Source organism: Amia ocellicauda, chromosome 15 (genome assembly GCF_036373705.1).
Source record: "Amia ocellicauda isolate fAmiCal2 chromosome 15, fAmiCal2.hap1, whole genome shotgun sequence".
NCBI lineage: Eukaryota > Metazoa > Chordata > Actinopteri > Amiiformes > Amiidae > Amia > Amia ocellicauda.
In genome coordinates, this window is record NC_089864.1 from 24,642,520 (window position 1) to 24,712,526 (window position 70,007).

The window sequence follows — 70,007 nt, forward strand, 5'->3', positions numbered from 1 at the left end:
GTGCAGAGCTGTAACAGTATGCACAGTGCGTGTTTGTGCAGAGCTGTAACATTGTACACTGTGCATGTGTGTTCAGAGCTGTAACATTGTACACAGTGCGTGTGTGTGCGGAGCTGTAACAGTGTGCACAGTGCGTGTGTGTGCAGAGCTGTAACAGTGTGCACTGTGCATGATTGTGCAGAGATGTAACAGTGTGCACTGTGCGTGTGTGTTCAGAGCTGTAACATTGTAACAGTGCGTGTGTGTGCAGAGCTGTAACATTGTACACAGTGCGTGTGTGTGCGGAGCTATAACAGTGTGCACAGAGCGTGTGTGTGCAGAGCTGTAACAGTGTGCACAGTGCGTGTGTGTGCAGAGCTGTAACAGTGTGCACAGTGCGTGTGTGTTCAGAGCTGTAACATTGTGCACGATGCGTGTGTGTTCAGAGCTGAAACATTGTACACATTGCGTGTGTGTGCAGAGCTGTACCATTGTACACAGTGCGTGTGTGTGCAGAGATGTAACAGTGTGCACTGTGCGTGTGTGTTCAGAGATGTAACAGTGTGCACTGTGCGTGTGTGTTCAGAGCTGTAACATTGTAACAGTGCGTGTGTGTGCAGAGCTGTAACATTGTACACAGTGCGTGTGTGTGCGGAGCTGTAACAGTGTGCACAGAGCGTGTGTGTGCAGAGCTGTAACAGTGTGCACAGTGCGTGTGTGTGCAGAGCTGTAACAGTGTGCACAGTGCGTGTGTGTTCAGAGCTGTAACATTGTGCACGATGCGTGTGTGTTCAGAGCTGAAACATTGTACACATTGCGTGTGTGTGCAGAGCTGTACCATTGTACACAGTGCGTGTGTGTGCAGAGCTGTAACATTGTACACAGTGTGTGTGTGTGCGGAGCTGTAACATTGTACACAGTGTGTGTGTGTGCGGAGCTGTAACAGTGTGCACTGTGCGTGTGTGTTCAGAGCTGTAAAATTGTACACAGTGCGTGTGTGTGCAGAGCTGTAACATTGAACACAGTGCGTGTGTGTGCGGAGCTGTAACAGTGTGCACAGTGCGTGTGTGTGCAGAGCTGTTACAGTGTGCACAGTGCATGTGTGTGAGGAGCTGTAACAGTATGCACAGTGCGTGTGTGTGTAGATCTGTAACAGTATGCACAGTGCGTGTGTGTGCAGAGCTGTAACATTGTACACAGTGCGTGTGTGTGCAGAGCTCTAACAGTATGCACAGTGCGTGTGTGTGCAGAGCTGTAACATTGTACACAGTGCGTGTGTGTGCAGAGCTCTAACAGTGAGCACAGTGCGTGTGTGTGCAGAGCTGTAACAGTGTGCACAGTGCGTGTGTGTGCAGATCTGTAACAGTGTGCACAGTGCATGTGTGTGCAGAGCTGTAACAGTATGCACAGTGCGTGTTTGTGCAGAGCTGTAACATTGTACACTGTGCATGTGTGTTCAGAGCTTTAACATTGTACACAGTGCGTGTGTGTGCGGAGCTGTAACAGTGTGAACAGTGCGTGTGTGTGCAGAGATGTAACAGTGTGCACTGTGCGTGTGTGTTCAGAGATGTAACAGTGTGCACTGTGCGTGTGTGTTCAGAGCTGTAACATTGTAACAGTGCGTGTGTGTGCAGAGCTGTAACATTGTACACAGTGCGTGTGTGTGCGGAGCTGTAACAGTGTGCACAGAGCGTGTGTGTGCAGAGCTGTAACAGTGTGCACAGTGCGTGTGTGTGCAGAGCTGTAACAGTGTGCACAGTGCGTGTGTGTTCAGAGCTGTAACATTGTGCACTATGCGTGTGTGTTCAGAGCTGAAACATTGTACACATTGCGTGTGTGTGCAGAGCTGTACCATTGTACACAGTGCGTGTGTGTGCAGAGCTGTACCATTGTACACAGTGCGTGTGTGTGCAGAGCTGTAACATTGTACACAGTGTGTGTGTGTGCGGAGCTGTAACAGTGTGCACTGTGCGTGTGTGTTCAGAGCTGTAAAATTGTACACAGTGCGTGTGTGTGCAGAGCTGTAACATTGAACACAGTGCGTGTGTGTGCGGAGCTGTAACAGTGTGCACAGTGCGTGTGTGTGCAGAGCTGTTGCAGTGTGCACAGTGCATGTGTGTGAGGAGCTGTAACAGTATGCACAGTGCGTGTGTGTGTAGATCTGTAACAGTGTGCACAGTTCGTGTGTGTGCAGATCTGTAACAGTGTGCACAGTGCATGTGTGTGCAGAGCTGTAACAGTATGCACAGTGCGTGTTTGTGCAGAGCTGTAACATTGTACACTGTGCATGTGTGTTCAGAGCTGTAACATTGTACACAGTGCGTGTGTGTGCGGAGCTGTAACAGTGTGCACAGTGCGTGTGTGTGCAGAGCTGTAACAGTGTGCACTGTGCATGATTGTGCAGAGATGTAACAGTGTGCACTGTGCGTGTGTGTTCAGAGCTGTAACATTGTAACAGTGCGTGTGTGTGCAGAGCTGTAACATTGTACACAGTGCGTGTGTGTGCGGAGCTGTAACAGTGTGCACAGAGCGTGTGTGTGCAGAGCTGTAACAGTGTGCACAGTGCGTGTGTGTGCAGAGCTGTAACAGTGTGCACAGTGCGTGTGTGTTCAGAGCTGTAACATTGTGCACGATGCGTGTGTGTTCAGAGCTGAAACATTGTACACATTGCGTGTGTGTGCAGAGCTGTACCATTGTACACAGTGCGTGTGTGTGCAGAGCTGTAACATTGTACACAGTGTGTGTGTGTGCGGAGCTGTAACATTGTACACAGTGTGTGTGTGTGCGGAGCTGTAACAGTGTGCACTGTGCGTGTGTGTTCAGAGCTGTAAAATTGTACACAGTGCGTGTGTGTGCAGAGCTGTAACATTGAACACAGTGCGTGTGTGTGCGGAGCTGTAACAGTGTGCACAGTGCGTGTGTGTGCAGAGCTGTTACAGTGTGCACAGTGCATGTGTGTGAGGAGCTGTAACAGTATGCACAGTGCGTGTGTGTGTAGATCTGTAACAGTATGCACAGTGCGTGTGTGTGCAGAGCTGTAACATTGTACACAGTGCGTGTGTGTGCAGAGCTCTAACAGTATGCACAGTGCGTGTGTGTGCAGAGCTGTAACATTGTACACAGTGCGTGTGTGTGCAGAGCTCTAACAGTGAGCACAGTGCGTGTGTGTGCAGAGCTGTAACAGTGTGCACAGTGCGTGTGTGTGCAGATCTGTAACAGTGTGCACAGTGCATGTGTGTGCAGAGCTGTAACAGTATGCACAGTGCGTGTTTGTGCAGAGCTGTAACATTGTACACTGTGCATGTGTGTTCAGAGCTGTAACATTGTACACAGTGCGTGTGTGTGCGGAGCTGTAACAGTGTGAACAGTGCGTGTGTGTGCAGAGATGTAACAGTGTGCACTGTGCGTGTGTGTTCAGAGATGTAACAGTGTGCACTGTGCGTGTGTGTTCAGAGCTGTAACATTGTAACAGTGCGTGTGTGTGCAGAGCTGTAACATTGTACACAGTGCGTGTGTGTGCGGAGCTGTAACAGTGTGCACAGAGCGTGTGTGTGCAGAGCTGTAACAGTGTGCACAGTGCGTGTGTGTGCAGAGCTGTAACTGTGCACAGTGCGTGTGTGTTCAGAGCTGTAACATTGTGCACTATGCGTGTGTGTTCAGAGCTGAAACATTGTACACATTGCGTGTGTGTGCAGAGCTGTACCATTGTACACAGTGCGTGTGTGTGCAGAGCTGTACCATTGTACACAGTGCGTGTGTGTGCAGAGCTGTAACATTGTACACAGTGTGTGTGTGTGCGGAGCTGTAACAGTGTGCACTGTGCGTGTGTGTTCAGAGCTGTAAAATTGTACACAGTGCGTGTGTGTGCAGAGCTGTAACATTGAACACAGTGCGTGTGTGTGCGGAGCTGTAACAGTGTGCACAGTGCGTGTGTGTGCAGAGCTGTTACAGTGTGCACAGTGCATGTGTGTGAGGAGCTGTAACAGTATGCACAGTGCGTGTGTGTGTAGATCTGTAACAGTGTGCACAGTGCGTGTGTGTGCGGAGCTGTAATATTGTACACAGTGCGTGTGTGTGCAGATCTGTAACAGTGTGCTGAGTGAGTGTGTGCAGAGCTGTAACAGTGTGCACAGTGAGTGTGTGTGCAGAGCTGTAACAGTGTGCACTGTGCGTGTGTGTTCAGAGCTGTAACATTGTACACAGTGCGTGTGTGTGCAGAGCTGTAACATTGAACACAGTGCGTGTGTGTGCGGAGCTGTAACAGTGTGCACAGTTCGTGTGTGTGCAGATCTGTAACAGTGTGCACAGTGCATGTGTGTGCAGAGCTGTAACAGTATGCACAGTGCGTGTTTGTGCAGAGCTGTAACATTGTACACTGTGCATGTGTGTTCAGAGCTGTAACATTGTACACAGTGCGTGTGTGCGGAGCTGTAACAGTGTGCACAGTGCGTGTGTGTGCAGAGCTGTAACAGTGTGCACTGTGCATGATTGTGCAGAGATGTAACAGTGTGCACTGTGCGTGTGTGTTCAGAGCTGTAACATTGTAACAGTGCGTGTGTGTGCAGAGCTGTAACATTGTACACAGTGCGTGTGTGTGCGGAGCTATAACAGTGTGCACAGAGCGTGTGTGTGCAGAGCTGTAACAGTGTGCACAGTGCGTGTGTGTGCAGAGCTGTAACAGTGTGCACAGTGCGTGTGTGTTCAGAGCTGTAACATTGTGCACGATGCGTGTGTGTTCAGAGCTGAAACATTGTACACATTGCGTGTGTGTGCAGAGCTGTACCATTGTACACAGTGCGTGTGTGTGCAGAGCTGTAACATTGTACACAGTGTGTGTGTGTGCGGAGCTGTAACAGTGTGCACTGTGCGTGTGTGTTCAGAGCTGTAAAATTGTACACAGTGCATGTGTGTGCAGAGCTGTAACATTGAACACAGTGCGTGTGTGTGCGGAGCTGTAACAGTGTGCACAGTGCGTGTGTGTGCAGAGCTGTTACAGTGTGCACAGTGCATGTGTGTGAGGAGCTGTAACAGTATGCACAGTGCGTGTGTGTGTAGATCTGTAACAGTATGCACAGTGCTTGTGTGTGCAGAGCTGTAACATTGTACACAGTGCGTGTGTGTGCAGAGCTCTAACAGTGAGCACAGTGCGTGTGTGTGCAGAGCTGTAACAGTGTGCACAGTGCGTGTGTGTGCAGATCTGTAACAGTGTGCACAGTGCATGTGTGTGCAGAGCTGTTGCAGTGTGCACAGTGCATGTGTGTGAGGAGCTGTAACAGTATGCACAGTGCGTGTGTGTGTAGATCTGTAACAGTGTGCACAGTTCGTGTGTGTGCAGATCTGTAACAGTGTGCACAGTGCATGTGTGTGCAGAGCTGTAACAGTATGCACAGTGCGTGTTTGTGCAGAGCTGTAACATTGTACACTGTGCATGTGTGTTCAGAGCTGTAACATTGTACACAGTGCGTGTGTGTGCGGAGCTGTAACAGTGTGCACAGTGCGTGTGTGTGCAGAGCTGTAACAGTGTGCACTGTGCATGATTGTGCAGAGATGTAACAGTGTGCACTGTGCGTGTGTGTTCAGAGCTGTAACATTGTAACAGTGCGTGTGTGTGCAGAGCTGTAACATTGTACACAGTGCGTGTGTGTGCGGGGCTGTAACAGTGTGCACAGAGCGTGTGTGTGCAGAGCTGTAACAGTGTGCACAGTGCGTGTGTGTGCAGAGCTGTAACAGTGTGCACAGTGCGTGTGTGTTCAGAGCTGTAACATTGTGCACGATGCGTGTGTGTTCAGAGCTGAAACATTGTACACATTGCGTGTGTGTGCAGAGCTGTACCATTGTACACAGTGCGTGTGTGTGCAGAGCTGTAACATTGTACACAGTGTGTGTGTGTGCGGAGCTGTAACATTGTACACAGTGTGTGTGTGTGCGGAGCTGTAACAGTGTGCACTGTGCGTGTGTGTTCAGAGCTGTAAAATTGTACACAGTGCGTGTGTGTGCAGAGCTGTAACATTGAACACAGTGCGTGTGTGTGCGGAGCTGTAACAGTGTGCACAGTGCGTGTGTGTGCAGAGCTGTTACAGTGTGCACAGTGCATGTGTGTGAGGAGCTGTAACAGTATGCACAGTGCGTGTGTGTGTAGATCTGTAACAGTATGCACAGTGCGTGTGTGTGCAGAGCTGTAACATTGTACACAGTGCGTGTGTGTGCAGAGCTCTAACAGTATGCACAGTGCGTGTGTGTGCAGAGCTGTAACATTGTACACAGTGCGTGTGTGTGCAGAGCTCTAACAGTGAGCACAGTGCGTGTGTGTGCAGAGCTGTAACAGTGTGCACAGTGCGTGTGTGTGCAGATCTGTAACAGTGTGCACAGTGCATGTGTGTGCAGAGCTGTAACAGTATGCACAGTGCGTGTTTGTGCAGAGCTGTAACATTGTACACTGTGCATGTGTGTTCAGAGCTGTAACATTGTACACAGTGCGTGTGTGTGCGGAGCTGTAACAGTGTGAACAGTGCGTGTGTGTGCAGAGATGTAACAGTGTGCACTGTGCGTGTGTGTTCAGAGATGTAACAGTGTGCACTGTGCGTGTGTGTTCAGAGCTGTAACATTGTAACAGTGCGTGTGTGTGCAGAGCTGTAACATTGTACACAGTGCGTGTGTGTGCGGAGCTGTAACAGTGTGCACAGAGCGTGTGTGTGCAGAGCTGTAACAGTGTGCACAGTGCGTGTGTGTGCAGAGCTGTAACTGTGCACAGTGCGTGTGTGTTCAGAGCTGTAACATTGTGCACTATGCGTGTGTGTTCAGAGCTGAAACATTGTACACATTGCGTGTGTGTGCAGAGCTGTACCATTGTACACAGTGCGTGTGTGTGCAGAGCTGTACCATTGTACACAGTGCGTGTGTGTGCAGAGCTGTAACATTGTACACAGTGTGTGTGTGTGCGGAGCTGTAACAGTGTGCACTGTGCGTGTGTGTTCAGAGCTGTAAAATTGTACACAGTGCGTGTGTGTGCAGAGCTGTAACATTGAACACAGTGCGTGTGTGTGCGGAGCTGTAACAGTGTGCACAGTGCGTGTGTGTGCAGAGCTGTTACAGTGTGCACAGTGCATGTGTGTGAGGAGCTGTAACAGTATGCACAGTGCGTGTGTGTGTAGATCTGTAACAGTGTGCACAGTGCGTGTGTGTGCGGAGCTGTAATATTGTACACAGTGCGTGTGTGTGCAGATCTGTAACAGTGTGCTGAGTGAGTGTGTGCAGAGCTGTAACAGTGTGCACAGTGAGTGTGTGTGCAGAGCTGTAACAGTGTGCACTGTGCGTGTGTGTTCAGAGCTGTAACATTGTACACAGTGCGTGTGTGTGCAGAGCTGTAACATTGAACACAGTGCGTGTGTGTGCGGAGCTGTAACAGTGTGCACAGTTCGTGTGTGTGCAGATCTGTAACAGTGTGCACAGTGCATGTGTGTGCAGAGCTGTAACAGTATGCACAGTGCGTGTTTGTGCAGAGCTGTAACATTGTACACTGTGCATGTGTGTTCAGAGCTGTAACATTGTACACAGTGCGTGTGTGCGGAGCTGTAACAGTGTGCACAGTGCGTGTGTGTGCAGAGCTGTAACAGTGTGCACTGTGCATGATTGTGCAGAGATGTAACAGTGTGCACTGTGCGTGTGTGTTCAGAGCTGTAACATTGTAACAGTGCGTGTGTGTGCAGAGCTGTAACATTGTACACAGTGCGTGTGTGTGCGGAGCTATAACAGTGTGCACAGAGCGTGTGTGTGCAGAGCTGTAACAGTGTGCACAGTGCGTGTGTGTGCAGAGCTGTAACAGTGTGCACAGTGCGTGTGTGTTCAGAGCTGTAACATTGTGCACGATGCGTGTGTGTTCAGAGCTGAAACATTGTACACATTGCGTGTGTGTGCAGAGCTGTACCATTGTACACAGTGCGTGTGTGTGCAGAGCTGTAACATTGTACACAGTGTGTGTGTGTGCGGAGCTGTAACAGTGTGCACTGTGCGTGTGTGTTCAGAGCTGTAAAATTGTACACAGTGCATGTGTGTGCAGAGCTGTAACATTGAACACAGTGCGTGTGTGTGCGGAGCTGTAACAGTGTGCACAGTGCGTGTGTGTGCAGAGCTGTTACAGTGTGCACAGTGCATGTGTGTGAGGAGCTGTAACAGTATGCACAGTGCGTGTGTGTGTAGATCTGTAACAGTATGCACAGTGCTTGTGTGTGCAGAGCTGTAACATTGTACACAGTGCGTGTGTGTGCAGAGCTCTAACAGTGAGCACAGTGCGTGTGTGTGCAGAGCTGTAACAGTGTGCACAGTGCGTGTGTGTGCAGATCTGTAACAGTGTGCACAGTGCATGTGTGTGCAGAGCTGTAACAGTATGCACAGTGCGTGTTTGTGCAGAGCTGTAACATTGTACACTGTGCATGTGTGTTCAGAGCTGTAACATTGTACACAGTGCGTGTGTGTGCGGAGCTGTAACAGTGTGCACAGTGCGTGTGTGTGCAGAGATGTAACAGTGTGCACTGTGCGTGTGTGTTCAGAGATGTAACAGTGTGCACTGTGCGTGTGTGTTCAGAGCTGTAACATTGTAACAGTGCGTGTGTGTGCAGAGCTGTAACATTGTACACAGTGCGTGTGTGTGCGGAGCTGTAACAGTGTGCACAGAGCGTGTGTGTGCAGAGCTGTAACAGTGTGCACAGTGCGTGTGTGTGCAGAGCTGTAACAGTGTGCACAGTGCGTGTGTGTTCAGAGCTGTAACATTGTGCACTATGCGTGTGTGTTCAGAGCTGAAACATTGTACACATTGCGTGTGTGTGCAGAGCTGTACCATTGTACACAGTGCGTGTGTGTGCAGAGCTGTACCATTGTACACAGTGCGTGTGTGTGCGGAGCTGTAACAGTGTGCACTGTGCGTGTGTGTTCAGAGCTGTAAAATTGTACACAGTGCGTGTGTGTGCAGAGCTGTAACATTGAACACAGTGCGTGTGTGTGCGGAGCTGTAACAGTATGCACAGTGCGTGTGTGTGTAGATCTGTAACAGTGTGCACAGTGCGTGTGTGTGCGGAGCTGTAATATTGTACACAGTGCGTGTGTGTGCAGATCTGTAACAGTGTGCTGAGTGAGTGTGTGTGCAGAGCTGTAACAGTGTGCACAGTGAGTGTGTGTGCAGAGCTGTAACAGTGTGCACTGTGCGTGTGTGTTCAGAGCTGTAACATTGTACACAGTGCGTGTGTGTGCAGAGCTGTAACATTGAACACAGTGCGTGTGTGTGCGGAGCTGTAACAGTGTGCACAGTGCGTGTGTGTGCAGAGCTGTAACAGTGTGCACAGTGCGTGTGTGTGCAGAGTTGTAACAGTGTGCACAGTGCGTGTGTGTTCAGAGCTGTAACAGTGTGCACAGTGAGTGTGTGTTCAGAGCTGTAACAGTGTGCACAGTGAGTGTGTGTGCAGAGCTGTAACAGTGTGCACTGTGCGTGTGTGTTCAGAGCTGTAACATTGTACAAAGTGCGTGTGTGTGCAGATCTGTAACAGTGTGCACAGTGCGTGTGTGTGCAGAGCTGTAACAGTATGCACAGTGCGTGTGTGTGCAGAGCTGTAACATTGTACACAGTGCGTGTGTGTGCAGAGCTCTAACAGTGAGCACAGTGCGTGTGTGTGCAGAGCTGTAACAGTGTGCACAGTGCGTGTGTGTGCAGATCTGTAACAGTGTGCACAGTGCGTGTGTGTGCAGAGCTGTAACAGTATGCACAGTGCGTGTGTGTGCAGAGCTGTAACATTGTACACTGTGCATGTGTGTTCAGAGCTGTAACATTGTACACAGTGCATGTGTGTACGGAGCTGTAACAGTGTGCACAGTGCGTGTGTGTGCGGAGCTGTAACAGTGTGCACATTGCGTGTGTGTGCAGAGCTGTAACAGTGTGCACTGTGCATGATTGTGCAGAGATGTAATAGTGTACACAGTGCGTGTGTGTGCAGATCTGTAACAGTGTGCACAGTGCGTGTGTGTGCAGAGCTGTAACAGTGTGCACAGTGCGTGTGTGTGCAGATCTGTAACAGTGTGCACAGTGCGTGTGTGTGCAGAGCTGTAACAGTATGCACACGGCGTGTGTGTGCAGAGCTGTAACATTGTGCACTATGCGTGTGTGTTCAGAGCTGAAACATTGTACACAGTGCGTGTGTGTGCAGAGCTCTACCATTGTACACAGTGCGTGTGTGTGCAGAGCTGTATCATTGTACACAGTGCGTGTGTGTGCGGAGCTGTAACAGTGTGCACAGTGCGTGTGTGTGCAGAGCTGTAACAGTGTGCACTGTGCGTCTGTGTTCAGAGCTGTAACAGTGTGCACAGTGCGTGTGTGTGCGGAGCTGTAACAGTGTGCACAGTGAGTGTGTGTTCAGAGCTGTAACAGTGTGCACAGTGAGTGTGTGTGCAGAGCTGTAACAGTGTGCACTGTGCGTGTGTGTTCAGAGCTGTAACATTGTACAAAGTGCGTGTGTGTGCAGATCTGTAACAGTATGCACAGGGCGTGTGTGTGCAGAGCTGTAACATTGTACACTGTGCGTGTGTGTGCAGAGCTGTAACATTGTACACTGTGCGTGTGTGTGCAGATCTGTAACAGTGTGCACTGTGCGTGTGTGTTCAGAGCTGTAACATTGTACACAGTGCGTGTGTGTGCAGAGCTGTAACATTGAACACAGTGCGTGTGTGTGCGGAGCTGTAACTGTGTGCACAGTGCGTGTGTGTGCAGAGCTGTAACAGTGTGCACAGTGCGTGTGTGTGCAGAGTTGTAACAGTGTGCACAGTGCGTTGTGTGCAGAGCTGTAACAGTATGCACAGTGCTGTTTGTGCAGAGCTGTAACATTGTACACTGTGCATGTGTGTTCAGAGCTGTAACATTGTACACAGTGCATGTGTGTACGGAGCTGTAACAGTGTGCACAGTGCGTGTGTGTGCGGAGCTGTAACAGTGTGCACAGTGCGTGTGTGTGCAGAGCTGTAACAGTGTGCACTGTGCGTGTGTTTTCAGAGCTGTAACAGTGTGCACAGTGAGTGTGTGTGCAGAGCTGTAACAGTGTGCACTGTGCGTGTGTGTTCAGAGCTGTAACATTGTACAAAGTGCGTGTGTGTGCAGATCTGTAACAGTGTGCACAGAGCGTGTGTGTGCAGAGCTGTAACAGTATGCACAGTGCGTGTGTGTGCAGAGCTGTAACATTGTACACAGTACGTGTGTGTGCAGAGCTCTAACAGTGAGCACAGTGCGTGTGTGTGCAGAGCTGTAACAGTGTGCACAGTGCGTGTGTGTGCAGATCTGTAACAGTGTGCACAGTGCATGTGTGTGCAGAGCTGTAACAGTATGCACAGTGCGTGTTTGTGCAGAGCTGTAACATTGTACACTGTGCATGTGTGTTCAGAGCTGTAACATTGTACACAGTGCGTGTGTGTGCGGAGCTGTAACAGTGTGCACAGTGCGTGTGTGTGCAGAGCTGTAACAGTGTGCACTGTGCGTGTGTGTTCAGAGCTGTAACATTGTACACAGTGCGTGTGTGTGCAGAGCTGTAGCAGTGAGCACAGTGCGTGTGTGTGCAGAGCTGTAACAGTGTACACAGTGCGTGTGTGTGCAGATCTGCAACAGTGTGCACAGTGCGTGTGTGTGCAGAGCTGTAACAGTATGCACAGTGCGTGTGTGTGCAGAGCTGTAACATTGCACACTGTGCATGTGTGTTCAGAGCTGTAACATTGTACACAGTGCATGTGTGTACGGAGCTGTAACAGTGTGCACAGTGCGTGTGTGTGCGGAGCTGTAACAGTGTGCACTGTGCATGATTGTGCAGAGATGTAATAGTGTACACAGTGCGTGTGTGTGCAGATCTGTAACAGTGTGCACAGTGCGTGTGTGTGCAGAGCTGTAACAGTATGCACAGGGCGTGTGTGTGCAGAGCTGTAACATTGTACACTGTGCGTGTGTGTTCAGAGCTGTAACAGTGTGCACAGTGCGTGTGTGTTCAGAGCTGTAACATTGTGCACTATGCGTGTGTGTTCAGAGCTGAAACATTGTACACAGTGCGTGTGTGTGCAGAGCTGTACCATTGTACACAGTGCGTGTGTGTGCAGAGCTGTATCATTGTACACAGTGCGTGTGTGTGCGGAGCTGTAACAGTGTGCACAGTGCGTGTGTGTGCAGAGCTGTAACAGTGTGCACTGTGCGTGTGTGTTCAGAGCTGTAACATTGTACACAGTGCGTGTGTGTGCAGAGCTGTAACATTGAACACAGTGCGTGTGTGTGCGGAGCTGTAACAGTGTGCACAGTGCGTGTGTGTGCAGAGCTGTAACAGTGTGCACAGTGCGTGTGTGTTCAGAGCTGTAACAGTGTGCACAGTGAGTGTGTGTTCAGAGCTGTAACAGTGTGCACAGTGAGTGTGTGTGCAGAGCTGTAACAGTGTGCACTGTGCGTGTGTGTTCAGAGCTGTAACATTGTACAAAGTGCGTGTGTGTGCAGATCTGTAACAGTATGCACAGGGCGTGTGTGTGCAGAGCTGTAACATTGTACACTGTGCGTGTGTGTGCAGAGCTGTAACATTGTACACTGTGCGTGTGTGTGCAGATCTGTAACAGTGTGCACTGTGCGTGTGTGTTCAGAGCTGTAACATTGTACACAGTGCGTGTGTGTGCAGAGCTGTAACATTGAACACAGTGCGTGTGTGTGCGGAGCTGTAACAGTGTGCACAGTGCGTGTGTGTGCAGAGCTGTAACAGTGTGCACAGTGCGTGTGTGTGCAGAGTTGTAACAGTGTGCACAGTGCGTGTGTGTTCAGAGCTGTAACAGTGTGCACAGTGAGTGTGTGTTCAGAGCTGTAACAGTGTGCACAGTGAGTGTGTGTGCAGAGCTGTAACAGTGTGCACTGTGCGTGTGTGTTCAGAGCTGTAACATTGTACAAAGTGCGTGTGTGTGCAGATCTGTAACAGTGTGCACAGTGCGTGTGTGTGCAGAGCTGTAACAGTATGCACAGTGCGTGTGTGTGCAGAGCTGTAACATTGTACACAGTGCGTGTGTGTGCAGAGCTCTAACAGTGAGCACAGTGCGTGTGTGTGCAGAGCTGTAACAGTGTGCACAGTGCGTGTGTGTGCAGATCTGTAACAGTGTGCACAGTGCGTGTGTGTGCAGAGCTGTAACAGTATGCACAGTGCGTGTGTGTGCAGAGCTGTAACATTGTACACTGTGCATGTGTGTTCAGAGCTGTAACATTGTACACAGTGCATGTGTGTACGGAGCTGTAACAGTGTGCACAGTGCGTGTGTGTGCGGAGCTGTAACAGTGTGCACATTGCGTGTGTGTGCAGAGCTGTAACAGTGTGCACTGTGCATGATTGTGCAGAGATGTAATAGTGTACACAGTGCGTGTGTGTGCAGATCTGTAACAGTGTGCACAGTGCGTGTGTGTGCAGAGCTGTAACAGTGTGCACAGTGCGTGTGTGTGCAGATCTGTAACAGTGTGCACAGTGCGTGTGTGTGCAGAGCTGTAACAGTATGCACACGGCGTGTGTGTGCAGAGCTGTAACATTGTGCACTATGCGTGTGTGTTCAGAGCTGAAACATTGTACACAGTGCGTGTGTGTGCAGAGCTCTACCATTGTACACAGTGCGTGTGTGTGCAGAGCTGTATCATTGTACACAGTGCGTGTGTGTGCGGAGCTGTAACAGTGTGCACAGTGCGTGTGTGTGCAGAGCTGTAACAGTGTGCACTGTGCGTCTGTGTTCAGAGCTGTAACAGTGTGCACAGTGCGTGTGTGTGCGGAGCTGTAACAGTGTGCACAGTGAGTGTGTGTTCAGAGCTGTAACAGTGTGCACAGTGAGTGTGTGTGCAGAGCTGTAACAGTGTGCACTGTGCGTGTGTGTTCAGAGCTGTAACATTGTACAAAGTGCGTGTGTGTGCAGATCTGTAACAGTATGCACAGGGCGTGTGTGTGCAGAGCTGTAACATTGTACACTGTGCGTGTGTGTGCAGAGCTGTAACATTGTACACTGTGCGTGTGTGTGCAGATCTGTAACAGTGTGCACTGTGCGTGTGTGTTCAGAGCTGTAACATTGTACACAGTGCGTGTGTGTGCAGAGCTGTAACATTGAACACAGTGCGTGTGTGTGCGGAGCTGTAACTGTGTGCACAGTGCGTGTGTGTGCAGAGCTGTAACAGTGTGCACAGTGCGTGTGTGTGCAGAGTTGTAACAGTGTGCACAGTGCGTTGTGTGCAGAGCTGTAACAGTATGCACAGTGCTGTTTGTGCAGAGCTGTAACATTGTACACTGTGCATGTGTGTTCAGAGCTGTAACATTGTACACAGTGCATGTGTGTACGGAGCTGTAACAGTGTGCACAGTGCGTGTGTGTGCGGAGCTGTAACAGTGTGCACAGTGCGTGTGTGTGCAGAGCTGTAACAGTGTGCACTGTGCGTGTGTCTTCAGAGCTGTAACAGTGTGCACAGTGAGTGTGTGTGCAGAGCTGTAACAGTGTGCACTGTGCGTGTGTTCAGAGCTGTAACATTGTACAAAGTGCGTGTGTGTGCAGATCTGTAACAGTGTGCACAGAGCGTGTGTGTGCAGAGCTGTAACAGTATGCACAGTGCGTGTGTGTGCAGAGCTGTAACATTGTACACAGTACGTGTGTGTGCAGAGCTCTAACAGTGAGTACAGTGCGTGTGTGTGCAGAGCTGTAACAGTGTGCACAGTGCGTGTGTGTGCAGATCTGTAACAGTGTGCACAGTGCATGTGTGTGCAGAGCTGTAACAGTATGCACAGTGCGTGTTTGTGCAGAGCTGTAACATTGTACACTGTGCATGTGTGTTCAGAGCTGTAACATTGTACACAGTGCGTGTGTGTGCGGAGCTGTAACAGTGTGCACAGTGCGTGTGTGTGCAGAGCTGTAACAGTGTGCACTGTGCATGATTGTGCAGAGATGTAACAGTGTGCACTGTGCATGTGTGTTCAGAGCTGTAACATTGTAACAGTGCGTGTGTGTGCAGAGCTGTAACATTGTACACAGTGCGTGTGTGTGCGGAGCTGTAACAGTGTGCACAGAGCGTGTGTGTGCAGAGCTGTAACAGTGTGCACAGTGCGTGTGTGTGCAGAGCTGTAACAGTGTGCACAGTGCGTGTGTGTTCAGAGCTGTAACATTGTGCACTATGCGTGTGTGTTCAGAGCTGAAACATTGTACACATTGCGTGTGTGAGCAGAGCTGTACCATTGTACACAGTGCGTGTGTGTGCAGAGCTGTAACATTGTACACAGTGTGTGTGTGTGCGGAGCTGTAACAGTGTGCACAGTGCGTGTGTGTGCAGAGCTGTAACAGTGTGCACTGTGCGTGTGTGTGCAGAGCTGTAACAGTGTGCACTGTGCGTGTGTGTTCAGAGCTGTAAAATTGTACACAGTGCGTGTGTGTGCAGAGCTGTAACATTGAACACAGTGCGTGTGTGTGCGGAGCTGTAACAGTGTGCACAGTACGTGTGTGTGCAGAGCTGCAACAGTGTGCACAGTGCGTGTGTGAGCAGAGTTGTAACAGTGTGCACAATGCGTGTGTGTGCAGATCTGTAACAGTGTGCACAGTGCATGTGTGTGCAGAGCTGTAACAGTATGCACAGTGCGTGTTTGTGCAGAGCTGTAACATTGTACACTGTGCATGTGTGTTCAGAGCTGTAACATTGTACACAGTGCGTGTGTGTGCGGAGCTGTAACAGTGTGCACAGTGCGTGTGTGTGCAGAGCTGTAACAGTGTGCACTGTGCATGATTGTGCAGAGATGTAACAGTGTGCACTGTGCATGTGTGTTCAGAGCTGTAACATTGTAACAGTGCGTGTGTGTGCAGAGCTGTAACATTGTACACAGTGCGTGTGTGTGCGGAGCTGTAACAGTGTGCACAGAGCGTGTGTGTGCAGAGCTGTAACAGTGTGCACAGTGCGTGTGTGTGCAGAGCTGTAACAGTGTGCACAGTGCGTGTGTGTTCAGAGCTGTAACATTGTGCACTATGCGTGTGTGTTCAGAGCTGAAACATTGTACACATTGCGTGTGTGAGCAGAGCTGTACCATTGTACACAGTGCGTGTGTGTGCAGAGCTGTAACATTGTACACAGTGTGTGTGTGTGCGGAGCTGTAACAGTGTGCACAGTGCGTGTGTGTGCAGAGCTGTAACAGTGTGCACTGTGCGTGTGTGTGCAGAGCTGTAACAGTGTGCACTGTGCGTGTGTGTTCAGAGCTGTAAAATTGTACACAGTGCGTGTGTGTGCAGAGCTGTAACATTGAACACAGTGCGTGTGTGTGCGGAGCTGTAACAGTGTGCACAGTACGTGTGTGTGCAGAGCTGCAACAGTGTGCACAGTGCGTGTGTGAGCAGAGTTGTAACAGTGTGCACAATGCGTGTGTGTGCAGATCTGTAACAGTGTGCACAGTGCATGTGTGTGCAGAGCTGTAACAGTATGCACAGTGCGTGTTTGTGCAGAGCTGTAACATTGTACACTGTGCATGTGTGTTCAGAGCTGTAACATTGTACACAGTGCGTGTGTGTGCGGAGCTGTAACAGTGTGCACAGTGCGTGTGTGTGCAGAGCTGTAACAGTGTGCACTGTGCATGATTGTGCAGAGATGTAACAGTGTGCACTGTGCGTGTGTGTTCAGAGCTGTAACATTGTAACAGTGCGTGTGTGTGCAGAGCTGTAACATTGTACACAGTGCGTGTGTTTGGAGCTGTAACAGTGTGCACAGAGCGTGTGTGTGCAGAGCTGTAACAGTGTGCACAGTGCGTGTGTGTGCAGAGCTGTAACAGTGTGCACAGTGCGTGTGTGTTCAGAGCTGTAACATTGTGCACTATGCGTGTGTGTTCAGAGCTGAAACATTGTACACATTGCGTGTGTGAGCAGAGCTGTACCATTGTACACAGTGCGTGTGTGTGCAGAGCTGTAACATTGTACACAGTGTGTGTGTGTGCGGAGCTGTAACAGTGTGCACAGTGCGTGTGTGTGCAGAGCTGTAACAGTGTGCACTGTGCGTGTGTGTGCAGAGCTGTAACAGTGTGCACTGTGCGTGTGTGTTCAGAGCTGTAAAATTGTACACAGTGCGTGTGTGTGCAGAGCTGTAACATTGAACACAGTGCGTGTGTGTGCGGAGCTGTAACAGTGTGCACAGTACGTGTGTGTGCAGAGCTGCAACAGTGTGCACAGTGCGTGTGTGAGCAGAGTTGTAACAGTGTGCACAGTGCGTGTGTGTTCAGAGCTGTAACAGTGTGCACAGTGCGTGTGTGTGCAAAGCTGTACCATTGTACACAGTGCGTGTGTGTGTGCAGAGCTGTAACATTGTACACAGTGCGTGTGTGTGCAGATCTGTAACAGTGTGCACAGTGCGTGTGTGTGCAGAGCTGTTACAGTGTGCACAGTGCGTGTGTGTGCAGAGCTGTAACAGTATGCACAGTGCGTGTGTGTGCACAGTTGTAACAGTGTGCACAGTGCGTGTGTGTTCAGAGCTGTAACATTGTACAAAGTGCGTGTGTGTGCAGATCTGTAACAGTGTGCACAGTGCGTGTGTGTGCAGAGCTGTAACAGTATGCACAGTGCGTGTGTGTGCAGAGCTGTAACATTGTACACAGTGCGTGTGTGTGCAGAGCTCTAACAGTGAGCACAGTGCGTGTGTGTGCAGAGCTGTAACAGTGTGCACAGTGCGTGTGTGTGCAGATCTGTAACAGTGTGCACAGTGCATGTGTGTGCAGAGCTGTAACAGTGTGCACTGTGCGTGTGTGTTCAGAGCTGTAAAATTGTACACAGTGCGTGTGTGTGCAGAGCTGTAACATTGAACACAGTGCGTGTGTGTGCGGAGCTGTTACAGTGTGCACAGTACGTGTGTGTGCAGAGCTGCAACAGTGTGCACAGTGCGTGTGTGAGCAGAGTTGTAACAGTGTGCACAGTGCGTGTGTGTTCAGAGCTGTAACAGTGTGCACAGTGCGTGTGTGTGCAAAGCTGTACCATTGTACACAGTGCGTGTGTGTGTGCAGAGCTGTAACATTGTACACAGTGCGTGTGTGTGCAGAGCTGTTACAGTGTGCACAGTGCGTGTGTGTGCAGAGCTGTAACAGTATGCACAGTGCGTGTGTGTGCACAGCTGTAATAGTGTGCACAGTGCGTGTGTGTTCAGAGCTGTAACATTGTACACAGTGCGTGTGTGTGCAGAGCTGTAACAGTGTGCACAGTGCGTGTGTGTGCAGAGCTGTAACAGTGTGCACAGTGCGTGTGTGTTCAGAGCTGTAACATTGTGCACTATGCATGTGTGTTCAGAGCTGAAACATTGTACACAGTGCGTGTGTGCAGAGCTGTAACAGTGTGCACAGTGCGTGTGTGTGCAGAGCTGTAACAGTGTGCACAGTGCGTGTGTGTTCAGAGCTGTAACATTGTGCACTATGCGTGTGTGTTCAGAGCTGAAACATTGTACACATTGCGTGTGTGTGCGGAGCTGTAACAGTGTGCACAGTGCGTGTGTGTGCAGAGCTGCAACAGTGTGCACTGTGCGTGTGTGTGCAGAGCTGTAACAGTGTGCACTGTGCGTGTGTGTTCAGAGCTGTAAAATTGTACACAGTGCGTGTGTGTGCAGAGCTGTAACAGTATGCACAGTGCGTGTGTGTGCACAGTTGTAACAGTGTGCACAGTGCGTGTGTGTTCAGAGCTGTAACATTGTACAAAGTGCGTGTGTGTGCAGATCTGTAACAGTGTGCACAGTGCGTGTGTGTGCAGAGCTGTAACAGTATGCACAGTGCGTGTGTGTGCAGAGCTGTAACATTGTACACAGTGCGTGTGTGTGCAGAGCTCTAACAGTGAGCACAGTGCGTGTGTGTGCAGAGCTGTAACAGTGTGCACAGTGCGTGTGTGTGCAGATCTGTAACAGTGTGCACAGTGCATGTGTGTGCAGAGCTGTAACAGTATGCACAGTGCGTGTTTGTGCAGAGCTGTAACATTGTACACTGTGCATGTGTGTTCAGAGCTGTAACATTGTACACAGTGCGTGTGTGTGCGGAGCTGTAACAGTGTGCACAGTGCGTGTGTGTGCAGAGCTGTAACAGTGTGCACAGTGCGTGTGTGTTCAGAGCTGTAACATTGTGCACTATGCGTGTGTGTTCAGAGCTGAAACATTGTACACATTGCGTGTGTGTGCGGAGCTGTAACAGTGTGCACAGTGCGTGTGTGTGCAGAGCTGCAACAGTGTGCACTGTGCGTGTGTGTGCAGAGCTGTAACAGTGTGCACTGTGCGTGTGTGTTCAGAGCTGTAAAATTGTACACAGTGCGTGTGTGTGCAGAGCTGTAACATTGAACACAGTGCGTGTGTGTGCGGAGCTGTTACAGTGTGCACAGTACGTGTGTGTGCAGAGCTGCAACAGTGTGCACAGTGCGTGTGTGAGCAGAGTTGTAACAGTGTGCACAGTGCGTGTGTGTTCAGAGCTGTAACAGTGTGCACAGTGCGTGTGTGTGCAAAGCTGTACCATTGTACACAGTGCGTGTGTGTGTGCAGAGCTGTAACATTGTACACAGTGCGTGTGTGTGCAGAGCTGTTACAGTGTGCACAGTGCGTGTGTGTGCAGAGCTGTAACAGTATGCACAGTGCGTGTGTGTGCACAGCTGTAACAGTGTGCACAGTGCGTGTGTGTTCAGAGCTGTAACATTGTACACAGTGCGTGTGTGTGCAGAGCTGTAACAGTGTGCACAGTGCGTGTGTGTGCAGAGCTGTAACAGTGTGCACAGTGCGTGTGTGTTCAGAGCTGTAACATTGTGCACTATGCATGTGTGTTCAGAGCTGAAACATTGTACACAGTGCGTGTGTGCAGAGCTGTACCATTGTATACAGTGCATGTGTGTGCAGAGCTGTAACATTGTACACAGTGCGTGTGTGTGCGGAGCTGTAACAGTGTGCACAGTGCGTGTGTGTGCAGAGCTGTAACAGTGTGCACTGTGCGTGTGTGCAGAGTTGTAACAGTGTGCACAGTGCGTGTGTGTGCAGAGCTGTAACAGTGTGCACAGTGAGTGTGTGTTCAGAGCTGTAACAGTGTGCACAGTGAGTGTGTGTGCAGAGCTGTAACAGTGTGCACTGTGCGTGTATGTTCAGAGCTGTAACATTGTACAAAGTGCGTGTGTGTGCAGAGCTGTAACATTGTACACAGTGCGTGTGTGTGCAGAGCTGTAACAGTCTGCACAGTGCGTGTGTGAGCAGAGCTGTAACAGTGTGCACAGTGCGTGTGTGTGCAGAGCTGTAACAGTGTGCACAGTGCGTGTGTGTGCGGAGCTGTAACAGTGTGCACTGTGTGCGTGTGTGCAGAGCTGCCACAGTGTGCACTGTGCGTGTGTGTTCAGAGATGTAACATTGTATACAGTGCGTGTGTGTCTGCAGAGCTGTAACAGTGTGCACTGTACGTGTGTGTGCAGAGCTGTAACAGTGTACACAGTGCGTGTGTGTGTGCAGAGCTGTAACATTGTACACAGTGCGTGTGTACGGAGCTGTAACAGTGTGCATAGTGCGTGTGTGCAGAGCTGTAACAGTGTGCACAGTGTGTGTGTGTGCAGAGCTGTAACAGTGTTCATAGTGCGTGTGAGTGCGGAGCTGTGACATTGTACACAGTGCGTGTGTGTGTGCAGAGCTGTAACATTGTACACAGTGCGTGTGTGTACGGAGCTGTAACAGTGTGCACAGTGCGTGTGTGTGCAGAGCTGTAACAGTGTGCACAGTGCGTGTGTGTGCAGAGCTGTAACAGTGTGCACAGTGCGTGTGTGTGCGGATCTGTAATAGTGTGCACTGTGCGTGTGTGTTCAGAGCTGTAACCGTGTGCACTGTGCGTGTGTGTTCAGAGTTGTAACAGTGTGCACAGTGTGTGTGTGTGCGGAGCTGTAACAGTGTGCACTGTGCGTGTGTGTTCAGAGGTGTAACAGGTTGCACAGTGCTTGTGTGTGTGGAGCTGTAGCATTGTTCACAGTGTGTGTGTGTGCGGAGCTGTAACATTGTACACAGTGCGTGTGTGTGCAGAGCTGTAACAGTGTGCACAGTGCGTGTGTGTGCAGAGCTGTAACAGTGTGCACTGTGCGTGTGTGTGCAGAGCTGTAACAGTGTGCACTGTGCGTGTGTTCAGAGCTGTAACATTGTACAAAGTGCGTGTGTGTTCAGAGCTGTAACATTGTACACAGTGCGTGTGTGTGCGGAGCTGTAACATTGTACACTGAGCTTGTGTGTGCGGAGCTGTAACAGTGTGCACAGTGCGTGTGTGTGCAGAGCTGTAACAGTGTGCACAGTGCGTGTGTGTGCAGAGCTGTAACAGTGTGCAGTGTGCGTGTGTGTGCAGAGCTGTAACAGTGTGCACTGTGCGTGTGTGTTCAGAGCTGTAACATTGTACACAGTGCGTGTGTGTGCGGAGCTGTTACAGTGTGCACAGTGCGTGTGTGTTCGGAGCTGTAACAGTGTGCACAGTGCGTGTGTGTGCAGAGCTGTAACAGTGTGAACAGTGCGTGTGTGTGCAGAGCTGTAACAGTGTGCACAGTGAGTGTGTGTTCAGAACTGTAACAGTGTGCACAGTGCGTGTGTGTGCAGAGCTGTAACAGTGTGCACTGTGCGTGTGTGTGCAGAGCTGTAACAGTGTGCACTGTGCGTGTGTGTTCAGAGCTGTAACATTGTACAAAGTGCGTGTGTGTTCAGAGCTGTAACATTGTACACAGTGCGTGTGTGTGCGGAGCTGTAACATTGTACACAGAGCTTGTGTTTGCGGAGCTGTAACAGTGTGCACAGTGCGTGTGTGTGCAGAGCTGTAACAGTGTGCACAGTGCGTGTGTGTGCAGAGCTGTAACAGTGTGCACTGTGCGTGTGTGTGCAGAGCTGTAACAGTGTGCAGTGTGCGTGTGTGTGCAGAGCTGTAACAGTGTGCACTGTGCGTGTGTGTTCAGAGCTGTAACATTGTACACAGTGCGTGTGTGTGCGGAGCTGTTACAGTGTGCACAGTGCGTGTGTGTGCAGAGCTGTAACAGTGTGAACAGTGCGTGTGTGTGCAGAGTTGTAACAGTGTGCACAGTGAGTGTGTGTTCAGAGCTGTAACAGTGTGCACAGTGAGTGTGTGTGCAGAGCTGTAACAGTGTGCACTGTGCGTGTGTGTTCAGAGCTGTAACATTGTACAAAGTGCGTGTGTGTGCAGATCTGTAACAGTGTGCACAGTGCGTGTGTGTGCAGAGCTGTAACAGTATGCACAGTGCGTGTGTGTGCAGAGCTGTAACATTGTACACAGTGCGTGTGTGTGCAGAGCTCTAACAGTGTGCACTGTGCGTGTGTGTTCAGAGCTGTAACATTGTACAAAGTGCGTGTGTGTTCAGAGCTGTAACATTGTATACAGTGCGTGTGTGTGCGGAGCTGTAACATTGTACACAGAGCTTGTGTGTGCGGAGCTGTAACAGTGTGCACAGTGCGTGTGTGTGCAGAGCTGTAACAGTGTGCACAGTGCGTGTGTGTGCAGAGCTGTAACAGTGTGCACTGTGCGTGTGTGTGCAGAGCTGTAACAGTGTGCAGTGTGCGTGTGTGTGCAGAGCTGTAACAGTGTGCACTGTGCGTGTGTGTTCAGAGCTGTAACATTGTACACAGTGCGTGTGTGTGCGGAGCTGTTACAGTGTGCACAGTGCGTGTGTGTGCAGAGCTGTAACAGTGTGAACAGTGCGTGTGTGTGCAGAGCTGTAACAGTGTGCACAGTGAGTGTGTGTTCAGAGCTGTAACAGTGTGCTCAGTGAGTGTGTGTGCAGAGCTGTAACAGTGTGCACTGTGCGTGTGTGTTCAGAGCTGTAACATTGTACAAAGTGCGTGTGTGTGCAGATCTGTAACAGTGTGCACAGTGCGTGTGTGTGCAGAGCTGTAACAGTATGCACCGTGCGTGTGTGTGCAGAGCTGTAACATTGTACACAGTGCGTGTGTGTGCAGAGCTCTAACAGTGTGCACTGTGCGTGTGTGTTCAGAGCTGTAACATTGTACAAAGTGCGTGTGTGTTCAGAGCTGTAACATTGTACACAGTGCGTGTGTGTGCGGAGCTGTAACATTGTACACAGAGCTTGTGTGTGCGGAGCTGTAACAGTGTGCACAGTGCGTGTGTGTGCAGAGCTGTAACAGTGTGCACAGTGCGTGTGTGTGCAGAGCTGTAACAGTGTGCACTGTGCGTGTGTGTGCAGAGCTGTAACAGTGTGCAGTGTGCGTGTGTGTGCAGAGCTGTAACAGTGTGCACTGTGCGTGTGTGTTCAGAGCTGTAACATTGTACACAGTGCGTGTGTGTGCGGAGCTGTTACAGTGTGCACAGTGCGTGTGTGTGCAGAGCTGTAACAGTGTGAACAGTGCGTGTGTGTGCAGAGCTGTAACAGTGTGCACAGTGAGTGTGTGTTCAGAGCTGTAACAGTGTGCACAGTGAGTGTGTGTGCAGAGCTGTAACAGTGTGCACTGTGCGTGTGTGTTCAGAGCTGTAACATTGTACAAAGTGCGTGTGTGTGCAGATCTGTAACAGTGTGCACAGTGTGTGTGTGTGCAGAGCTGTAACAGTATGCACAGTGCGTGTGTGTGCAGAGCTGTAACATTGTACACAGTGCGTGTGTGTGCAGAGCTCTAACATTGAGCACAGTGCGTGTGTGTGCAGAGCTGTAACAGTGTGCACAGTGCGTGTGTGTGCAGATCTGTAACAGTGTGCACAGTGCGTGTGTGTGCAGAGCTGTAACAGTATGCACAGTGCGTGTTTGTGCAGAGCTGTAACATTGTACACTGTGCATGTGTGTTCAGAGCTGTAACATTGTACTCAGTGCATGTGTGTACGGAGCTGTAACAGTGTGCACAGTGCGTGTGTGTGCGGAGCTGTGACAGTGTGCACAGTGCGTGTGTGTGCAGAGCTGTAACATTGTACACAGTGCGTGTGTGTGTGCGGAGCTGGAACAGAGTGCACTGTGCGCGTGTGTGCAGAGCTGTCACAGTGTGCACTGTACGTGTGTGTTCAGAGCTGTAACATTGTACACAGTGCGTGTGTGTCTGCAGAGCTGTAACAGTGTGCACTGTACGTGTGTGTGCAGAGCTGTAACAGTGTACACAGTGCGTGTGTGTGTGCAGAGCTGTAACATTGTACACAGTGCGTGTGTGTGCAGAGCTGTAACAGTGTTCACAGTGCGTGTGAGTGCGGAGCTGTAACATTGTACACAGTGCGTGTGTGTGTGCAGAGCTGTAACATTGTACACAGTGCGTGTGTGTACGGAGCTGTAACAGTGTGCACAGTGCGTGTGTGCAGAGCTGTAACAGTGTGCAGTGTGCGTGTGTGTGCTGAGCTGTAACAGTGTGCACTGTGCGTGTGTGTTCAGAGCTGTAACATTGTACACAGTGCGTGTGTGTGCGGAGCTGTTACAGTGTGCACAATGCGTGTGTGTTCGGAGCTGTAACATTGTGCACAGTGCATGTGTGTGCAGAGCTGTAATAGTGTGAACAGTGCGTGTGTGTGCAGAGCTGTAACAGTGTGCACTGTTCGTGTGTGTGCAGAGCTGTAACACTGTGCACTGTGCGTGTGTGTTCAGAGCTGTAACAGTGTGCACTGTGCGTGTGTGTTCAGAGCTGTAACAGTGTGCACAGTGTGTGTGTGTGCGGAGCTGTAACAGTGTGCACTGTGCGTGTGTGTTCAGAGGTGTAACAGGTTGCACAGTGCGTGTGTGTGTGGAGCTGTAGCATTGTTCACAGTGCGTGTGTGTGCAGAGCTGTAACAGTGTGCACTGTGCGTGTGTGTTCAGAGCTGTAACATTGTACACAGTGCGTGTGTGTGCGGAGCTGTTACAGTGTGCACAGTGCGTGTGTGTTCGGAGCTGTAACAGTGTGCACAGTGCGTGTGTGTGCAGAGCTGTAACAGTGTGAACAGTGCGTGTGTGTGCAGAGCTGTAACAGTGTGCACAGTGAGTGTGTGTTCAGAGCTGTAACAGTGTGCACAGTGCGTGTGTGTGCAGAGCTGTAACAGTGTGCACTGTGCGTGTGTGTGCAGAGCTGTAACAGTGTGCACTGTGCATGTGTGTTCAGAGCTGTAACATTGTACAAAGTGCGTGTGTGTTCAGAGCTGTAACATTGTATACAGTGCGTGTGTGTGCGGAGCTGTAACATTGTACACAGAGCTTGTGTGTGCGGAGCTGTAACAGTGTGCACAGTGCGTGTGTGTGCAGAGCTGTAACAGTGTGCACAGTGCGTGTGTGTGCAGAGCTGTAACAGTGTGCACTGTGCGTGTGTGTGCAGAGCTGTAACAGTGTGCAGTGTGCGTGTGTGTGCAGAGCTGTAACAGTGTGCACTGTGCGTGTGTGTTCAGAGCTGTAACATTGTACACAGTGCGTGTGTGTGCGGAGCTGTTACAGTGTGCACAGTGCGTGTGTGTGCAGAGCTGTAACAGTGTGAACAGTGCGTGTGTGTGCAGAGCTGTAACAGTGTGCACAGTGAGTGTGTGTTCAGAGCTGTAACAGTGTGCACAGTGAGTGTGTGTGCAGAGCTGTAACAGTGTGCACTGTGCGTGTGTGTTCAGAGCTCTAACATTGTACAAAGTGCGTGTGTGTGCAGATCTGTAACAGTGTGCACAGTGCGTGTGTGTGCAGAGCTGTAACAGTATGCACAGTGCGTGTGTGTGCAGAGCTGTAACATTGTACACAGTGCGTGTGTGTGCAGAGCTCTAACAGTGTGCACTGTGCGTGTGTGTTCAGAGCTGTAACATTGTACAAAGTGCGTGTGTGTGCGGAGCTGTAACATTGTACACAGAGCTTGTGTGTGCGGAGCTGTAACAGTGTGCACAGTGCGTGTGTGTGCAGAGCTGTAACAGTGTGCACAGTGCGTGTGTGTGCAGAGCTGTAACAGTGTGCACTGTGCGTGTGTGTGCAGAGCTGTAACAGTGTGCAGTGTGCGTGTGTGTGCAGAGCTGTAACAGTGTGCACTGTGCGTGTGTGTTCAGAGCTGTAACATTGTACACAGTGCGTGTGTGTGCGGAGCTGTTACAGTGTGCACAGTGCGTGTGTGTGCAGAGCTGTAACAGTGTGAACAGTGCGTGTGTGTGCAGAGCTGTAACAGTGTGCACAGTGAGTGTGTGTTCAGAGCTGTAACAGTGTGCACAGTGAGTGTGTGTGCAGAGCTGTAACAGTGTGCACTGTGCGTGTGTGTTCAGAGCTGTAACATTGTACAAAGTGCGTGTGTGTGCAGATCTGTAACAGTGTGCACAGCGCGTGTGTGTGCAGAGCTGTAACAGTATGCACAGTGCGTGTGTGTGCAGAGCTGTAACATTGTACACAGTGCGTGTGTGTGCAGAGCTCTAATAGTGAGCACAGTGCGTGTGTGTGCAGAGCTGTAACAGTGTGCACAGTGCGTGTGTGTGCAGATCTGTAACAGTGTGCACAGTGCGTGTGTGTGCAGAGCTGTAACAGTATGCACAGTGCGTGTTTGTGCAGAGCTGTAACATTGTACACTGTGCATGTGTGTTCAGAGCTGTAACATTGTACACAGTGCATGTGTGTACGGAGCTGTAACAGTGTGCACAGTGCGTGTGTGTGCGGAGCTGTAACAGTGTGCACAGTGCGTGTGTGTGCAGAGCTGTAACAGTGTGCACTGTGCATGATTGTGCAGAGATGTAACAGTGTGCACTGTGCGTGTGTGTTCAGAGCTGTAACAGTGTGCACAGTGCGTTTGTGTGCAGAACTGTAACAGTGTGCACTGTGCGTGTGTGTTCAGAGCTGTAACATTGTACACAGTGCGTGTGTTTGTGCGGAGCTGTAACAGAGTGCACAGTGCGTGTGTGTACGGAGCTGTAACAGTGTGCACAGTGCGTGTGTGCAGAGCTGTAACAGTGTGAACAGTGTGTGTGTGTGCAGAGCTGTAACAGTGTTCACAGTGCGTGTGAGTGCAGAGCTGTAACATTGTACACAGTGCGTGTGTGTGTGCAGAGATGTAACATTGTACACAGTGCGTGTGTGTACGGAGCTGTAACAGTGTGCACAGTGCGTGTGTGTGCAGAGCTGTAACAGTGTGCACAGTGCGTGTGTGTGCAGAGCTGTAACAGTGTGCACAGTGCGTGTGTGTGCGGATCTGTAACAGTGTGCACAGTGCGTGTGTGTTCAGAGCTGTAACAGTGTGCACCTTGCGTGTGTGTTCAGAGCTGCAGCAGTGTGCACAGTGCGTGTGTGTGCGGAGCTGTAGCATTGTTCACAGTGCGTGTGTGTGCGGAGCTGTAACATTGTACACAGTGCGTTTGTGTGTGAAGAGCTGTAACATTGTACTAAGTGCGTGTGTGTACGGAGCTGTAACAGTGTGCACAGTGCGTGTGTGCAGAGCTGTAACACTGTGCACTGTGCGTGTGTGTGCAGAGCTGTAACAGTGTGCACAGTGCGTGTGTGTGCAGAGCTGTAACAGTGTGCACAGTGCGTGTGTGTGCAGAGCTGTAACAGTGTGCACAGTGTGTGTGTGTGCAGAGCTGTAACAGTGTTCACAGTGCGTGTGAGTGCGGAGCTGTAACATTGTACAGAGTGCGTGTGTGTGTGCAGAGCTGTAACATTGTACACAGTGCGTGTGTGTACGGAGCTGTAACAGTGTGCACAGTGCGTGTGTGCAGAGCTGTAACAGTGTGCAGTGTGCGTGTGTGTGCTGAGCTGTAACAGTGTGCACTGAGTGTGTGTGGTCAGAGCTGTAACATTGTACACAGTGCGTGTGTGTGCGGAGCTGTTACAGTGTGCACAGTGCGTGTGTGTTCGGAGCTGTAACAGTGTGCACAGTGCATGTGTGTGCAGAGCTGTAATAGTGTGAACAGTGCGTGTGTGTGCAGAGCTGTAACAGTGTGCACTGTTCGTGTGTGTGCAGAGCTGTAACACTGTGCACTGTGCGTGTGTGTTCAGAGCTGTAACAGTGTGCACTGTGCGTGTGTGTTCAGAGCTGTAACAGTGTGCACAGTGTGTGTGTGTGCGGAGCTGTAACAGTGTGCACTGTGCGTGTGTGTTCAGAGGTGTAACAGGTTGCTCAGTGCGTGTGTGTGTGGAGCTGTAGCATTGTTCACAGTGTGTGTGTGTGCGGAGCTGTAACATTGTACACAGTGCGTGTGTGTGTGCAGAGCTGTAACATTGTACACAGTGCGTGTGTGTACGGAGCTGTAACAGTGTGCACAGTGCGTGTGTGCAGAGCTGTAACAGTGTGCACAGTGCGTGTGTGTGCAGAGCTGTAACAGTGTGCACAGTGCGTGTGTGTGCAGAGCTGTAACAGTGTGCACAGTGCGTGTGTGTGCAGATCTGTAACAGTGTGCACAGTGCGTGTGTGTTCAGAGCTGTAACAGTGTGCACCTTGCGTGTGTGTTCAGAGCTGTAACAGTGTGCACAGTGCGTGTGTGTGCGGAGCTGTAGCATTGTTCACAGTGCGTGTGTGTGCGGAGCTGTAACATTGTACACAGTGCGTGTGTGTACGGAGCTGTAACAGTGTGCACAGTGCGTGTGTGCAGAGCTGTAACACTGTGCACTGTGCGTGTGTGTGCAGAGCTGTAACAGTGTGCACTGTGCGTGTGTGTTCAGAGCTGTAACATTGTACAAAGTGCGTGTGTGTGCAGATCTGTAACAGTGTGCACAGTGCGTGTGTGTGCAGAGCTGTAACAGTGTGCACTGTACGTGTGTGTGCAGAGCTGTAACAGTGTACACAGTGCGTGTGTGTGCAGAGCTCTAACAGTGAGCACAGTGCGTGTGTGTGCAGAGCTGTAACAGTGTGCACAGTGCGTGTGTGTGCAGATATGTAACAGCGTGCACAGTGCGTGTGTGTGCAGAGCTGTAACAGTATGCATAGTGCGTGTTTGTGCAGAGCTGTAACATTGTACAGTGTGCATGTGTGTTCAGAGCTGTAACATTGTACACAGTGCATGTGTGTACGGAGCTGTAACAGTGTGCACAGTGCGTGTGTGGGCGGAGCTGTAACAGTGTGCACAGTGCGTGTGTGTGCAGAGCTGTAACAGTGTGCACTGTGCATGATTGTGCAGAGATGTAACAGTGTGCACTGTGCGTGTGTGTTCAGAGCTGTAACAGTGTGCACTGTGCGTGTGTGTTCAGAGCTGTAACATTGTACACAGTGCGTGTGTGTGTGCGGAGCTGTAACAGAGTGCACAGTGCGTGTGTGTGCAGAGCTGTAACAGTGTGTACTGTGCGAGTGTGTTCAGAGCTGTAACAGTGTGCACAGTGCGTGTGTGTGCGGAGCTGTAACAGTGTGCACTGTGCGCGTGTGTGCAGAGCTGTCACAGTGTGCACTGTGCGTGTGTGTTCAGAGCTGTAACATTGTACACAGTGCGTGTGTGTCTGCAGAGCTGTAACAGTGTGCACTGTACGTGTGTGTGCAGAGCTGTAACAGTGTACACAGTGCGTGTGTGTGCAGAGCTCTAACAGTGAGCACAGTGCGTGTGTGTGCAGAGCTGTAACAGTGTGCACAGTGCGTGTGTGTGCAGATATGTAACAGCGTGCACAGTGCGTGTGTGTGCAGAGCTGTAACAGTATGCATAGTGTGTGTTTGTGCAGAGCTGTAACATTGTACAGTGTGCATGTGTGTTCAGAGCTGTAACATTGTACACAGTGCATGTGTGTACGGAGCTGTAACAGTGTGCACAGTGCGTGTGTGGGCGGAGCTGTAACAGTGTGCACAGTGCGTGTGTGTGCAGAGCTGTAACAGTGTGCACTGTGCATGATTGTGCAGAGATGTAACAGTGTGCACTGTGCGTGTGTGTTCAGAGCTGTAACAGTGTGCACTGTGCGTGTGTGTTCAGAGCTGTAACATTGTACACAGTGCGTGTGTGTGTGCGGAGCTGTAACATTGTACACAGTGCGTGTGTGTACGGAGCTGTAACAGTGTGCACAGTGCGTGTGTGCAGAGCTGTAACACTGTGCACTGTGCGTGTGTGTGCAGAGCTGTAACAGTGTGCACTGTGCGTGTGTGTTCAGAGCTGTAACATTGTACAAAGTGCGTGTGTGTGCAGATCTGTAACAGTGTGCACAGTGCGTGTGTGTGCAGAGCTGTAACAGTGTGCACTGTACGTGTGTGTGCAGAGCTGTAACAGTGTACACAGTGCGTGTGTGTGCAGAGCTCTAACAGTGAGCACAGTGCGTGTGTGTGCAGAGCTGTAACAGTGTGCACAGTGCGTGTGTGTGCAGATATGTAACAGTGTGCACTGTGCGTGTGTGTTCAGAGCTGTAACAGTGTGCACTGTGCGTGTGTGTTCAGAGCTGTAACATTGTACACAGTGCGTGTGTGTGTGCGGAGCTGTAACAGAGTGCACAGTGCGTGTGTGTGCAGAGCTGTAACAGTGTGTACTGTGCGAGTGTGTTCAGAGCTGTAACAGTGTGCACAGTGCGTGTGTGTGCGGAGCTGTAACAGTGTGCACTGTGCGCGTGTGTGCAGAGCTGTCACAGTGTGCACTGTGCGTGTGTGTTCAGAGCTGTAACATTGTACACAGTGCGTGTGTGTCTGCAGAGCTGTAACAGTGTGCACTGTACGTGTGTGTGCAGAGCTGTAACAGTGTACACAGTGCGTGTGTGTGCAGAGCTCTAACAGTGAGCACAGTGCGTGTGTGTGCAGAGCTGTAACAGTGTGCACAGTGCGTGTGTGTGCAGATATGTAACAGCGTGCACAGTGCGTGTGTGTGCAGAGCTGTAACAGTATGCATAGTGTGTGTTTGTGCAGAGCTGTAACATTGTACAGTGTGCATGTGTGTTCAGAGCTGTAACATTGTACACAGTGCATGTGTGTACGGAGCTGTAACAGTGTGCACAGTGCGTGTGTGGGCGGAGCTGTAACAGTGTGCACAGTGCGTGTGTGTGCAGAGCTGTAACAGTGTGCACTGTGCATGATTGTGCAGAGATGTAACAGTGTGCACTGTGCGTGTGTGTTCAGAGCTGTAACAGTGTGCACTGTGCGTGTGTGTTCAGAGCTGTAACATTGTACACAGTGCGTGTGTGTGTGCGGAGCTGTAACAGAGTGCACAGTGCGTGTGTGTGCAGAGCTGTAACAGTGTGTACTGTGCGAGTGTGTTCAGAGCTGTAACAGTGTGCACAGTGCGTGTGTGTGCGGAGCTGTAACAGTGTGCACTGTGCGCGTGTGTGCAGAGCTGTCACAGTGTGCACTGTGCGTGTGTGTTCAGAGCTGTAACATTGTACACAGTGCGTGTGTGTCTGCAGAGCTGTAACAGTGTGCACTGTACGTGTGTGTGCAGAGCTGTAACAGTGTACACAGTGCGTGTGTGTGCAGAGCTGTAACAGTGTGCACAGTGCGTGTGTGTGCAGAGCTGTAACAGTGTGCACAGTGCGTGTGTGTGCAGATCTGTAACAGTGTGCACAGTGTGTGTGTGTGTGCAGAGCTGTAACAGTGTTCACAGTGCATGTGAGTGCGGAGCTGTAACATTGTACACAGTGCGTGTGTGTACGGAGCTGTAACAGTGTGCACAGTGCGTGTGTGTGCAGAGCTGTAACAGTGTGCACAGTGCGTGTGTGTGCAGATCTGTAACAGTGTGCACAGTGCGTGTGTGTGCAGAGCTGTAACAGTGTGCACAGTGCGTGTGTGTGCGGATCTGTAACAGTGTGCACAGTGCGTGTGTGTTCAGAGCTGTAACAGTGAGCACCTTGCGTGTGTGTTCAGAGCTGTAGCAGTGTGCACAGTGCGTGTGTGTGCGGAGCTGTAGCATTGTTCACAGTGCGTGTGTGTGCGGAGCTGTAACATTGTACACTGTGCGTGTGTGTGTGCAGAGCTGTAACATTGTACACAGTGCGTGTGTGTACGGAGCTGTAACAGTGTGCACAGTGCGTGTGTGCAGAGCTGTAACACTGTGCACTGTGCGTGTGTGTGCAGAGCTGTAACAGTGTGAACAGTGCGTGTGTGTGCAGAGCTGTAACAGTGTGCACTGTTCGTGTGTGTGCAGAGCTGTAACAGTGTGCACTGTGCGTGTGTGTTCAGAGCTGTAACCGTGTGCACTGTGCGTGTGTGTTCAGAGCTGTAACAGTGTGCACAGTGTGTGTGTGTGCGGAGCTGTAACAGTGTGCACTGTGCGTGTGTGTTCAGAGCTGTAACATTGTACACAGTGCGTGTGTGTGTGCGGAGCTGTAACAGAGTGCACAGTGCGTGTGTGTGCAGAGCTGTAACAGTGTGTACTGTGCGAGTGTGTTCAGAGCTGTAACAGTGTGCACAGTGCGTGTGTGTGCGGAGCTGTAACAGTGTGCACTGTGCGCGTGTGTGCAGAGCTGTCACAGTGTGCACTGTGCATGTGTGTTCAGAGCTGTAACATTGTACACAGTGCGTGTGTGTCTGCAGAGCTGTAACAGTGTGCACTGTACGTGTGTGTGCAGAGCTGTAACAGTGTACACAGTGCGTGTGTGTTTGCAGAGCTGTAACATTGTACACAGTGCGTGTGTGTACGGAGCTGTAACAGTGTGCACAGTGCATGTGTGCAGAGCTGTAACAGTGTGCACAGTGTGTGTGTGTGCAGAGCTGTAACAGTGTTCACAGTGCGTGTGAGTGCGGAGCTGTAACATTGTACACAGTGCGTGTGTGTGTGCAGAGCTGTAACATTGTACACAGTGCGTGTGTGTACAGAGCTGTAACAGTGTGCACAGTGCGTGTGTGTGCAGAGCTGTAACAGTGTGCACAGTGCGTGTGTGTGCAGAGCTGTAACAGTGTGCACAGTGCGTGTGTGTGCGGATCTGTAACAGTGTGCACAGTGCGTGTGTGTTCAGAGCTGTAACAGTGTGCACCTTGCGTGTGTGTTCAGAGCTGTAGCAGTGTGCACAGTGCGTGTGTGTGCGGAGCTGTAGCATTGTTCACAGTGCGTGTGTGTGCGGAGCTGTAACATTGTACACAGTGCGTGTGTGTGTGCAGAGCTGTAACATTGTACACAGTGCGTGTGTTTACGGAGCTGTAACAGTGTGCACAGTGCGTGTGTGCAGAGCTGTAACACTGTGCACTGTGCGTGTGTGTGCAGAGCTGTAACAGTGTGCACAGTGCGTGTGTGTGTTGAGCTGTAACATTGTACACTTTGCGTGTGTGTGCAGATCTGTAACAGTGTGCACAGTGCGTGTGTGTGCAGAGCTGTAACAGTGTGCACAGTGCGTGTGTGTGCAGAGCTGTAACAGTGTGCACTGTGTGTGTGTGTGCAGAGCTGTAACAGTGTTCACAGTGCGTGTGAGTGCGGAGCTGTAACATTGTACACAGTGCGTGTGTGTGTGCAGAGCTGTAACATTGTACACAGTGCGTGTGTGTACGGAGCTGTAACAGTGTGCACAGTGCGTGTGTGCAGAGCTGTAACAGTGTGCAGTGTGCGTGTGTGTGCTGAGCTGTAACAGTGTGCACTGTGCGTGTGTGTTCAGAGCTGTAACATTGTACGCAGTGCGTGTGTGTGCGGAGCTGTTACAGTGTGCACAGTGCGTGTGTGTTCGGAGCTGTAACAGTGTGCACAGTGCATGTGTGTGCAGAGCTGTAATAGTGTGAACAGTGCGTGTGTGTGCAGAGCTGTAACAGTGTGCACTGTTCGTGTGTGTGCAGAGCTGTAACACTGTGCACTGTGCGTGTGTGTTCAGAGCTGTAACAGTGTGCACTGTGCGTGTGTGTTCAGAGCTGTAACAGTGTGCACAGTGTGCGTGTGTGTTCAGAGCTGTAACAGTGTGCACTGTGCGTGTGTGTTCAGAGGTGTAACAGGTTGCACAGTGCGTGTGTGTGTGGAGCTGTAGCATTGTTCACAGTGTGTGTGTGTGCGGAGCTGTAACATTGTACACAGTGCGTGTGTGTGTGCAGAGCTGTAACATTGTACACAGTGCGTGTGTGTACGGAGCTGTAACAGTGTGCACAGTGCGTGTGTGCAGAGCTGTAACAGTGTGCACAGTGCGTGTGTGTGCAGAGCTGTAACAGTGTGCACAGTGCGTGTGTGTGCAGAGCTGTAACAGTGTGCACAGTGCGTGTGTGTGCAGATCTGTAACAGTGTGCACAGTGCGTGTGTGTTCAGAGCTGTAACAGTGTGCACCATGCGTGTGTGTTCAGAGCTGTAACAGTGTGCACAGTGCGTGTGTGTGCGGAGCTGTAGCATTGTTCACAGTGCGTGTGTGTGCAGAGCTGTAACATTGTACACAGTGCGTGTGTGTACGGAGCTGTAACAGTGTGCACAGTGCGTGTGTGCAGAGCTGTAACACTGTGCACTGTGCGTGTGTGTTCAGAGCTGTAACATTGTACAAAGTGCGTGTGTGTGCAGATCTGTAACAGTGTGCACAGTGCGTGTGTGTGCAGAGCTGTAACAGTGTGCACAGTGCGTGTGTGTGCAGAGCTGTAACAGTGTGCACAGTGTGTGTGTGTGCAGAGCTGTAACAGTGTTCACAGTGCGTTTGAGTGCGGAGCTGTAACATTGTACACAGTGCGTGTGTGTGTGCAGAGCTGTAACATTGTACACAGTGCGTGTGTGTACGGAGCTGTAACAGTGTGCACAGTGCGTGTGTGCAGAGCTGTTACAGTGTGCAGTGTGCGTGTGTGTGCTGAGCTGTAACAGTGTGCACTGTGCGTGTGTGTTCAGAGCTGTAACATTGTACACAGTGCGTGTGTGTGCGGAGCTGTTACAGTGTGCACAGTGCGTGTGTGTTCGGAGCTGTAACAGTGTGCACAGTGCATGTGTGTGCAGAGCTGTAATAGTGTGAACAGTGCGTGTGTGTGCAGAGCTGTAACAGTGTGCACTGTTCGTGTGTGTGCAGAGCTGTAACACTGTGCACTGTGCGTGTGTGTTCAGAGCTGTAACAGTGTGCACTGTGCGTGTGTGTTCAGAGCTGTAACAGTGTGCACAGTGTGTGTGTGTGCGGAGCTGTAACAGTGTGCACTGTGCGTGTGTGATCAGAGGTGTAACAGGTTGCACAGTGCGTGTGTGTGTGGAGCTGTAGCATTGTTCACAGTGTGTGTGTGTGCGGAGCTGTAACATTGTACACAGTGCGTGTGTGTGTGCAGAGCTGTAACATTGTACACAGTGCGTGTGTGTACGGAGCTGTAACAGTGTGTACAGTGCGTGTGTGCAGAGCTGTAACAGTGTGCACAGTGCGTGTGTGTGCAGAGCTGTAACAGTGTGCACAGTGCGTGTGTGTGCAGAGCTGTAACAGTGTGCACAGTGCGTGTGTGTGCAGATCTGTAACAGTGTGCACAGTGCGTGTGTGTTCAGAGCTGTAACAGTGTGCACCTTGCGTGTGTGTTCAGAGCTGTAACAGTGTGCACAGTGCGTGTGTGTGCGGAGCTGTAGCATTGTTCACAGTGCGTGTGTGTGCGGTGCTGTAACATTGTACACAGTGCGTGTGTGTACGGAGCTGTAACAGTGTGCACAGTGCGTGTGTGCAGAGCTGTAACACTGTGCACTGTGCGTGTGTGTGCAGAGCTGTAACAGTGTGCACTGTGCGTGTGTGTTCAGAGCTGTAACATTGTACAAAGTGCGTGTGTGTGCAGATCTGTAACAGTGTGCACAGTGCGTGTGTGTGCAGAGCTGTAACAGTATGCACAGTGCGTGTGTGTGCAGAGCTGTAACATTGTACACAGTGCGTGTGTGTGCAGAGCTCTAACAGTGAGCACAGTGCGTGTGTGTGCAGAGCTGTAACAGTGTGCACAGTGCGTGTGTGTGCAGATCTGTAACAGTGTGCACATTGCGTGTGTGTGCAGAGCTGTAACAGTATGCACAGTGCGTGTTTGTGCAGAGCTGTAACATTGTACACTGTGCATGTGTGTTCAGAGCTGTAACATTGTACACAGTGCATGTGTGTACGGAGCTGTAACAGTGTGCACAGTGCGTGTGTGTGCGGAGCTGTAACAGTGTGCACAGTGCGTGTGTGTGCAGAGCTGTAACAGTGTGCACTGTGCATGATTGTTCAGAGCTGTAACTGTGTGCACTGTGCGTGTGTGTTCAGAGCTGTAACAGTGTGCACAGTGTGTGTGTGTGCGGAGCTGTAACAGTGTGCACTGTGCGTGTGTGTTCAGAGGTGTAACAGGTTGCACAGTGCGTGTGTGTGTGGAGCTGTAGCATTGTTCACAGTGTGTGTGTGTGCGGAGCTGTAACATTGTACACAGTGCGTGTGTGTGTGCAGAGCTGTAACATTTAACACAGTGCGTGTGTGTACGAAGCTGTAACAGTGTGCACAGTGCGTGTGTGCAGAGCTGTAACAGTGTGCACAGTGCGTGTGTGTGCAGAGCTTTAACAGTGTGCACAGTGCGTATGTGTGCAGAGCTGTAACAGTGTGCACAGTGTGTGTGTGTGCGGATCTGTAACAGTGTGCACAGTGCGTGTGTGTTCAGAGCTGTAACAGTGTGCACCTTGCGTGTGTGTTCAGAGCTGTAACAGTGTGCACAGTGCGTGTGTGTGCGGAGCTGTAGCATTGTTCACAGTGCGTGTGTGTGCGGAGCTGTAACATTGTACACAGTGCGTGTGTGTGTGCAGAGCTGTAACATTGTACACAGTGCGTGTGTGTACGGAGCTGTAACAGTGTGCACAGTGCGTGTGTGCAGAGCTGTAACACTGTGCACTGTGCGTGTGTGTACGGAGCTGTAACAGTGTGCACAGTGCGTGTGTGCAGAGCTGTAACAGTGTGCAGTGTGCGTGTGTGTGCTGAGCTGTAACAGTGTGCACTGTGCGTGTGTGTTCAGAGCTGTAACATTGTACACAGTGCGTGTGTGTGCGGAGCTGTTACAGTGTGCACAGTGCGTGTGTTTTCGGAGCTGTAACAGTGTGCACAGTGCATGTGTGTGCAGAGCTGTAATAGTGTGAACAGTGCGTGTGTGTGCAGAGCTGTAACAGTGTGCACTGTTCGTGTGTGTGCAGAGCTGTAACACTGTGCACTGTGCGTGTGTGTTCAGAGCTGTAACAGTGTGCACTGTGCGTGTGTGTTCAGAGCTGTAACAGTGTGCACAGTGTGTGTGTGTGCGGAGCTGTAACAGTGTGCACTGTGCGTGTGTGTTCAGAGGTGTAACAGGTTGCACAGTGCGTGTGTGTGCGGAGCTGTTACAGTGTGCACAGTGCGTGTGTGTTCGGAGCTGTAACAGTGTGCACAGTGCATGTGTGTGCAGAGCTGTAATAGTGTGAACAGTGCGTGTGTGTGCAGAGCTGTAACAGTGTGCACTGTTCGTGTGTGTGCAGAGCTGTAACACTGTGCACTGTGCGTGTGTGTTCAGAGCTGTAACAGTGTGCACTGTGCGTGTGTGTTCAGAGCTGTAACAGTGTGCACAGTGTGTGTGTGTGCGGAGCTGTAACAGTGTGCACTGTGCGTGTGTGATCAGAGGTGTAACAGGTTGCACAGTGCGTGTGTGTGTGGAGCTGTAGCATTGTTCACAGTGTGTGTGTGTGCGGAGCTGTAACATTGTACACAGTGCGTGTGTGTGTGCAGAGCTGTAACATTGTACACAGTGCGTGTGTGTACGGAGCTGTAACAGTGTGTACAGTGCGTGTGTGCAGAGCTGTAACAGTGTGCACAGTGCGTGTGTGTGCAGAGCTGTAACAGTGTGCACAGTGCGTGTGTGTGCAGAGCTGTAACAGTGTGCACAGTGCGTGTGTGTGCAGATCTGTAACAGTGTGCACAGTGCGTGTGTGTTCAGAGCTGTAACAGTGTGCACCTTGCGTGTGTGTTCAGAGCTGTAACAGTGTGCACAGTGCGTGTGTGTGCGGAGCTGTAGCATTGTTCACAGTGCGTGTGTGTGCGGTGCTGTAACATTGTACACAGTGCGTGTGTGTACGGAGCTGTAACAGTGTGCACAGTGCGTGTGTGCAGAGCTGTAACACTGTGCACTGTGCGTGTGTGTGCAGAGCTGTAACAGTGTGCACTGTGCGTGTGTGTTCAGAGCTGTAACATTGTACACAGTGCGTGTGTGTGTGCAGAGCTGTAACATTGTACACAGTGCGTGTGTGTACGGAGCTGTAACAGTGTGCACAGTGCGTGTGTGCAGAGCTGTAACAGTGTGCAGTGTGCGTGTGTGTGCTGAGCTGTAACAGTGTGCACTGTGCGTGTGTGTTCAGAGCTGTAACATTGTACACAGTGCGTGTGTGTGCGGAGCTGTTACAGTGTGCACTGTGCGTGTGTGTTCAGAGCTGTAACATTGTACACAGTGCGTGTGTGTGCGGAGCTGTTACAGTGTGCACAGTGCGTGTGTGTTCGGAGCTGTAACAGTGTGCACAGTGCATGTGTGTGCAGAGCTGTAATAGTGTGAACAGTGCGTGTGTGTGCAGAGCTGTAACAGTGTGCACTGTTCGTGTGTGTGCAGAGCTGTAACACTGTGCACTGTGCGTGTGTGTTCAGAGCTGTAACAGTGTGCACTGTGCGTGTGTGTTCAGAGCTGTAACAGTGTGCACAGTGTGTGTGTGTGCGGAGCTGTAACAGTGTGCACTGTGCGTGTGTGTTCAGAGGTGTAACAGGTTGCACAGTGCGTGTGTGTGCGGAGCTGTTACAGTGTGCACAGTGCGTGTGTGTTCGGAGCTGTAACAGTGTGCACAGTGCATGTGTGTGCAGAGCTGTAATAGTGTGAACAGTGCGTGTGTGTGCAGAGCTGTAACAGTGTGCACTGTTCGTGTGTGTGCAGAGCTGTAACACTGTGCACTGTGCGTGTGTGTTCAGAGCTGTAACAGTGTGCACTGTGCGTGTGTGTTCAGAGCTGTAACAGTGTGCACAGTGTGTGTGTGTGCGGAGCTGTAACAGTGTGCACTGTGCGTGTGTGATCAGAGGTGTAACAGGTTGCACAGTGCGTGTGTGTGTGGAGCTGTAGCATTGTTCACAGTGTGTGTGTGTGCGGAGCTGTAACATTGTACACAGTGCGTGTGTGTGTGCAGAGCTGTAACATTGTACACAGTGCGTGTGTGTACGGAGCTGTAACAGTGTGTACAGTGCGTGTGTGCAGAGCTGTAACAGTGTGCACAGTGCGTGTGTGTGCAGAGCTGTAACAGTGTGCACAGTGCGTGTGTGTGCAGAGCTGTAACAGTGTGCACAGTGCGTGTGTGTGCAGATCTGTAACAGTGTGCACAGTGCGTGTGTGTTCAGAGCTGTAACAGTGTGCACCTTGCGTGTGTGTTCAGAGCTGTAACAGTGTGCACAGTGCGTGTGTGTGCGGAGCTGTAGCATTGTTCACAGTGCGTGTGTGTGCGGTGCTGTAACATTGTACACAGTGCGTGTGTGTACGGAGCTGTAACAGTGTGCACAGTGCGTGTGTGCAGAGCTGTAACACTGTGCACTGTGCGTGTGTGTGCAGAGCTGTAACAGTGTGCACTGTGCGTGTGTGTTCAGAGCTGTAACATTGTACACAGTGCGTGTGTGTGTGCAGAGCTGTAACATTGTACACAGTGCGTGTGTGTACGGAGCTGTAACAGTGTGCACAGTGCGTGTGTGCAGAGCTGTAACAGTGTGCAGTGTGCGTGTGTGTGCTGAGCTGTAACAGTGTGCACTGTGCGTGTGTGTTCAGAGCTGTAACATTGTACACAGTGCGTGTGTGTGCGGAGCTGTTACAGTGTGCACAGTGCGTGTGTGTTCGGAGCTGTAACAGTGTGCACAGTGCATGTGTGTGCAGAGCTGTAATAGTGTGAACAGTGCGTGTGTGTGCAGAGCTGTAACAGTGTGCACTGTTCGTGTGTGTGCAGTGCTGTAACACTGTGCACTGTGCGTGTGTGTTCAGAGCTGTAACAGTGTGCACTGTGCGTGTGTGTTCAGAGCTGTAACAGTGTGCACAGTGTGTGTGTGTGCGGAGCTGTGACAGTGTGCACTGTGCGTGTGTGTTCAGAGGTGTAACAGGTTGCACAGTGCGTGTGTGTGTGGAGCTGTAGCATTGTTCACAGTGTGTGTGTGTGCGGAGCTGTCACATTGTACACAGTGCGTGTGTGTGTGCAGAGCTGTAACATTGTACACAGTGCGTGTGTGTACGGAGCTGTAACAGTGTGCACAGTGCGTGTGTGCAGAGCTGTAACAGTGTGCACAGTGCGTGTGTGTGCAGAGCTGTAACAGTGTGCACAGTGCGTGTGTGTGCAGAGCTGTAACAGTGTGCACAGTGCGTGTGTGTGCAGATCTGTAACAGTGTGCACAGTGCGTGTGTGTTCAGAGCTGTAACAGTGTGCACCTTGCGTGTGTGTTCAGAGCTGTAACAGTGTGCACAGTGCGTGTGTGTGCGGAGCTGTAGCATTGTTCACAGTGCGTGTGTGTGCAGAGCTGTACATTGTAGGTTCAGATCAAGCTCCAGTAGATGGACTCATGGTGAAGGGTGGCTGACCCTTACCTAAATGGTGAAGGCTCTCTAGACTTGGTCAAATTTTGTATTCCAAATTTGAAATCCACAGGCTGAGCAGGTGTTCTACATTCCTCCCGTCTCTGTAGACTCCTCCAAAACCTTGGTCCCTGTTCTCCAGACCCCCAAGTTGTGTGGCTATGGCTTGGTGAAGAAGGATGGCAAGAACATCCTGACCATCCCGTACACTGCCTGTGATGTGAAGCTTGTGGTAAGCATTGCATTCCACATTCAGCTTGGCACTTGACCTGCTTTGGGTCTTCTGCAACCCTAGACTAGCACCAAGAAAGTAAGCTGCTTTCTGTCAGGTTAAGGGTGTGAATTCAGTGGCACATGATCTGGATGGGTCTTGGCTTCTATAAAATCCATTGAGCATTTCTGGTATTTAAAGGGTCAACATCTGATCAGTTAATTTTAAAGTCTGGCTCCTGGTTATACCCACATCCTCTGCTTTAATGTAGCTCCCTTTCTTCTCACAGGAGAAGCGGTACATTATCCAGGTGGTCTACATGACTAGTGGGGGACAGCGGGCAGAGATCCAGGTTTCATGCCCCTATAAGCGACTTGTGCCAAAGCAAGGTGAGTCCTCTTCACACTGATCAAAGGATAATTAATGCAAGGATCGTGGGTGGGGCCCTTATTCTTGGCAGTGCTTCCTTCAGGAATGGCTGCTTAATTGGTTGCTCTTTGTACCCTGCAGGATGCCATATCCCCAAGAGACAGCAAGTATCTTGTGGTCCCAAGAGAATAGGCTCCAAAGCCTGCATTGCCAAGGGTTGTTGTGTAGACTTGGACACTGGCTACTGCTACTATCCTCTGGAAGGTATGTCTGTCATGTCAGTCTAGCACGAAAGCTATGCTTTTAAAGGAATGGTTGGCTATTGGCAGAACTCTTGGTTAATGACCATGCTAAGATCTCTAATGCTAAACAAGCTCCATTCCTAGGCTTCACTAGAACTGCCAGCAGAGTAACCCATTAAGTGAAACCTGTGGACCTGCCAAGGCCATCTGGTTAAATTGCCATCAATGCTAACTTTAGGCCCATATGTCCCAGTATAACTTTGGGAGATAATTTCAGTGCTGCTGGCAAGGTACCTTGACCCAGTCCATTTGATGGTGTTGGAGTGCCTGCAGTAGCTGGGCTTCTTAAATGCATGGTCTCCCTGCACTTCCCCCTCTCCCAGAATGCACTGCGGACAGGCACTTTGTTTTTGTGGTCCATCGCACCTTCTCTGTGAACCCTGCCTCCTTGGTGGTTGCTGGCAACAAGTCCTGCACCCCGGTCATCTGCACAGCAGACTTTGCAGTCTTCAAGTTCCCGGTGACTGGCTGTGGAACCCATGCATTTGTGAGTATTGCTTGGTGGTTTTTTTTTTTTTTTTTTTTTTTTTTGGTGTATCTGGAATGTCTTTGGTTGAAATTAACTTCAATTACATGATCATTTTGGACTAGACTAAAATGTCAGCTGCCCTAGAAGCAATTGAAATGGCAGGGGCTGGAGAAGAGGCTGCTGTACTCTGTCCAAGCCCTGGTTTACCATGTCCTCTGCAGCAAGGAGCTATCAAGTAAAATGCCTATTGAGGATTTGGGTTGGCTTGTTGCTGGCAATAACCCCTTGTGTTCTTAGGTGGTGGGGGAGACCACTATCTACCTGGCTGAAGTAATGGCCCTGGCCAGACTCAATAGCCTGAACTATGGAGTCATCACTAGGGACAGTCCCTTCAGGTAAGAATATTGGGCTTCATTGTGGACAAGCAGGTTTGCTCTACATGCCATGAATCCAAAGCCTAATGTCCCTGTACTAATGGAAGCGGAGCTCCATGTTGAACTCTACAGTAGCCTTCTTGCTCAAAGGCCCTCTTGCAGAGCTGCCCTCATCTGTATGCAGGCTGCTGGTGGAGTGCCGCTATGCAGAGGGGAGCTTGGCCAGCACTGGATACCTGGTGAAAAACCCTTACCTGCCCAATGCAATTCTGGCCCATGGGGTGTTTGGGCTGCAGCTCAGGATTGCCACAGGTGAGCATGGGCCTTTAACCATCGTCGGCAAGGATCCCAAGTTGGGTGGTGTGCTTGCCAAGTGCTGCTTGGTTGTGCTTTTGTTCCTCCTTGTCTTCTGCTTCAAGCATCTGTCTTCCCCAGATGACACCTACAGCCGGTTTTACCCTCAGTACCACCGGCCCCTGCGGCTCTTGCTGGGCAGGCCAGTCTTCTTGGAGGTGCAGCTGCTGAATGCCCCTGACCCCAGCCTGGTGCTGCTGGTGCACTACTGTGTTGCCTACCCCCGCTCTGCCCAGGCTGTCTGGGTGTTGGTCTATGAGGGGTGAGTGCTAGACCTGGAATTGACCCTAGAACAGTTGCACTGCAGGAATTCCTGGGAGGATTAAATTTGTATGTAGCTTACTTAGTGGTACTGCTCTTTCACGGTGTGCTTTAATGCTGTAACCAGGACACCAAGCATGCATGACTGTTCTTTGGATCGTTGGCAGATGCTGTGGCAATGCTTCAATGGTCTTCACTGGCCATCCGAGATGCCATAATTTAATGGTTACCATGAAAAATGCATCTTTATTCCCCAGCTGCCCCAACCCTCTGGACTACGGTCACACCTCCACCCTGCACATCAACCACAAGCAGCCTCTGCCCAAACACCACCGTCGCTTTGAGATCCGCACCTTCCAGTTCATGGATCATGTGACTCACCGCTACCTCCGTGAGGAGGTGAGGGGCCATGTGTGCTGCAACTTGTTAAACATTGGTCTTGATGCACAAAAGCAAGGCTGCTGGTCAGGTTTGTGCAGCACTAGTGCAGGAGAACCCAAATTGAGCAGGTCTTAAAGGTCATCAGTACTGGAGTTCTCTGCTCACTTTGAACACACTCCTCACAAGCCTGAATAGTCCTTGCCTGTCAAGGATCTGCCTTGCTTCATTGATCATATTCTCAGCCTTGGGTAATTGATGGCAGGGTACCCCATAAAGGTAATTGGATTGGTGTTTTACAGGCCCATGATTGCCCACTCCAACTGTAGGCTGTAGATGACGAGGGACTCTTGAATAAATCTCTATTGATGGTCTCTGGCTTCTATTGCAGAATGTATTTAGGGGATGTTGGCAATAAAGCCTGGATGAGTGGAGTGTCCAAACTGAATGACTAATGAGATTCATGTCCCTCTGTAGATCTACTTCATGTGCTCCACGGAGGTCTGCTCCCCATCAGCCAAGCCGTGTGTGGAAGGATGCTTTGATGGGCGCAGTAAGTGATGGACCTGTAGAAAGGACTGCATCTCATTTGAATGCATGAATATTTCCAACTGAGGTGTGCACAAGGGAATCTGCTTAAGATGTTCCCGCCTGTATTCCAGAGCTCCCATTGGTTGAGGACCCCAATGCTGATGAGCGCTGTACCAGGAAGCCTTGCCCAGGAAAGGCCAAGAGATCTGCAGGCCTCAGCCCAGTGATTGGGTAAGCATGTCCTACTATGCACTGGAACACTCCTGCTAAACAAGGAAGGACCTGATGCCATGCTGACTAGCAGGCTTTTCTGAATTTGCATTGGCACCTTCCCCCTTCTCTGCAGGGGGTTTAAATCCTGTTGTCAAATGCATATTCCTCTTTGGGGCAGGCAGCAGACCTGATGCCCCCCTGCATCTTGCTCTGTGGCAGCTCTTGCTAGCACAAGCTATTGCAGAAATCCAAGCATCTGTTCTCCCCTCAGGGCTGCGGTGGAACCGCTTGCTCTTCAGTCAGCTGGAGATCATGCCAAGACCAGATGACCAGCAATACAACTAGATGTGCTGGCTGTAAAACAATTGAATAAATGGTAAATCTGACCTTGTGTGTTTTGAATTGTAATGTCCATAATGGTGCAGGGTCCTTGTGTGCGTCTAATAGGCCTGGGATCTGCAATGCATATGCTGGAAAACAAAAGCCTTTCTGGTTAAAATATTTCAGTTGGCCTTCTAAACCTGGGGATATTGAATTGGCAGAGGTCTGAGCACTGCTCAAGTCTACTTTGCTTGTTTGCCAAATGTTATAGGAAGCATGACTTATTTCTTAGCAGATGCCCTTGTCCAGGGTGACTTAAACATAAGTGCAATAATACAGAAATTCAAGGCATACATTTACAAATTCCAATATACACAAGTGTATGAGATCCAGTAAACCATATTTGAGGCATTGCATCCTGGATCATAGAAGCTGATAAGTGCAGACAAGATGTTACCTCACAGTCGAGGGCTAAGGGACAGGGAGCATGGGGGAAATCATAATGAACAATACGAGTACTAGTAAAGCAAGGCAAGTGGTAAGACAATGTTGTAGAAGTGTTCTTGCAGGATAGTAAATTAGAAGTACTGTCTGAAAACACGTCCTGAGTAAGTGCCGGAAGGAGTGGTAAGGTTGCTCTACTACAGAGGAGGCAGAGTTGGTCTTCTGGCACTGGAAGACTGTGGTGGTCTGGAGATGTATGGAGAAATGACAGTCTGAAGGTAGCTCTGTGGAGTGTGACCATGCTAGGTGAGGGTCAATGTCTTGAACTGAATGTGCTGGTATCAGGAGCCACTGGTGGGAGTAGAGCAGTGCAGTAGCATGTGTGAATTGGGGCAGAGAATACCAGCCAAGCTGCAGAGTTCTAGATAAGTAGGCAGATAGTAGTTGTAGACATGCAGGCAGGAGGGGGTTGCAGTATTCCACATGGGGAGGACCATTGACTGAGTTGAGTAATTGGTGAGGAAGGGTTGGATGCAGTGGATGTTGCTTGGGAAGAATCCTGCAGGTGTGTGGTGATGTGCTGAGTGTAGTATAGTGCAGGATTGAGGGTGGTTTCTAGCTTCTTGGAGGAAGGATGGTGTTGTAGATTCAAGGGGATTGAGATGGAGAGACCATTTTAAGCTTGGTTATGCTTGAGGTGGTGTGAGTGCATCCAGGTGGAGATGGTGGACAAACTGGATGGGAGGAGTGGTTCAGAGGATGGAAAGATCTGGGCTTCCTCTCCATAGAAGTGGTAAAAGAAACCATGGGATGCAATGAGGGGGCCCAGGGAATGAGTGTAGAGAGAACAGGAGGGGGCCCAGGATGGATCCTTGGGGTATGCCTGTAAGGGGGGGGGGCTGTGGATGAGGAACCTTGCCATGTCACTTGGTATGTGTGGTCATTGAGGTAGAAGAATGAGCTGAGAGCAGTTCTAGAGATTCCAAGGTCAGCGAGGCAGGAGAGGAGGATGGAGTGATTGACAATGTCAAATGCTGTGGAGAGATCAAGGAGGATGAGGACTGAGGAGAGGGAGGCCGGCTGAGCACAGCTGAGGGAGTTGGTGACTGCTAGGAGAGCAGTCTCAGTGGAGTGAGCTGTACAGAAGCCGGATAGCATAGACTCAAGAAGTGAGTGATGGGGGTGGGGGGGAATGCAGTGCTGATGGTGAACTGCATGCTTTGAGGGTCTTTGAAAGGAAAAGAGTAGGGAGACAGGGCAGTAGTTCTGAGGAGAGGTAGGGTCAAGGGTAGGTTTCTTAGGAGTGGGATCAACTCCGCTTGTTTAAATGCAGAGGGGGAAACTGCCAGAGAGGAGTTGAGATGGCGTAGATCATGAGCAGTCGCTTGGAGGAGGCGAGTAGGGAGAGGGTCCAGGGCACACAGGTTTGTGACCTAAGAGGAGAGAGGAAAGTTCAGAGTTTGAGAGAGGTGAGAATAAAGAAAAGGAAGCTTGATCGGTGGGAGACTTGGGCAGGATGGGATGGGATGGGTTGGGATGGGATGGGATGGGGGGGGGGGGGGGTGCTGTTGAAGAGCTTGCAGATGTCTGTGATCTTGGAGGAGAAGGTGGCAAGAAAAGACAAAGCAGAAGGTGGAGTAGAGCTTTCAGGGGTTGTTGACCATGGATTCTTTGTGATTGGAAATAAGACTTCTTGGCTGAGGTGAGACCTTGTAATATTACATTGTGTAACTTGCAATGGGAGACCAATAGTGCCTATGATAAACTTCGAGAATTTCCACAAAGTGAATCTTTATATTTTCAGCAGACTATTTGAACAGTAGGTTGTTAGCTTGTATCCTAGTCTTAAAATTTAAGCTACATTCTTGAAAGCTTTGTGCTTCGGACCCAGTTTGTTTTTTCAGGCCGAACCATTGTAAGCGACGACTAAAGCTTTTGATACCTTAAGATGAAAAGTGAACAAAATCCTTTTTAGCACCGAACAGAAAACACAACTGTAAAGCACATTCTCAATTCAAACAAAGGGGGTTGACAAGTATCATTCTTGATGCTGTGTAGTAAATGACTGCTTTAGAACATTACAGATCCTTGAAAAATGATACCACATTCTGAAACTCTTTTGGTTTTCACATTCTGCTTGTTCTGTTCACTGGTTCTCGTTTTGGGAGAGAAGGTAGGGGGCTGACGTAGGGTTTGATGCCACTTGTCTATCTGTGGACATGCAAAGCCAAAGGTTGAAATTTAGTAATTCTTGCACATTTTAAGAGAACCAAAAATCTAAATGAATAAAAGAAAAACAAAGGTTTTTGCAGAAAATACTTTTCATAGCTTTGTGTCCTTTTGTATGAATAGATTCCAATGACCTTGTCCTCCCAGTGCTCTTGGCAGGGGTTAGTTCAGTAAACCAGTGTACAACAGAAAAGCAATAAGAAATAAAGAAATCAAAGCTTCTTGGGGCAAAAAGTTGTCTGCATCCAAGTGCAACCTCTGATCTCTGCCGTAGGAGCTTTTTGTGGCAATTAATGGGTACTCGCAGTGCCCGTTACCCAGAGAGGCGTCACTCGTTAACAGGGTTCCTGGACTTTGAATACACCTGACTAAATAAAAGTGAAAAAATAAAGGAAAGAGGTGGTGTTCATATGCCTGTTGACTACTGAGGTTTTTGATGTCCCTTCATAAAAAGGAAACTGTAAGTGGGTTGTCCTGCAGTGTAGTTTTCCTCTAGCCATCTGTTAAATAGGGGACTTTTTGTGTCCATTGCTCTATGGTTTATCTATGAAGTGTTATTTCTTTTTCTGACTTGTGTGCAGCCTTATAATTCCTTGTATACTTACTTTTGGTGGAGGGGAGGGGTTGGAGGGTAAAGTGTAACGTCTCATTGTGATTTAGAAATATATGTATCCTATTCCTAGTCTTGTAGAAGTAGGTTAACAGAATGGATATTTTACTGGCTTATAGAATGTTTTTAAAAAAAAAAAACTCCATTATGATAATGACATTAAGTTGGAATACATGCTACTAAACGCTAGTTACCAATAAGACGTGCTTTTATTTATAATTTTCATTGTAGCGAAATTGAGTGAATTTATATTGGTCTTCCAACTAATGATAGCATTGTACAATTACAGAACATTTTAACAGAAGCGATTATAGAAGAATAGTTATATCTACAAACTGTAGGGTGAGAGGGCTCCCATCTTGGTGAATGATGTTCTACCTTGTTCATGGATACTTTGGATCATTTTCGGTCTCCGAGGTGAATAGTTATTAATCAGAATTCGTAAGCTCACATATGCATATTGTATATGTGTGTAGAAATGTAAATCCAAGACAAAGTGTGATGACATTAAACTGTTAAGTCATGGCACCTGTCTCCTTTGTTGTGCTTGTGATTTTTTTTTTTTTTGATTGTTCACTGTGTTTTTATGACCCTGAACATCACTGTAGTGGATCATGAAGAAATGCAAAGTAAGCTACTTTTTCGGTGGCGAATCGGTTTTTGGCGTACGTGCCAGAATTAGCTGAACTGAAGTACTTTATACAATGTGAATGTTCTTCTTATCCATTTACTCCTGGCTGTGAGCTTTTGTTTCTACAGATCCTATTTTATTACCTGCTTTCCAAAAGCGGAGCAGCAAAGGTTAAGATACTGTATGAGTATATAGCTTTTTAAATTATTACTCTAGTCCTTTGATTCTGTTCTTCATGCAATATAGAACTGAGCATTGTTTCTGTATGGATGTGTGAACACCTGGAAGTAAAGGAATAATCTCTCCATTCTTCAGAAGCCCAGCCTTTGTGAAGTGACACAATTCTGATCCTTTTACATTTCTTTACCCTATTTAGTTAACTGTTATTTATCTTTGTTACTCAGACAAATGCTCACATTCAACATCCTACAGCTATTGTTAACCATCCTAAGAGTCCAATATTTTAGCACATTTAAGTACTTTTAAGGTGACCATAAAAGATTCAACCCTAATGTGTATATATAATTTTCCATTTACATTATTTGCACTAAGATGCTTAAAAATATATCATTGAGAATATTTTGTAGCTAAAAATAACTAGGAAATACACATTAAAAGGTAAGAGAAAAGGATTTAATGTCATTGGGTAATGATGGGTTACATTAACGTAACTATTGTTAATATTTACTATTTAGATCTTTTCATGTATTTTGTTTCAATGGATCAGTGTCTCCAAAGGAGAATGTGCTTTACAACACAATAGAATACATGGACAAGAAAAACTTTCAATCTTGAGTGTCAATTATACATGCTTAGAAGTAAGAAAATATACTTTTGCTAAAGAGTGAAGTCATTCACTCGTGAAGACAGATCTCTCTCTCTCTCTCTCTCTCTCTCTTGCTCTCTCATGAAGAGTGTATGTGTGGGTGTGATATGAAGATGTTCTTATTAGCTACCATTTTCTGTTTATTCAAGACCTCTGGCAATGGATTTAAACAGTGTACATAATATATGGATAGATTAGAAAGGGAGAATAAATATACAAACTACATTATAGATGACACTGTTTTTATTTTTACAGATTGACAACCTCAAGGCAATATACTAATAAAAACAGCCTGAAGCAGAAGTTTAAATGTACATATGCTCCAGAGTAGCTTTCTCTCTGCATTTTACCAGGCAATCTGTGCCACTAGATGGTGCCAATACTGTTCTTCAACAACAGAATGGTCTTGCAGCTTCATGACTACAGGTTTTAGTAATAAATGTCATCTGATGACGTTTCCTTTCTTGGCACAGAAAGCAGCCTATTTCAGTTCCAACCTCTCATTTTCCCAAACATTGTCTAGGATCTTTCAAGTCTTTTGATTGGCTTCACTCGGGACTGGACAGGGACTTCAGACAGACTGATACGGCTTTCAAGTGTAGGTAGGATTCCTGTGTTCTTATAGTGATGCTGCAGAGAACATCGATCCTGGGTCTGTGTGACGTTTATCAATCCAACTGTGATTGTTGGTGATGTTAGCCGACTTCCTGCTCTGCCCTCCCTTCCCCTTCACCGCCACATGTTGGTGTGCCTGTGCAAACTCACCAAAAAGAGAGATTCTAAGAGTACCTGTCTGCAGAGGAAACACAGTCATAACATGAAACCAAACCCCACAGACTGCAACCCATCCATCTCCACACATCAGATGCTTTTGGGTTCAAGCAGAGCAAATTAATTGATCACAGTACTGTTGTCCTTGTGGGTCTGACCCACATATCAGTACCTTTCCATTTCTCACTTTGGGATTCACCTGGTTGGGTGCAGTGTTGAGCTGGCTGTCGGAGGTCACGGTGGGGACTGCGTTGGTAGAGATTCAAGAATAACAAACTTCCATATTCTGGACACTAGGCATGACACTAGGCGAGAGGAAGAGATGCATTAAAAATAATAAGTATCTCCATGTTCTAAGCACTGGCATTAAAACTAGTCAATCAATGGTCTTTTATCAATGGTTACAATGGAGAAGCTTTCCTGGTATTGAGATTCTTACTTGTCTTTTCTCACAAAAGACTCCATTGCCAAGATACATGTTGATCAAGTGTAAACGTAGAGTATCTTGACATTCAACTCGGCAGCAATCAGACAGATTTCCATGGCAACAGATGAAAATGCCCGATCCTCCATGAGTGTGTGAGAATGCTGCCAATTAAGAACCGAGGCAGCTGATTGGATGGGTGATGGAGCATCATTGCAAAGTCCTTTCCATAATCAGAACATGTACATCAGTATATAAACCTGATAGAGCAAGCAAGATGTTATTCACTCTCTGCCAGCTTGCTGGTCATAATGTTGTGGTGTGAAGGACGGAGAGTGTGGTTTCTGCTGGCAACGTGGCTGTTCTGTGGTTTGTCAAATGCTCAGCTAGAGAATGAAGATCCATTTGAAACTGAGGATGACTTGCATGGCAGGGTGAAGAGAGTCCATGAACCTGATGAGGATGGGTTCCTCTGGGATGACTACACTTCTCTGGATCTTCACAGGTCTAATGGAGATGCTGATAAAATGGGTCACTTTCCTCCACAAACTGGTGTTGATGAAGGTAACATGGCTTGGAATGACTTGGAGCAAGAGCATGAGGAAGCATGGAAGTCTCCACAAGATCCTGTAGACGCTTCTAACTAGGATAACGTGATGACCAATAACCTTGACCCAAATGCCTTCTACTTCAATGAGGATCGTGACCGCTCTAATCCTATAAAAGTGGTCAGTGTTCACCATGCTGATGGTTACTGGGGTGAAGACTCTGACCTCCAGGTGGGTCTGAAGGCTGTGGGACAAGATGATTTGGAGCTGTCTGAATCTGAGGCTGTAGATTCAGATTGGCTTGATGCATCCCCTTTACCAAGGGATGGTGTGCAGAGCCTTCCACTGATCAGGGACCCTGAGGCTGTTGCTCCTGGTGTTGCAGTTTCTCTCAATGGTAAGCTCGCCAGCAGAGAGCACTTGATGTGCAATGGGCCTCAATGGGGGAGGCTAGGGATTATTCAAAGGGGTATTGCTTCAGTGTTGCTCAAAATGTGTGGCAAAGCAGATGTCTGAAAATGGCCCATGTACATAATCTGTTTGTATTTTTAAATGTATGGCTGAACTTCTGATGGCCCATAACATGGCTAAGTGTATTGGTCCATATAATTTGTTCAAAGTAACTTCTGTGTACAGCAAATGTATTGATGCACCGCAAATGTTTCAAATGTATTGCACTTTAAATGCTGTAGAGCTCTGACCGTAATGCATTTGCTGGAAATAAGGGGTTCTTTCTCCGATGTCCTTCTCAAATAAATGCAGTGCAAGGATAACTGGAATGATGAGAATTTAACGGCACATTCATGTCCTAGGATTACAGCATAATTCTCCTAAGGTATAGCTTTAAGAACATTGTTTACAAATAGAGGCCATTCAACCCATTGTGCTTGTTTGTCCATTAATAACCAAGTGATCCAAGGATCCTAATGTTTTAATGTTCCAATATTGTTGGCTTCAACCACATCACTGGGGAGTTTGTTCCAGATTGTGATGGCTTCAAGGCATTCATGACCGAAAACCACAGTCCGTGTGTCCCTGCGGATCTGGAAGTGGTCCATGCCTTTCATGACTTGAATCCCTTCCCATGTAGTCTTCTGTTCCAGGGTGAAATGGTTCAGTTCTGAGTATGACCTTCCCTTCAAACCTGGAATAAGTCTGGCTGCTTCCTTCTGAACTGCCTCTAGAGCAGTGCAATTAGTTTGCACGATCATACTTCAGTAAAAGCTGAAGTAAATGTGCAAAGGTGTTGACTATGTAGATAATTTGTTAACATCTGGGATGTATGATGGTAGATCTACCAAATGGGGCAATGGTACTTGGAATGACCGGTTTGGCATTTTAAAATGGACCAAATAAGATCTGCCATGTTCTCGCCCTCAGATAATGAGATGAATGATGCCACCTTGGAGGGTGAGGAGACTGGCTCTGACCTGCATTTAAATGAGGCTAATGGGCAAGGTAGGATTTAGTTCTTGTTCTCCTGGACTGCTTAGGCATTCAGCACCTGTCTGTTCCTCTATCCTGGTCTTGTGGTTACTGTCACCCCTGCTCATGAGATGGGGAAGCCCTTGTCCTACAACAGGACCCAGTTTGTAGTGTTGGTGGGGATGTCTCTATGGGTCTAGAATATCAGATGCTTTATCTGCAGAAAGTGCTAGGGCCTCCCCAATTACATGAGGGCATAACTCTCTAATGACTTGAAGCCCCCTCTTATTCAGTGCTGATGGACTAGAGATGGTACAGAACTATGGAAGGTGAACTATTTAATGGCACATGGAGAAACAAATTGATAAGCCACTTGATTTTGTATAGATCTAATTCACAAATGCAACAATGGTAAAATGATACACATTTGTATGGAGAACAAAACCCTTGCAATGTATTTATAGAACCAGCTTCAGATGCTTGTGTAGAGAGGAGGCTTCATGAAATGGGACCAGATACTGAATGTATGAGCCCTCCGTTTTCCTTTCCACCAGTGTCTGCAGTTGGAAAGGTTTGCTAGTACCTACAATGATGCATTCTGTAAGTTGCCCTGGACAAGGGTGTCTTAAGAATGCAGAAGTAGCACTATACTCCTATTGTAAGTAAACTGGAACCTTGTCTGTTTATCCATGGCTTTTGTAGTGGAGCATCTTCTCAGCCTTTGTGTAATCTTAAGCATGGTTAACTTGAACTACATGGTGTGGGATTAATGGACAAAGTACTGAACTCCATGTCATCTCAGGTGATGAGGCCAATGCTGGTGTCCTCCCAGATGCTGACGGTTCAGACTCTGAGCCTGAGGGAGAGGACATGAGCCAAGTGTTGCTTGTGGGAACCGCAGCATGTTGATCCAGTTCTCCTTGCAGCGTTACTCTCGGATCTTTCTGCAGAAAGGTTATGGTTGACATTCTGTGCCCGAGATCAAATATTTACATGAGCCAGAGCTGCAGAAGGTGTGAGCTAAGGGGGTACGCGAGACCTTGAAGCCTCTTGCTGTCCTAGCGTAATTCTATTGTGTACCCCATTGCAGCCAGAAGCAGACCCCTCCCAGTTCTGAAGCTCCCCAGGTCCTGTAAGCACACAGTGAGGCGGTGTAACAGCAGCCTGGTGCTGATTGCATCCTTCAAGGGCTGCTATGTATTTAATTTGGTAAGTGAGGGTGCCACTGTCTTCTGAATGCAGGAATGTTGCAACATTTCAATTAAACTACTTGGCTTGATGTCCCCCTGATGGTTCTGCTTTCCAGGTATCCATCATTGGGTAACTGCTTTCCCTCAATCTTATGGAGTCCAATATGCATGAGTAGTGACTTAAAAGCCATGCAATACCTTTGAAGTCCCTGGTCACCCTTAAGGTCTTGCCATGAACACCAAGATGCCATTTGACCCAGTACTGGCCCTGTTGGCTTCTAATCTCTGTCCTTGAACAGAGGAAGCACCATGAACTCCATGAAGCGCTGACCCTGCAGTACTATGACCTGGTCTTGAAGAAGCAATTTGTGGCCACAGTATCTTGCCCAGTGACCACCACTCCAACGCCTGAACCTCCCAAAGGCCTGTCCATCTCCTGCAGTGATGTGTGCATGACGGGTGGTCCCCTGTCGGCTGTGGAAATCCTAGGTGAGAGCTGGGTTTGTAGTTCAGGAGTGGAAGGATTACCAACCCTATCTTGTATGCATGCAGTTCACCATGAGTCCATCTACTGGAGCTTGAGCTGAAGGGTGGCTGACCCTGACCTAAATGCCGAAGGCTCTCTAGACTTGGTCAAATGCTGTATTCCAAATTTGAAATCCACAGGCTGAGCAGGTGTTCTACATTCCTCCCGTCTCTGTAGACTCCTCCAAAACTTTGGTCCCTGTGCTCCAGACCCCCAAGTTGTGTGGCTATGCCTTGGTGAAGAAGGATGGCAAGAACATCCTGACCATCCCGTACACTGCCTGTGATGTGAAGCATGTGGTAAGCACTGCATTCTGTAGTCTGCTTGGCACTTGACCTGCATTGGGTCTTCTGTAACACTAGACTAGTACCAAGAAATTGGTTTCACAGGCTTAGGGTGTGACTTCAGTGGTGTATGACCTGGAAGGGTCTTGGCTTCTAGGAATACACTGATCAAATGTTGACCCTTTTAATACCAGACAAGCTATTGGGTTTCCTTCAACTTGGAGGATCCAAAATAAGGCTGCTCTACCATCCATCCTCAAAGGATTTTAAAGGCTGCCTCCTGGTTAGACCCACATCCTCCACTGCTTTAATATGGTTCCCTACTCTATCCTCACAGGAGAAGAGGTACATTATTCAGGTGGCTTATGTGACTAGTGGTGGACAGCGAGCAGAGATCCAGGTATCATGCCCCTATAAACCACTTGTGCCAAAGCAAGGTGAGACCTCATCTTCACATTGATCCAAGAAGAGAATGAATGCAAGGATCTCGAAACAGTGCTTCCTTCAGGAATGGTTGCTTAATTGGTTGCTCTCTGTACCCTGCAGGATGCCAGATCCCTAAGATACAGCAGGTATCTTGTGGTCCCAAGAGAATAGGCTCCAAAGCCTGCCTTTCCAAGGGTTGCTGTGTAGACTCGGACACTGCCCACTGCTACTATCCTCTGGAAGGTACGTCTGTCATAGCTTTCTTGCTAGCTTTTAAAGGAATGGTTGGCTATTGGCAGAACTCTTGTGAGGGGTTAATGACCTTGCTAAGATCTCTAATCCTAGAGAAGCTCCACTCCTAGGCTTAACTGGAACTGCCAGAAGCTGCCAACTTGATGGCTGTACCAAGCCATTTGATTGACTGCCAAGTCCCAAAGCACACCTGAACTACCAAAATTGGTCTATACACAGACTGCAAAGTGCAAAAGCATAAAAGGATGATTGTACACTAAATGGGTAAATGGTGTCATTGGCATTCATGGCATTAATTGAGACCTGGAAACTGTATATAAGTTTAAGCAGCCATCTTTGTCTCTGTTTTATGCCTTTTAAATTTAATTACAAGAACACTTCTGATCTTAATCACTGCCTCAGAAAATGCCTTCTTAAATCTCAGAATTCAAGCCTTTTCTGTGGAGGCTAGTGGTTGACATGGCAACTGATCAAAAGGGCATGGGCTAAATGCAAACTGTAAACTCGAATCCCTGTTCAGGTATATCCTTATTATACAAAATTATGAAAATGTGCAGTTTTGTGTAACCTAGGGGTGTGTGTGTGTGTGTGTGTGTGTGTGTGTATATATAGGCTAGATGCACATAATAATTTGGACACTACTGCATAGACTGAACTGGAATTGGGTTTAAAGTAACCAGAATGGACAACATCTCAACTGCATGGTAAGATCTTTTTTTTTAAAGTGAAACCTGTCAAATGAATGGCCTTGGCAGGTCTTCCGTTAAATGGCTATCAAGGCTGACTACTTGGAAGGTAAGGGTCTGGTTAAACTGGGACATGTCAATGCTGCTGTCAAGCTCCTTTTGATCCAGTCCACTTGACGGCTGGAATACCTGCAATTCAGTAGTTGGGCTTCTTTAAATGCATGGTCTCCCTGCACTTCCCCTCTCCCAGAATGCACTGCGGACAGGCACTTTGTCTTTGTGGTCCATCGCACCTTCTCTGTGGACCCTGCCTCCTTGGTGGTTACTGGCAACAACTCCTGCACCCCGGTCATCTGCACAACAAACTTTGCAGTCTTCAAGTTCCCTGTGACTGGCTGTGGAACCCATGCATTTGTGAGTAATGCTGCTGCGGTCTTCTGTGGCTTGTGGCTTGGAATATATTCAATTTTAAACTGCTTCTAACTTGGTTGATTTCCATGTAGTATCTTGGATGTTTTTGGCATCTGAAACTAGTCCAAATTGATCATGTATTTGAAGTTACACTAAAATGCCAGCTGCCCTAGAAGCATTTGAAATTGCAGGGGCTGGAGAAGAGGCTGCTGTACTCTGTCCAAGCCCTGGTTCACTATGTCCTCTGTAGTAAGGAACTAACCAGTAAAATGCCTATTGAGGACTTGGGTTGGCTTGTGTTGCTGGCAATAACCCCTTGTGTTCTTAGGTGGTGGGGGACACTACCAGCTACCTGGCTGAAGTAATGGCCCTGGCCAGACTCCATAGCCTGAACTATGGAGTCATCACTAGGGACAGTCCCTTCAGGTAAGAATATTGGGCTTCATTGTGGACAAGCAGGTTTGCTCTACATGCCATGAATCCAAAGCCTAATGTCCCTGTACTAATGGAAGCGGAGCTCCATGTTGAGCTCAACAGTAGCCTTCTTGCTCAAAGGCCCTCTTGCAGAGCTGCCCTCATCTGTATGCAGGCTGCTGGTGGAGTGCCGCTATGCAGAGGGGAACTTGGCCAGCACTGGATACCTGGTGAAAAACCCTTACCTGCCCAATGCAATTCTGTCCCATGGGGTGTTTGGGGTGCAGCTCAGTATTGCCATGGGTGAGCATGGGCCTTTAATCCTAGGCTGCAAGATGCCAAGTTGGGTGGTGTGCTTGCCAAGTGCTGCTTGGTTGTGCTTTTGTTCCTCCTTGTCTTCTGCTTCAAGCATCTGTCTTCCCCAGATGACACCTACAGCCGGTTTTACCCTCCGTACCACCGGCCCCTGCGGCTCTTGCTGGGCAGGCCAGTCTTCTTGGAGGTGCAGCTGCTGAATGCCCCTGACCCCAGCCTGGTGCTGCTGGTGTACTACTGTGTTGCCTACCCCCGCTCTGCCCAGGCTGTCTGGGTGTTGGTCTATGAGGGGTGAGTGCTAGACCTGGAATTGACCCTAGAACAGTTGCACTGCAGGAATTCATGGGAGGATTAAATTTGTATGTAGCTTACTTAGTGGTACTGCTCTTTCACGGTGTGCTTTAATGCTGTAACCAGGACACAAAGCATGCATGACTGCCACAGCATTTTTTTTTTTTTTGGATGGATAGCCATGCTATCAATGGTCTTTGCTGGCCATCTGAGAAGCATTGCTTTTGGTAACTATTAAATGATGGCATCTTTATTCCCCAGCTGCCCCAACCCTCTGGACTACGGTCACACCTCCACCCTGCACGTCCACAACAAGCAGCCTTTGCCCAAACAGCACCGTCGATTTGAGATCCGCACCTTCCAGTTCATGGACCACGTGACTCACCACTACCTGCATGAGGAGGTGAAGGGCAATGTGTGCTCTGACTTGCTGCCTGCAGAGTCGTCCTGCATTAAACATTGTTCTTGCAATATAAATGGAAGGCTGCTGGTCAGGTCTGCCACACCAGACCAGTCACTGCATGCAAGCCTGAAATAATCCTTGGCTGTCAATGAGCTGATCTGCATCATTGATCATTTTCCCAGCCTTGGTTCATTTGATGGCAGGGTACCCTATAAAGCTATCCAATTAAAAATTGGGATGTTGTCCAGGCTTGATTGCTGAGTGGAGTGTCCAGACTGAATGACTAATGAGATTCATGTCCCTCTGTAGATCTACTTCATGTGCTCCACGGAGGTCTGCTCCCCATCAGCCAAGCAGTGTGTGGAAGGATGCTTTGATGGGCGCAGTAAGTGATGAACCTGTAGAAAGGACTGGATCTAATTTGAATGCAAGAATATTGCCAGCTGAGGTGTGCACAATTCCTGCTGAGGCAATCTGCCCAAGGTGTTGTCCCTCCTGTATTCCAGAGCTCCCTGTGGTTGAGGACCCCAATGCTGATGAGCACTGTACCAGGAAGCCTTGCCCAGGAAAGGCCAATAGATCTGCAGGCCTCCCAGCCCAGTGACTGGGTAAGCATGTCCTACTATGCACTGGAACACTCCTTCTATACCAGGGAGGACCAGATGCAATGCTGATTGGCAGGCTCTTCTGGATTGCATTGACACCTTCTCTGCATGGTGGGTTTAAATCCTGTTGCCAAATGCATATTGCTTTGAGGGCAGGCAGCAGACCTGGGGGGGGGCCCCCTACATCTTGCTTTTTGGCTGGTTTTGCTAGAGCAAGCTATTGCAGAAATCTGATCTGTTCTCTCCTCAGGGCTGCAGTGGAACCCATTTCTCTCCTGGTCTTGGCATGATCTCCAGCTGCCTGATGACCAGCAATGCAACTGGTTGTAGAACATTGATTTGAATAAATGGTAAATCTGACCTTGTGTGTTTTGAATTGCATAATGTCTATAATGGCACAGTGTGCTTGTGCATTCAATAGACCTGGGATCTGCAATGCATGTGCTGGAAAGCAAAAGCCTTTCTGGTTAAAACCTAGGTTTTGTTTTTAAGGGATGTTTGGGTAGGGGTTTATGTATGGTCACTTTAGCACTAGCAAGTCTGAAAGGGCTGGCATGGATGACATTGCACATCGCAGATCTATTTGTATTTCTTGGCAGAGGCCCTTATCCAGGGTATAAGTGCAATACAAAGCTCTAGTGACCAAATCTTGAGTGCCTTAAAAGCCTTTCTGGTTAAAATATCATTTCAGAGTTGGCCTTTTAAACTGGGGGTATTGAATTGGCAGAGGTCTGAGCACTGATGCTCAAGTCTACTTTGTTTGTCAAATGTTATAGGAAGCATGTGATGCATGACCTTGTAATATGAATAGGTGTAATTGGAGGCCAATAGTGCCTATAGTACTGCTATGCATGAGGACTGCACATGTTCTGTACATAAAGCTTGCAATCAAGAGGAGGCCAGTTGATCCATTGTGTTAATTTGGTGTCTATTAATAACTAAGTGATGCAAGGATCCTATCCAGTCTTTTTAAATGTTCCCAAATTTTCAGCTTCAACCAAATCACTGTGGAGTTTGTTCCAGATTGTGACTACTCAGTCTGAAGTCTCCCGTTTTCTGTCTTGAATGCCTTGAAGCCCAATTTCCACTTGTGTCCCTGCTGATCTGGCATAGCTCCTCTGGTTTGATTTGGTTGATGCCTTTTCAGTCCTCTAGTCTCCTCTGTTCCAGGGTGAAAAGGTGTCTCCGTGTCTCGCATTCCCTTCAAACTGGGCATTGGTCTGGTTGCTCTCCTCTGAACTGCCTCTAGAGCAGCAATATATTTTGAAGTGTGGAGCACAGAGCTGTGCATAGTATTCTAGATGAGGTTTAACTAGTGCATTGTACAGTCGGAACATTTACTGCCCTGGATTTTAAATTCTACACTTGTGACCATATACCCTACTATTTAATTTTTAACTGCTTCCCAAATTTTTTGGAGAAAGTAAGGAGTCCATGAAGACTCCTAGATCTAATGGGCACCTTCGGTTACCTATAAATCAACCAGTTCATAATCCATCTGCTTGCATTACCCTGAATGCCTACAGCTTCCAATTTTAGGATCAGTCTTTGGTGTGGAACCTTATCAAAAGCTTTCTGAAAATCTATATGTCCTATGCTTTCATGTGATCTGTAGTTGCATGTTCAAAGAACTAATAGATTAGTAAGACATGATCTGCCTCATCTAAACCTATGTTGACTATCTCCAAGAATATGGTTTTCATTAAGATGCTCATGTATTTAATTTTGTCCAACCTTTTACAGGTAATGCAGGTGTGACTGGTCTGTAATTTCCTGGCTCGGTTTTGTCCCCTTTCTTGTGGATTAGTATAACATTTTGTCATCTTCCAGTCAGTTGGCACATCCCCCGTTGTAAGTGTCATTTGGAATATTTTAGTTAGTGGCCTATACATTTCCCCAATTTCTTTAGGTACTGTTGGAAATATACCATCTGACCCAGGTGACTTTGTTTGATTTTTAATTCTGCTATTCCCTTTAGTACCTAATTTATCCTGATTTTTATTTCTTACAGGTTCTTTTTTTTCTCCTTCTGTAAAAACCTCTGAAATACTTATTTAGAACATTTGCCACATTTTTTCTAAGATGCTTGCATTTTTAGCCTTTAGCTGCATTAGCAGTTTTTTTTCCATTTCCTCCTTTGCTTTCCTGATCAGTTTTCTCCTGTATGCGCTTATAAAACTATTTTTTGAATACTCCTAAACCATTTTGGCCAGTTTTTTTTTTTTTGGTTCTCACTTTACTAAATTTTGGTACAGATTTCTGCTGAGCCTTAAGTAGTATATTGGAATATAACAATCAATTTTCAACTGAATCTGTATCCTGTGTGCCCTAGTCTAACTCTTCTAAGTGCTGCCCTATACCTTCAAGGTTTGCTTTTCTAAAATGGTAGACCTTTGTTTTAGAGTTGGTCCTTGATTGCCATTTGCCATTGGTTCTCTAACCAGTGTCCCTCTGACTCCATCTTGGTCATTTGAAAAGATCAAATCAATGCATGCACTCTGTTTGGTTCCCTGACAAATTGAGTTCGAAAGCAGTTATTTACCATTTCTGCTTTCCCAGTTTAGTATATAGACTATATATAGATAAATGTTTATACATGACTGCATTGAAGTGGGTTTACAGTAACCAGAATGGACAACTACATCTTTTTTTTTTTTTTTTTAACTGTCCAGACCTGGGCTTTCGAAGTTTGTTTTGGAAATTGAAATCCACCATTATAACCACTACATCCTTGCTACACTGCCCCAAAAAATTAAGCAAACTCTTAAATCACAGACCAGATCTCGATTAATGAAATGTATTAAAGATCAAAATCTTTACTGAACATTGTGTAATTCGTTGAGATCAAAAAAGACGTAACGACAATCAATGGAAACCAAAATCGCCAACCGATTGAGGACTGGATTCAAACTCGCACTGAAAATCAAAGTAATCAATTGAAATTACAGGGTGTTCCAACTTGTGTAAATTTCATCACGGCAACTCAAAGTGACTTGGTAGTGTGTATGGCCCCCGTGTGCCTGTATGCACTCCTGACAAGGTCTGGGCATGCTCCTGATGAGATGGCAGATGGTGTCCTGGGGGATCTCCTCCCAGAGCTGGATCAGGGCATTGGTGAGCTCCTAAACAGCCTGTGGTGCTACTTGGTGCTGTCGGATGCAACAATCCATAACATCCCAACGGTTCTTGATTGGATTCATGTCTGGGGAACGTCAGGGCCAGTCAGTGGCATCAATGCCTCGGTCATCCAGGAACTGCCTACAAGCTCTGGCCACATGAGGCTGGGCATTGTCCTGCACCAGGAGGAGCCCAGGGCCTACTGCACCAGTATAAGGTCTGACGATGGGTGTGAGGACTTCATCCTGGTACCTAACAGCAGTCAGGGTACCGTTGGCTAGCACGTGGAGGTCTGTGCGACCCTCCAAGGATATGCCTCCCACCGCCCAACCGTCATGCTGAATGATGTTGCAGGCAGCATAACGTTCACCATGGTGTCTCCAGACTTTCATGTCTGTCACATGTACTCAGTGTGAACCTGCTCTCATCTGTGAAGAGAACGGGGCACCAATGGCAGACCTGCTAATTCTGGTGTGCTCTGGTGAATGCCAATCGAGCTGCATGGTGCTGGGCTGTGATCACCGGTCCCACTAGAGGATGTCAGGCCCTTATGTCACCCTCATGGCGTCTGTTTCTGACCAAACTGTCAGAAACATGTACACCAGTAGCCCGCTGGAGGTCATTTTGTAGGGCTCTGGCAGTACTCCTCCTGTTCCTCCTTGCACAAAGGAGCAGATCCTGCTCCTGCTGCTGGGTTGATGCCCTTCTACGGCCCTGTCCAGCTCTCCTCGTGTAATGGCCCGTCTCTTGGTATCTCCTCCATGCTCTTGAGACTGTACTGGGAGACACGGCAAACCTTCTTGCAACAGCATGTATGGATGTGCCATCCTGGAAGAGCTGGACTACCTGTGCAACCTGAATGGGCTGTATGTACCACCTCATGCTACCAGTAGTGACAAGGACACTAGTAAAATGCAAAACTAGAGAAGAATCAGTCAGGAAGGATAAGGAGAGAGCAATTGTCTGTGGCTACCACCTGCAAAATCATTCCCTTTTTGGGGATTGTCTTGCTGTTGCCTCTCCAGTGCACCTGTTGTCACTTTCATTTGCACCAAAACAGGTGACATTGATTCACAATTGCTTAGGCTTCCTAACTAGACGGATTGATATCCTTGAAGTTTAATTGACTTGGTGTTAGACTGTGATGATTACGTGTTCCCTTCATTTTTTTTTTAGCAGGGTACATGCAGTCCTGATTACGGAATTGGGAGGTCTATAACACACTCCTACCACGAATCCTCCTGTTATTTTATTCAAAAGCTTAACCCACAAATACTGTTTTGTTTCTAGGATTTAATTTGAGTTCTGCCTCAATGTCATTTCTGACGTATAATGCTACCCTATCACCTCTTTGATAATGCCTATCTCTGCTAAACTGTGTATCCTTTCAATTTATATTAATTCCCACTTTCTGTAAGCCATCTTTCTGTCACTCCTACAATATCATAGTCACATACCACCACTGTGGCTTCTAGGTCTAACATCTTGTTCCTTATACTCCTGGCATTGAAGTACAAACATTTCAGGACTTTCCTACTAGCAGTTTCCCTGTTTTTTCATTTGTGGAACATCTCCCATTATCATAGCTCCCTGGTCCCTAGTTTTAAAGATCCTCAATTACTCTGCACATATGCTCACCCAATGCATTAGCCCCACTTCTGTTTAGATGTAGACTGTCCAGATTGTACTGGTCCCATCTATACCAGATGAAAGCCCAACGCCATCTTCCCTACACCAGGATTTCAACCACGTGTTGAACTTTCTAATCTCTGCCTGTCTCCCTGCCTTGGCAGATGGTACCAGAAATATTTTGGAGAAAACTACTGTGGAGGTTCTGCTCTTTAGTTTTTCATAACTATTTAAATTTGTCTAGCAGAACCCCTGTCCTACCTTTTCCTATGTCATTGGTTCCAATGTGGACCATGACCAGTGGATGTCTACTAGTTTAGGGAGATCTGCAACCTGAGCACCAGGCAGACAAAGTACCATGTGGGTTTCCTGATCACTAGAACACACTGTGATCTACACCTCTAAGAATCAAGTCTCCTACTATAACTACCTCCTTGTTCTGGGGGGGAGTGTGCACCATGGTGCTCTGGTGCTCAACTGCCCTCCCATCAGGAGGTGTCACTGTCCAACTTGGTGTCCAGCAGTTGGAACCTGTTGGGCATTTCTAGCTCTTGGGTTGTCTCTCCTAAGGACTGTGCTCACCCTTTTCTGTGGTTACAACCTACTGTAGCACTGTAGTTCTCTGCACTTTCCTGCTCAAAGGGCTCAACTCTCCTAGGTTTTGGCATCAAACCACCTCTCTAATTGGCTGATTGACCAATTCATCCAGATCACTAATATAGCACTGAGCCTTGATCAGACCTTGATCTCTAGGACTTCAACACGCTGACAACGTTCAGAAAAGAAATCATCTTGGATGAGTCTCCCCGGTCAATCAATGCTATAAAAGACCTGCAGAGGAAGAGAGAAGAGGTTCCAGATCTGCAGCCACTGTGAAATGTTGCACACCATTTCCTTAGTTACATGGTTTAATGACCTGTTTTGGTTAATTTGTTCTTAATTTTAGACAGCATTTGTTTTCCGTTTTCTTTTGGAGCACGTTTTCTTTAGTTTAAGTAAGACTCCCCGGAAGACTTGCCCTTTTAGGTTGTGGGAGTTAGGGAAGTTTAATCTAAATGAGAAGATAGGGGAGTTTTAGAGTAACCTGAGTAACATTTGCTGTCTGTTTATCTATGTCCATTTATTATGTTCATGTAACTATTTTGGTTTGTCCTCTATAATGTTTGTATTGGTTTTAAAAGGAAAACCTCTCAAAGGTGATAATAAACCTTGCATGGGTTTTAGACTTTGTCTTGGCAACATTTTATTTCTATATTTCTTGTATTGTGACTTTATGGGTGATTTTATTATTGGGGTCTAATACCTTGGCGTCTTATGTGGTTGTAATAATTAAAATAATAAAAGGGAAACAAATGTTTATTTTTTGCATGTTATATTTTATTCAAAATGACTGTTACAACAAAAGGTCCTGTTCTATGCGTGTGACCTCCAATGACAAGGGGAGCAGCAAAATAAACATACCTGCTGCTCTTCAAAGAAATACAATGGCCTTTAACTGTTAGCTTAGCTAGGCCCCTTTACAATGTAGTAGTATGCACCCTTTTTATGTCATTAACTTATCTGATACCAATAGATTTTGTTTCTCCTCTTGAAATGTTTGCACAAAGTGGTTATGATAACAGAGTGGGCTAATGTCGTCTTGTGTGTGGTTTATCCGTCAATTCTACTCACAGTTCTTGCACACTGTCTGCATTTACAACCAGTAGTGTGTCTTTCTGTCCCAGAGGTACCCAGACTACAATAACTCCACTTTGAGTGGTGCATCTTTTAACAGACTGAAGAATGTACATGTGCTAAGCAGATCAAACCCAAAGCATCGTTAAATAAAATACCATTGCAACTTTGGAATGTTTGCTTTTTCTTATTGAACTTCAGATATTTTTACTTCCCATTAGGGATTACTACAGTCCCAGATTGTTGGAAGACAAAGGATGGAAAAAAAGTGAATAAAACTCAGGCAGTGGTGCAGTGATAATGGAGGTTGGCTTTGACCTTTCAGGACCTCCCATTGGAAGTGAACTAGAGTATTTCTAGTGAGTCTGTACAATAATAAGGGAGGCAAGTTGTGTTTGAGGACGGACAGAGAGAGGTTGAGTGCAATTGGTTGGATCAGTTGTTGAGCTGAGAATTGAAAAGTGAAACTGAGTAGGGGATGAGTACGTTGGTACATCAACCCACTGGGTTGCTACAGTGTACAAATTACTGGGAACTGCTTGAATGGTAATGGTACTCAGAAGAAAAGAAAATATCTGGGAGACATTTATGAAGGTTTGTCTTAATACTTCAGCAGATTCATGTCAAATGCAAGACCAAAAGAATAGTCAAATAGCTTTTTTCAATCACATATTCCAGCATCATTTCAAAAAAGAATATTACTAACAAGACAATACAAATGAGCTGTAAAAATCCTGTGGGACCCTGATAGGTAGATAGGTATTCATATGTTTTATATAATTACAAATACACCAGACATAAAAATAATGGCTGTAGCTATATTTAAAAATATGCAAACCATGAAATAACATAAGACAGCCTTTAGAGTATTAAAAATGAAATGAAACATATAGCGTGCCACTGGTGTCACTCACTCTAACAGCAATACAGGGACTGTATCTGCTTCTGGACTAAACCAATACATGAAACAGGAGGGTGTGTGTGTTACGTATATGATGAATAACAATGAACACTTTTTAATTGAATTTAATTTTAATCATGTAGCTGCAATGAGATGATTTGAATGAAGTGTGAAGATTGTGGATAATTGTATAGGTGATGTTATTTATCTTTCACTGGTCTCCCGGTCAGAGAGTGATGACTGGACATGTGTTTACAGCTGCTGATGGATGGAAACGGAACTGTAAATTCATGACTGCAAACTGAAATATGAAGTAAAATCAATAGAGTCCCTTTTTCACAAAGGAGTCAGTGAACCGATGAGGAAAAAGTGGACCTCCTCTCCCAGCCTCATTGAAGATCGATGGAGGTGGTTTTTCTGAGGATCAGAGCAGAGCTGGTGTTGAGGCCCGTGTCGGGCTCGGCTGTGGTCTGGACTGCGGAAATGTGGCCGGAGACACAGCAGGGCTACTCCAGATGGGCTGCAGGCAACATTTCAATTAAAAATAAGATTTAACCATACGTACCTTTCAATTCTGTTTCTCCCTCCCATTATTTGGTGTATCGCTGTTGAGATTGTAATTTATGTCAAAACATTCCAGATAGTGTCTAGTCTTGTCCTTCTGCTCACTAAGCTATAGCATCAGAAGACGGCACGCTGAATCAGCAGCAAAATGCAAGATAATTTTGGGACCACCTCAAGCACTAGGAGAGTGTAGTTATGTGCAATTGATCAATACATATGCACTGGGTCCAAGAAACGGCTTAATAAGGTAATATGATTTAAATTCAATCAGTTGTCTATCAACAGTTACAAAGTCACTGATCAGGCGCGAAGAAATCACAGGGTTTTGTGACAGTGGTATGATGGGTCGAAATGAGGATGGCGTGAGGACGCAATCAAGAGATATTGGGTACATTCACGCAGACTTTAAATTTGACAAATTTAGCCAATGGTCATCTGAGAATGTTCAGAAAATGTGCAAACACAAATCGTAGCAAATCGTGAACGCACACATATACATCTAAAATGACTGGTTAAAACTAGTCTGTGCAGCAATTTGCATACTACTGCATCACTAGAAGAAAATAGGAAAAATATGAATACAATATTACACAAATCCCCCATTTCAATCTGAATCCCCCCATCTGAAAATATTTTTGCCCATACAATCTCCCATGTAACCTTTCCCCCTATTTTTTCCCCCATGGCTTTGATTTTCCCCCACAAAAGGGGGATTTTCCCCAAATCTGGCAACCCTGATGGGCACATGTTTTTCTTGTACTCTCTATGTAAGTGCACACAAACTTTTATTGATTTCAAGCTGCTGTGTGTTTTAGTTATAGCCATGGAGGGAATTAAAGTAAAGCAGTTGTTTTTAGCTCCTTCTATTTCAGATAGTACCCAAGTAGGGTTTATTCTGCAATAAGCTGTAAAGACATGTAGCCTGTGTTTTGCATATGGAGGGCAATTTCCTAATGGGGGAGGTGGGGGAGTTGGTCATGAAATTATTATTATTATTATTATTATTATTATTATTATTATTATATAAGAGCTGGGCAGCTAATGACTTTTCCTCTTCCTTTCCACTTAGGGGTCTGAGACCGCAGTGAAAACGGTGGAATCAGTTAACATCCCACCAAACCCTGTCTTTGGTGTGCCACTGGGCAGCATGGAGGCTCGACTCTCACCGGATGGCATCTTACTGGTTGTCAATACTTTCCTGGCTTACTTAGAGAAGCATGGTATGTGTATTCAATGCAAGATCCTATATGTAGTTTCGCAATGGGCAAAATGCGTATTTGTGTTGTTTTACACTAAAATAAATTTATATAAAAGGTTGTTATATGTGTACTGGTCATTTTACTGCATAAAACATATCTGCCAAGAATGCAGCCCTTTGGCTATTTGTGCATTTTGGATAACCGTGTCTGTCCTCCCCAGGCCTGCAGGAGGAAGGCCTGTTCCCAGTAGGTGGGTCGCCAAAGTGAAGCTGCTAAAGGCCAAGTTTGACAGCGGAGAGACAGTAGACCTGTAGACGGATGGGAACGTCCTGGTTGTGGCATCACTTCTGAAACTCTTCCTGAGAGATCTCCCCACTCAGGCAGTGTCAATGCCTTCAGAGGTATTGACCGTCATGTGTCTTGTGAACCTGTGTGGAAACAAACAATGGCAACTTTCACATTAGGGCTGTGTTTGTACTTTCTTCACAATGCCTTTTTAAATCTCTACAGCCATTGGCAGTTAAATTGTGTTCTTCACTTTGTTTCCTTCCTAGGATGTAAAGATGAGGCTGTTCTGGGCAGCTGCTTGAAGACTGATCTGGACAGTCTTCCTGCAGAGCACCAGCGTCTGCTCAGACACCTCGTCGACTTCCTGGTCAGAGTGGTGGCTCACAGCGACACAAGCAAGATGTCACCGCAGAACTTGGCAACCGTATTTGGGCCCTGCATATTCCAGTGAATATGCTTTTTTATAACGTAGGATTTGTAAGAGGCATCTTTCTCTCTGAGAGGCATCCTGTACATCTGACTGTATATAACCAACTTGACCCGTCCTGCAGCACTAAGACCACAGTGTATTGTGCTTCTCTCCATGTTGCTCCAAGCTGTTCTAAGTGCATTTATAAGACACTGCTTTAAGTCAGCACTTTAAAACAACAACACAACAAACTTTCAATACACCTTCTTTCCACTTCATTCCTCTGGGTCCAACCCTACAAGAGGATCAGTTGGTTTCTAATGAAGTTGTCCAACACTTACTGAAGAACAGCTCAGTTGTGTTGATGGACTGTTTCTTCACAGTATCTATCAAGCACTAGTCCACTAAATGTGTCCGTGCTCTAAGACGCATTCAGTGCTGTCAGGAGTAGTTGCAAATGATTGACGGTTAGGGCTTAAGCCAGTTCAGCTGCCAAACGAAGAAGGATTCATTGTTTTCTCTTATTTTAATACATTTTTACTAATGAATTATTCGTTTTCATTTCAGCTGCAGGGTGGTTTCAAAGGACAAGACTGCTGAGGAGGAGAACACAGCGCTCCCCAGTCATCCTCAGCTGAGCTCCTTTGCCAAACTGGCTGGTACTCAACAGACCCAGAACAGAGCATTGTATTGTTGAACAGTTTTGCAAGCCACTACGTAGCACTACTTGGCCAGTAGGCCAACATTACACCTTCCAGAAGCCCTGGAAGGCTGATTCATGCCAAGGAAGGACCTGACCCACAGGATGCTCTTGATTGGCTGGCTTCCTGCATAAAAGCCTTTTTGATTAGCTGCATGTTTAGAAAGGGACCTGTTTTCACTGTAGTTAGGGTTTTGTTTTGTTTTGTCCTGTAAATAAACCTCCACTTGTTTCACCATATATTTCCCTGTACCTGTATCTATTTCCTGACACCCCACCTATTTCAAGAGCCCGGCATCGTCAACCAATAATAATAACAATAATCAACCAATCCTGTTAGGAACTGTAAAAGTTCCCCTTTAACCCCATGACTTCCTCATACTAAGACATACTTCCTCGTGGATGTTCCTAAAACAATTACATTGGCTTAATTACATTCTCCAGCCAACACATATATATATATACAAAATAATGTAAGGTATTAAAGGAATGGATAGGTTAAAAAAGGATAACTTTTAAATATCTGATGAGAAGTGTAAGAGCAGATATGTGACAGCAGACCTGTGAAAGGGGCAGGTGTGAAAGTGAAGGGATTTTCTGAAAGAAACTCTCAGAGCTGCAGTTTGTGTCGTGAGCTACATGCTGCATAAACTGGGAGAAAGTCCTCAGAGCAATCATCTGCTACAGCATGCTGTGTGATGCCACAAGGTAATTTCTTAAGGAATATTAACTGATCTGGACGAATGATCATAACTTACAAATGACTGATTACAATGACATGACATTACAAAAATAAAAATACACCTGTGTTACCTTGTTTGGTTTTTATTTGACACTTGGAATCAGACCCTGAAGTATTAGGTGTACTTTAAGATTGAATGACTGCATTGAATGAAAATGTTGAGCAAATCTTATTGCACCTTCCCATCTTTTATGTAGTCTTGATGGCTTTTTCCCATCTCTTCGAATCCATTCTGTAACTTTTGTTCATCTTTGGTTCAAGAAACTGACATTTAAAATTTGGTTCCTTTTATCACAAATTAAGATGTACTTCATTGCCTAAAGGCCAGGACTGCACGTCTGCCTGCAATTCAGATCCAGAGAATTTAATCCAGCACTGATTTTACAATGTGAACACAACCTACACCAATGTAACTTTTGATCTGCGGACGAATCAAACATACTTCTGCTATGTGACAGGATCAAGCAATCTGCATTACTTCAGAAAGGATGGTGCAGTTAATAATTACAAATTGCAGAAAATCTTCATTCACAACAAGCATTCCTGCACTTGATTCAATTTAATTTCACCCAGGAGCATTATTACTTTTGCTTTAAAGAAGCCTGATCCCCCTCTAAATGCTCTACAAAAGGCCCTCCAGTTCACCACTTATTCATCAGTTGCAGTACACTGCTCTTGCGTGTCTCAGACTATGTTCTCTTGGAAGATGTATAATGCCACCAATGTCAGTTTGTCTGCATCTCTCATTTCCACCAATAATTCTCAAAACATTCTCTAGTGTATGGCATACACATGTTTAATTTCACTGTCACCCTTTTTATGAGAAATTTGAATCATAGCACAAGCACTTCTGACTGAATATCTGTAGATCTTCAAAAAAGCAATCTGAAGGCCGTTATTGGTGGGGGCTTGTACAGAACAGTGGGATTCAATACAACTTTAGTGCTGAGTCTGTAGACCCTGATGCAGTAAACTTCTACCCTACTTGGTTGAGAAATTAGAATAAATTCTTCATTTCCAGCAGACACCACTCTGTCAGTTTCTGCTTAAAGCCTTTGAAGA

General features: G+C 47.8%; 2 protein-coding genes and 1 long non-coding RNA gene across 3 annotated transcripts; all 3 read left to right on the forward strand.

The window, feature by feature from the left end:
- Window positions 1–41,895: 41,895 nt before the first annotated feature.
- Window positions 41,896–43,507, forward strand: LOC136771436 (zona pellucida sperm-binding protein 1-like). The gene is made up of 5 exons (XM_066723754.1): window positions 41,896–41,974; window positions 42,138–42,265; window positions 42,389–42,569; window positions 42,826–42,967; window positions 43,424–43,507. The coding sequence occupies exons 1-5, from the start codon at window positions 41,913–41,915 to the stop codon at window positions 43,505–43,507; spliced, it is 597 nt and encodes a 198-aa protein (XP_066579851.1). The 5' UTR covers window positions 41,896–41,912.
- Window positions 43,508–53,230: 9,723 nt separating this feature from the next.
- On the forward strand, window positions 53,231–54,351 carry LOC136771611 (uncharacterized). Its single transcript, XR_010822348.1, has 3 exons — window positions 53,231–53,598; window positions 53,813–53,934; window positions 54,257–54,351. It is a non-coding gene; the product is annotated as an uncharacterized LOC136771611 (long non-coding RNA).
- Window positions 54,352–54,474: 123 nt separating this feature from the next.
- Window positions 54,475–58,061, forward strand: LOC136771612 (zona pellucida sperm-binding protein 1-like). Its single transcript, XM_066724022.1, has 9 exons — window positions 54,475–54,588; window positions 55,534–55,697; window positions 56,023–56,120; window positions 56,284–56,411; window positions 56,534–56,714; window positions 56,976–57,117; window positions 57,427–57,502; window positions 57,624–57,725; window positions 57,973–58,061. Exons 3-8 carry the CDS (start codon window positions 56,059–56,061, stop codon window positions 57,719–57,721), a joined length of 687 nt encoding a protein of 228 aa, XP_066580119.1. The 5' UTR covers window positions 54,475–54,588; window positions 55,534–55,697; window positions 56,023–56,058; the 3' UTR covers window positions 57,722–57,725; window positions 57,973–58,061.
- Window positions 58,062–70,007: the final 11,946 nt, after the last annotated feature.

Bases quoted from the DNA above. Each gene is read 5' to 3' on its own strand.
- LOC136771436 (XM_066723754.1), top strand. From the start codon at position 41,913: ATGGCCCTGGCCAGACTCAATAGCCTGAACTATGGAGTCATCACTAGG. The intron at 42,266-42,388 runs GTGAGCATGGGC...TGTCTTCCCCAG, and splicing joins GCAGCTCAGGATTGCCACAG to ATGACACCTACAGCCGGTTT. The intron at 42,570-42,825 runs GTGAGTGCTAGA...TTTATTCCCCAG, and splicing joins TGGGTGTTGGTCTATGAGGG to CTGCCCCAACCCTCTGGACT.
- LOC136771612 (XM_066724022.1), top strand. From the start codon at position 56,059: ATGGCCCTGGCCAGACTCCATAGCCTGAACTATGGAGTCATCACTAGG. The intron at 56,121-56,283 runs GTAAGAATATTG...ATCTGTATGCAG, and splicing joins ACTAGGGACAGTCCCTTCAG to GCTGCTGGTGGAGTGCCGCT. The intron at 57,118-57,426 runs GTGAAGGGCAAT...GTCCCTCTGTAG, and splicing joins ACCACTACCTGCATGAGGAG to ATCTACTTCATGTGCTCCAC.